This window comes from Rattus rattus, chromosome 16 (genome assembly GCF_011064425.1).
Source record: "Rattus rattus isolate New Zealand chromosome 16, Rrattus_CSIRO_v1, whole genome shotgun sequence".
Lineage (NCBI taxonomy): Eukaryota > Metazoa > Chordata > Mammalia > Rodentia > Muridae > Rattus > Rattus rattus.
The window spans coordinates 30,975,778-31,036,725 of NC_046169.1; the positions used below are offsets into that span (position 1 = coordinate 30,975,778).

Consider the following 60,948-nt stretch of genomic DNA (forward strand, 5'->3'; position numbering starts at 1 on the left):
TCAAAGTGGCTTACCTGAAGTTTTGCCCATTTAATGATTCTCAAATTCCTTGTACTGAAATTTACTGATTTTTTTTTATTTTACTTACTCTTTTGCTACCAGTTTCTTTTGTTTCCTTTTTATTATTTTTGTTTGTTTTGGGGTTTCTCTGAGGATCTCTATAAAAGTTGCCCTGAGATGATCTCCACACTCTAACCATGGTGGCCCACATTCCGTCCTAGCCCTCATATGCACAATAACAACAAAGTTAAAAAACAAACATTAAAGCCAGGCATTATGACACACTTTTAATTATTACAGCATTTAAAAGGCAGGTAGATCTAGGAGTTCAAAACCAGCCTGGTATACACATAGCAAGTTCCAGGCCAACCAAGGCTCCATGGTAAGGTGCTTTCTCCAAAACAGAAAACAATCAATCATCTTTCTCTCTCTTTCTCTCTCTCTCCGTCTCCCTATCCCTATCCCCCTGCCTCACGCGCGCACACACAATATTTGTTTATTTGGAGACAGGGTCTCACTATGTGGCTCTGGTTGTCCTGGAACTCACTATGTAGACCACGCTGACCTTGAATTCAGAGATAACTGCCTCTGGTTCCCATGTGCTGGGATTAACAGTGTATGCCACCAAGCCCAGCCTAAATAAAATAATCTTAGGAGGGGAGGGAGGGAGAGGGGTACAGGGGGGGAGAGAGGGGAAAGGAAAGAACTTGGACTTGGAAAGATGGCTCAGTGGGTAAGAGCACTTGCAGCTCGTGCAGAGGACCTAGATTTGATTCACAGACCTACACAGCAGCTCACAACCATCCAGAACTCCAGTTCCAGGGGATTCAATCCTCTCTTCTGACCTCTGTGGGTTCCAGGCATACACATAGTGTACACGTATATGCAGGCAAAACACAAAAACATAAAATTAAAAAGGGGGGCCGTCAGAGACCCAGATTCCTCTTTTGTTTCCCCTCTTTAAAGATCACCTGGTTAGCACATATTCCTTTATTTTCCTTTTACTTGTTGCTCCTATTTTGGTAATGACTTTGGAACGTCTTTTTCCAAACATTTCCACTTCCCCCTCGATTTTCTGAGGAAAACCCTTTCCTAAAGACTGAGTACTGACACAACCCCTGGCTTTGCAGTGAATTCACTGATGCTGCTCCGTCTCAATCTGGAACCCTTTAGGTCAGGGTAACTTTCTGACATCTGTTCACTAAAAACAAAAGCTAACCCGAGTGAGGTGACCCACAACTGTGAGCTCAGCACTTGGGAGGGCGGAGGCAGAGATCAGGAGTTTAAGGCTGGTGACCTGAAAGGGGGCCCCAGAACACACATATAGGTAGGAGAAAATGGACTCCATAAAGTCCTCTGACCACAGCATGAACTCCCGTAATAGTAATTGTCTCTTTTCCAAGTAAAGCATCAGATCACTGAAAACTAAAGCCAGGAAGCCTTGGTTAGGACCACAGTTAAAAGCAGGACTCTACAGAGCACACGGGAGTCCAAGACAAAAGACAGAACAACAGTCCTGGAAGTGAACGCACTGCTTCCCCGGGCCGTGAGTGTAGTCCAAAGTCTGAGGTGATGGAGTTAGAGACTCAGCGCAGTGATACAGCTCTCACTCAGCATCCACAGGCCCTACTCAATCCAGCACGGAAAACACAACACTAAAGAGATACAAGAGGGGGCTGGAGAGACGGCTCAGCAGTTAAGAGCACCCGACTACTCTTCCAGAGGTCCTGAGTTGAATTCCCAGCACCCACATATTGGCTCACAACCATCTGTGATGATATCTGATGCCCTCTTCTGGTGTGTCTGAAGACAGCTACAGTGTACTTATATATGATAAATGAATAAATCTTTAAAAAAAAAAAAAAAAAAAAGAGATACAGGAAAAACAAAAACAAAACTTCATGGTACCTGCTACTCCCAAACTCAGTTACATTGATAGCTTGGTCTCTAGCCATTGGTGAGAATTAAAAATAACTTTTTTTCTTTATAATCTTCCTGCTCAATTCTCTTAGACTAAAACTACTACTGGTAACAAGGGAGGGAGAGGACACTGTTACTTTCCACAAATAGTTTTTCAAAGTGACTTGACAGTTTCAAGCACTGTGACACTTGTTTCTACAATAAACCACCAAACATAAGCACCTGATTAGTTTACTTAGATTCAACTGGCTTACTCCGTCTGCAGCACACACAGCTTCAGTCAACAAGACCGGGAGGAAGGGTATTCTGGTTGTGACTATGCCCTCTCCCACTGCCAGTTTTCAAATGACCTCAATGTCCAGCTGTCTTGTGTACATACACACTTAGAATCCCTGTAGGCAAAAAAAACTTCAGAACACTCGAGTAAAAATTACTACAAATTTTGGCTCCTGCACCATACTGAATTAGAATGTGATCTCTTTTAATGATTCCATTAAATGTAATGTTAATCAGCCGGACTACAGAACGTGGTTTATATGAAGATTAAAATGGCAGAAACAGGAGTGGGGAAGAGGTAAAGGAAAATGGATGAGCTGTTGAAAACTAAATGATTTAAGTCATTGGCTTTCAACTAAACAAAAAGAGATTGTGTCTGTCTTGTTGTCCTAACTCCACATGGAATAAAATATCGTCCAGTAAGGGATGACCTAGAACTTTCATATGCGACCAAGTATTCTAAGATGCTACAAAAGAACCAGATATGAATTCTCTCCAACTTTCTTTATATTTTCGGTGATTGAGACAGAGTGTATGTAGTTCTAAGTGTACTGGACTCACTATACAGACTAAGCTGGTCTCAACTCACACAGATCCAACTGTCTCTGCCTCCCAAATGCTGGGATTGAAGGACTCGACCTATGCCTAGCTTGAGACTCTTCAACTAGTGAAAGCCTCCTCAAAGAACCCATCTACTTCAGAGACTACAGGTTTCTGTTAAAAACTTCTGGACAATTCCAATTTGTTAAAATTTGAATGTCCTTGTGTTGAAAGAATGTTTTGAATCTTAGCAACAGATATTAATGAATGCTTTCTGGTTTAAATTTCAGTTAAACTTTCTAACAGAACTGAGAGAAAAAGATAACATGCAGACTTTAGACTCACTTAAGAAATGTGGAAGACAGGTTGGGGATTTAGCTCAGTGGTAGAGTGCTTGCCTAGCAAGCACAAGGCCCTGGGTTCAGTCAACAAAAAAAAGAAAGATACAAAAAAAAAAAAAAAAAAAAAAAAAAAAAAAAAATGTGGAAGACTATTTACTGTAACTGATACTTCAAAACCAATATATGGAGCATACTGCTTTAATACTGTCTAACCTTGGGGTTGGGGATTTAGCTCAGTGGGAGAGCACTTGCCTAGGAAGCACAAGGCCCTGGGTTCGGTCCCCAGCTCCGGGGGCGGGGGGAAAAAGAAAAAAAAAAAAAAGGAATACTGTCCCTTATACTTCAAAAAAGAACCAAAAAAAAAAAAAAAACAGATGTTGCCCTTTAAAACGTAACATTTAATCCTATTGTATGTGCATTGTATGGAGGTGTATGTGGCGGGGGAGGGCAGGGGAGAGGACAGCTTTGTGAAGCTGGTTCTCTCTTCCCACCTTTACAAGAGTTGTAGAAGGGTTGGAGAGATGGCTCAGTGGTTAAAAGCACTGGCTACTCTTCCAGAGGTCCTGAGTTCAAATCCCAGCAACTACATGGTGGCTCACAACCATCTGTAATGGAATCTGATGCCCTCTTCTGGTGTGTCTGAAGCCAGCTACTGTGTACTCATATATATAAAATAAATCCTTTTAAAACATGGAGTGAGGGGTTGGGGATTTAGCTCAGTGGTAGAGCGCTTGCCTACCAAGCGCAAGGCCCTGGGTTCGGTCCCCAGCTCCGAAAAAAAGAAAAAAAAAAACACCATGGAGTAATTCTCCCCATTTTCTCCTTAGTATCTCTGTGAGATCCTGTCTCAAAAAAAAAAAAAAAAAAAAGGAAGGGAAGGGGGAGAAAAGTGCTAGATTTTAAACCCTGGACAAACTGCTGAGGCGCCTTAACCTATCACAGTACACTAGGCTAACTGGTTCTCCCAGCATCCCTCAGTCCCTATCTGTTACAGGATTCTCCTGGCTTACATACCCTGTCCCCTACCCTGAAATCTCCAGCCCAGGAGGCTAGGCTGTCCTTCCCTATATAATTCGGCCATGTTGGTTACCCGCCCTCTTTGTACCTGTGAGCCTCTTTGCTGATGCATCCGGTTTTCTGGCCTTCCATCCCCTCTCCTTTGTGTCCAGCTCAGTTTGGTCATGTGGACTCTCCCAGATGTCCCTGCCTCTGGCTATGCTCTACCTTTTATCCACAGTAAATTTCTCCACACTCAGGAGGAGTCATATCCTTTTTCTTTCTTTCTTTTTTGCTCAGAAAGAAAAGAAAGAGTAGTTATCTTTCACTTAAATACAAAGCCGCTGTTTTTCAACAACTTATGTAAACGTTTGGGCATAGTACCGACGTCCGATCCTCCTCCCATGTCCACTCTCCTTGACAGACAAAGGTTGGTTTTGGGTCTCACAGCAAAGGTGTGATTCTTCAGGACATAAAGCTATTGTCGTAGAGTTTAATAAAGTATTCTTAAGTTGCAGCGATGTTTTATAACTAAACTGAGAAGTAAAAACTCTTATAGGAGATGGCTCAGTGGCTAAAAGCACTGGCTACTCTTCCTAAATACCACGGTTTGATTCCCAGAACCCATATGATGGCTCACAACTACCTAACTCCAGGTCAGGATCTGAGGTACGTGTTCGCGGTGCACAGACATACATGCATTCATACCTATAAAATAAAAAATGTATGATCTATTTATTATATAGAAGTACACTGTAGCTGTCTTCAGACACACCAGAGAAGGGCATCAGATGTCATTACAGATGGTTGTGAGCCAATATGTGGGTGCTGGGATTTGAACTCAGGACCTCTAGAAGAGCAGTCAAGTGCTCTTAAACACTGAGCCATTTCTCCAGCTCTAAAATAAAATTTTTAATCAAAACAAACTCTTTAGGGGCTGAAGAGATGGATGAGCAGTTAAGAACCCTCATTTTGCTTTTGCAGAGGACCTAGAGTCAGTTTCTAGAACCTACATAGTAGCTCACAACCGCTGGTAACTCCAGAACCAGGGATTAAGGCCACCTTCTTCTATGAGCACCAGGCATGAGGAAGGTATATACACACACATACACACACACACACATACACGCAGGCAAAACACTCATACACATAAACCTAAAGACATTTTTCACAAGAGTCTCAATCCTTAATGTCAGTTTAAACAATCACTCATTCCAGATCACACATTTGTAATCCAGACACTCAGGAGGGAGGACAGCCTACACGTTCAGTTCCAGGCCAGTTAGGGATATACAGCAAGACCCTATCTCAAAACAAAGGAGTTAGCCTATTCCCCAAACCTTCCTGGACTCAAGCAGGAGGGGGCTGCTTGTTTAAAATAGGATCTCATGCAGTGCAAGGTGGCCTCAAACTTCCTATGAAGCAAAGGATAGCTGTGAACAGCTAATTGTCCTGACTCCTGACTCCGCCCCCCAAATGCTGGGATTACAGGCATGCAACCCTGAAGGTACCATTATCTTTCTTGCTTCTGAGAGTTTTTTACACAACCACCTTACATTATTGCTGTCTGTATTGTGGCTACTTGAGCTGTACCTCTCTGGGGATTGTTGTTGGTTGGTTTTCACACACACACACACACACACACACACACACACACACACACACACACACACACACACTCACAGCAATCCTCCTGCCTCTACCTCCCAAACGTTGATTACAGGCCACACTGCTTACCCGGTTTCTTTTAATCCTTTTTTAAAAGGGGTGGGGGGGCGACCATATTTTGAATTGCCTCTACTCCTTGACTAATACAATGAAGGACTTGGACAAAACACTTGCTGATTTTCTCTACTTGACGCTCTTTTCAATCGTCCGCAGTAAATCTTTGACACTTTGTAAAAGGTCGTTAACCTAGCAGCCCCCAAGCCAATACACTTCGTCCACGAGATGAATCGAACCCTGTCAGGAAAGACATCACCACCTTCTGACTCACGCCATTTGATTGGATTTGGGCAAATGATTCAATGCCTGAACTGATTGCTGTACACAGACTCTGTGGAACTCTCTGTGATGAAGTTGAGAAAAATCACCTCCCCTAAGTAGGCCAGAATCACACACACGCACACACAAAACCTGCCCTTTTCTGAAACTTCTATCAGTGATGCTCCCACGCTCTCACTCCCACCTGGGAGAAAGGCTGCCAAATTACTTGCTGCGTACCTAGTGGCGATGTAGACACGTCTAGCGCTCTAGGTCACGGCCAAACGTTCAAACCCACGGAAGAACTCCACGAAGGGGGACACCCCCAATCCCTGGCATTTCAGGCCGGGCTACTCTGGTCCTAGCCTCATCACACCCCGCAGCGCGCTCTCTGCCTTCTGTCTCGTGATGCACCCCCCGAGGTCTGGGTTAGCTCAAGGACTCAGGGAGGCAGAGGGCACAGCCACGGGCAGACACACCGAGGCCTGAGGAAAGCTCTAGCGGCTTTAAAAGATCAGGACGCCGAAAAGAGCACAGGGCCCGGGAACAGGGCCCAGCGGGCTGCGACAGCAGGGCCACTCGCCTGCTCCTCGACCAGGCCGCCGGAGGGCGCTGTAGGAACTCGGGCGGGTCTGCTGGCCTGGCCTCTCCGGCTGGAACCGGTCCGGGCCCCACACATTCCGGACCGGGCGCCCCCCACCATGGTGGTCTCTCAGGAACCCCCCTGGGCAACCGCTGAGACGAAAAATAGGAAGCGCTCTGGGCGTACAGGAGAGGCGAGGAGAGCCTCCCGGCTCCACCAGCCCCTCACCTTCATGGCCGCGACCGCCTCGGCTCGGTCGGCTCTACCCGGGAACTCAGCACCATAGCAGACTGCTCACACAACGGACCTCCTTCCTTCTAAGGCGGCGAATGCGGCGCCTCCCGAGACCGACTGAGCGTCCCTACGTAAGGGGCGTGGTCACGTTCGGTCACGCCCCGGGAAGACGGCGAGCGGCGGGCGGAACTCACCAATCCGAAGGAAGTCTTCTGGGGGCCGGTCACCAGAGCCAATGAAATGGTGAGGAAGGGGCGGGGCTTCGGGAGCAATCAAGGGAGCGAAGAGAGGAGGGGAGGAGCGGAGAGGGGCGGGGCGGGGCGGGGCGGGGCGCGATGCGATGCTCGCCTAGAGGAAGATGCTGAGGCTGTATTGGCTTCCTATTTTGGGTGTCTAGGTTCCCGCGGCCGGAGGCAGAAAGGACTGTGGTGAAGTAGGAAACACGGTTCGTTTGAAGCTTTTGCTCTAAACTGCGAAGCAGGGCCTCGGGCTGAACCCATTTTCCTAATGTTCTAGATTCTCATCACCGTGAGAACCTTGGGGTCTCCTCAAGGAGAGACGCAGCACTCTAGGGCGAACCACTAAGAAGGTGTTTGGGAAACAGTTGCAAGGACCAAAGGTTGTTCACTTCCAATTCTTTGCCGTTGTTTGGCTTGTGTGTGTTTGTGGTTTTGTTTTGAGACCCTGTTTCTCTGGCTGCCCTGGTCAAGAGAACTCCCCGTGTATACCGGGCTGGCCTGGAATTCATAGAAATCATGCTGCCTCTGACTCCTGAGTGCTGGGATTAAAGATGTGTTCCACCACACCTTTACCCAGTTGGTGTAATGTTCAAATTTACCCAAGTCCTAACCCTTTCAAAGAAGTCACGACAGATGTCGGGATGGAAAAACAAGTGACAAAGGATGGAATAAATTTCTTCAGCCTTGCTCGATTAAAGTTTAAATTAGTTGGTTTTTCTACACTTCTTTCTCTCACTTCGAAATCAGATTTGAAAGTTTAGACCTCGGGGTTGGGGATTTGGCTCAGTGGTAGAGCGCTTGCCTAGCAAGCGCAGGCCCTGGGTTCCGTCCCCAGCTCGGGGGGAAAAAAAAAAAAAAAAGTAAGTTTAGACCTCAAGATGTTAATTCTTCCTTAGGGAAGATCCAGACAGATCTACTCTTAATAATGATAATGATAATGATAATAATTTAAAATTCTTTGTGTCTGGTTTTGCCTGGGTGTGTATCTGTGCACCACGTGTGTACAGTGACTAAGGAAGCCAGAAGAGGATGTTAGATGCCCTGCGACTGAATTACAGTTGTGAACTACTATGTGGGTGCTAGAAACCAAACTCAGGTCCACTACAAGAGCATCAAGTACTCTTAACCACTGAGGCAGCCCTTACTCTATTCCTTTTTAACACCTGCTTAGTTGGAATATTTGACAGGACTTACAAAGAGCTGGGCACAATGGCGCTGGCCTTTAATCCCAGGACGGCAGAGGCAGGTGAATTTCTCTGAATTCCAGACCAGCCACTGTACATAGTCAGACCCTGGCTCAAAACAGAACAAACCATAGCAAGCTATTTTCTTGGACTATGTCAAGCCTATTTTTCTTCAGGTTCTATTGAGACAATGTAATATCTTGTCCAGCACTCAGGAGCAGAGGCAGTGAATCTCTGTGAGTTCAAGGACAAGCTCTGGGACAACCGGAGCTGTTACACAGAGGGGAGGGGGGGGAGAAAGAAGAGCTATTAGTACTGATTCTGCTCATCAACTAGACAAAGAAATTTAAAAAACATTTGCTGGCAGGGCTAAAGAGATGGCTCAGTCAATAACGTGCCTGCTGTCTGAGGACCAGGACCTGTGTTCCCTCCTTGGCACCCATGTAAAAATCAGGTTTGGTGGCATTCATCAGTAATTCCAGCATTCTGTGGGTGGAAACAGGAAGATCCCTCGAGTTTGCTGGCCAGCCAGTCTAGCCTAATTGGTGAGCTCCAGGCTCAGTGAATGACCTTGTCTCGGTAAGATAAAAAACAATTGAAGGGGGGTTGGGGATTTAGCTCAGTGGTAGAGCGCTTGCCTAGCAAGCTCCAAGGCCCTGGGTTCGGTCCCCAGCTCCGGAAAAAAGAAAAAAAAAAAATTGAAGGAAACATCAACTGTTGGCTTCCAGCCCTGACCCAAGCGCGTATATACACGATTGGTTTTAGCTAAAATATTAAGCCAGGCCTGGTGGCACACATTTCTAATCCCAGCGGTGAGGACGTAAACTCAAGTGGATTTCTGTGAATTTAAGGCCAGCCTGGTCTACATAGTAAGTTCCATGCCAGCCAGGGGTATATAGTGAACCCTTGTCTCGGAAAATCATATTTTCTGGTGAGGCGAAGACCATCTCTCCCTCAATAATCCTCAAGGGTTAACGAATACGCAAATTAAAATATGCCTGCTGTCATTAGCTGTCACAAAAATACAAATAAGACCCCAGGTGTCCCTCCGAGCGGGATTTTGAAAGGGACAACATACTTGTAGGCCTTATTGAAGACGCAGAGAACTCACCGGTGATATCACACGGTCAGGTTGCCGTTTCGGAACTCTGGCGATCGTTTAAGAACACGAAGCATAAGGCCACCTATGACCCAACAGTTCCACTCCCGTGTACCCAGTAAGAACACGTGTCCACAGTGAAGCTTGCAGCAGGATTCTGAGCAGCGAGAGTGAAGACCCAACACAAGTATCCATCATGGAATGAATGCGGAAACAAATGTCCATATTTTGGGGGTAGACAGGGCTGACCCCCTGCCTCCAACAGAATCATTTGGGGCTTGACTAACATGCATGAGGCCCTAGGTTCAGTCCCTAGTGCCGTCAAAGGGAAAAAAGAAAATTATTTATAAAACACGTCGGAGTGGTTGGGGATTTAGCTCAGTGGGGTAGAGTGCTTGCCCAGCAAGCGCAAGGCCCTGGGTTCGGTCCCCAGTCGGAGTCATCAAAATGGCTCAGCCTGTGGAAGTGCTTGTGGTCCAAGCCCGAGGGTCTGAGTTCGATCCCCAGAACGCACATAAAGGTAGGAGAAAGAAAGGAACCAATCCCACAAAGTTGTCTTCTTACCTCCATATAGACACCAGGTCCCAAACATCGTATACCCCTCACACACACTGCTGTGGCACACAAGGATAGTAGGAAATAGAAAAGAAAAATAAATAAAACCTAGGTAGTCTAGATAGCTCAGAGGTCAAAGGCACTTGCCCTTAAGTTTGATGAACTAAGATCCATCTCTGGATTTGGTATAGCAGGAGGAGACAACTCCAAATTGTCCTCTGACCTCCATACAGACTCCATAGCACGTGCACTTTGCTCAAGCACATGGGAGCACTTGAACATGTCCGCGCTCATGATCATGTGTATGCATGTATAGACATACAACTAGGGCTGGTGTCTGAAGAGGTCAGAAGATAGCGGTCAGATCCTCTGGAGCCAGGGTTGGAATTGGTTGTGAGACACGATGTAGGTGCTGGGAATTGAACCCGCGGCCTCTGGAAGAGACAAAAACAATTGCAAAGACACGTGAGATAATTCACTGTAGTGCAATTACTTGTTTAGGGTACAGTAGGACTGTTCTCTGGGCGGTTGAGTAGGGGTTTTTTGGGGAGGATGGGCAGAGTGAAACTAGGTCCTGATATGTAGATGAGGCTGGTCCTGTTATGTAGATGAGGCTGGTCCTGTTATGTAGATGGAGCTGGTCCTGATATGTAGATGAGGCTGGTCCTGTTATGTAGATGAGGCTGGTCCTGTTATGTAGATGAGGCTGGTCCTGTTATGTAGATGAGGCTGGTCCTGTTATGTAGATGAGGCTGGTGCTGGTATGTGTATGAGGATGATCCTGATACGAGTCTTGTACTCTCAGCTCTTTATACCTTTACTTCCCTACTTTTGAGATTTAAGACTTTTTATTTATTTTATTTAAACTTATTTTAATTGATTAAGATATAACTTCAACATATTCATGGGCTACTGTCCAGTGCGCCAACACATGTAAGCAGATATATCCCTTTCTATATGTACATATTCTATCACATTTCATTTATTTCTTTTGCGTGCATGTGTGTGCTTGTACCTGGAGGTCTGGGAGTCCACCTATGGAGCTCAGAGGCCAATCTCCAGGAGTAAGTTCTTGACTCCCACCATGAGTGCGTGCACGAATACTAGGGATGGGACAGAGACAAGCCCAGAAGCAGGCACTTCAACCCACTGGGACATCTCTCCAGTCTAATCCTTGTTATAAACACCTATCTACCCATCTAGCTGTTATCTATCAGTCATCTATCTGTCTATCTATCAACATCTATTTATCATCATCTATCTATAATCTATCATCTGTCATCATCTGTCTATAACCTATCATCTATCATCTATCATCTATCTATAATCTATCATCTATCAATCATCTACCTACCTATCTATCTATCTATCTACCTACCTACCTATCTATGTTCTAGGGGTAAGACACACTCAAGCCACAGGACACTTGTGCAGATCAGAGGACAGCTTGTGGTTATCACTTCTCTCCTCACTAACATGGAGAACTCTGGGTTTCTATGCTATGTGACCAGTTGTCATGGTCCTCTTAGTGGGATGTCATAGTCACGTGCTCCAGGACAGGAATCTGGTTGGGAGCTAGTGAACTCCTGCCGTTCTCAATTATATGAGTTCGAGGTTCTGAACTTTTGCTACTAACTTATCACTTCTGTCTGGTGGCACGGTCCACTGCCCTGCAGGGTTCACTGTCCCATAGATAGATAGATAGATAGATAGATAGATAGATAGATAGATAGATAGATAGATAGAAGTAGTCTTGGCTGTCCTATTATTGGATCTCTATCTGTAGACTAGACTAGCCCTGAACTCACGAGCTCCACCTGCCTCAGCCTCTGCTTCCCAAGTGCTGGGATCAAAGGTGTGCACTACCACATCGGCCACCCCCCACCCCACCTCCCCCTGCACCCCCACCCCTTCACCCACCCCCCCCCCCACCCTCCACCCCCACCTTCACCCACCCACCCCCACCCCCACCCTTCACCCATCCATCCCCACCCCACCCTTCACCCACCCACTCCCACTCCCCCTCCACCTTCCACCCTTCATATATGAGTTAAACTGAATGCCAGATTGATGGACGTGGCTGGCTAACTAGTTACCAGCCAGGTGAGAATGTGTGAGAATCAAACTGAGCTTGCTGTGTTTCACTGGTCCTGGATCACTTTCAGGATTGGAACCAGGGCCAGGTAACCCACCTTCTTTGTAGTCGTTGTCGAATCAAATGAAATCGTTTCATCATTTAAGATTGTCTTTGGGCCTGGGAACGTGGTTCAGTTGGTAGAATGCTTGTCTATCCTGTAGGAAGCATGAGTTTTGATCCTCAACGCTGCATAAAAACAAGTGTGGAGGGGCGGGCCTCTAATCCCAGCACTGGGGAAATGAGGCAGGAAGATCAGGTGTTCAAGATCACTCTTTGTTGAGGTTTGCTCTGTTGCTATGTATCATAATGCTAAATTCTGTATCCCAGGGTCCAGTTGCCCTGAGAGTACATTCTCCTGTAGACCAGCTTTCGTTGTGCAAACCTTGCTCCTTCATTTAAAATTAAATGAAGTTAATAAAGATGATGCCTACAGCTTATAGCTGGGCCTAAGAGAGGTAGGTGGGGCTTTGGTGCCAGGGCTTGTCGTCTGAGGAGAGATCATGAGGAGAGGGAGAAGAGAGAGGAAGGAGGTGCCATGAGGGCCAGCACGCTGAATTAGGAGTGGTCCGGGCGGGACAAGGCAAGTGATATCTTGGGGTTAGTGACAGGGAAGTAAACTAGCAGAGAGGGTTGGCATTTGCTCAGCTCTAATGGAGCAAGGCTTATTATAAACAGAAAGGTTTGGTGTCTTTTATTTGAGAGCTAAATGATCTAAGGTGAGGTAGCAACCTCCAAATGATATTTACTGCAACAATTCTTGGCTGTACAGTGAATTGACTGAATGCCAGCCTGGAACAAAAGACAGACAGACAGACACAAGGACAGACAGACAGACAGGAAGCAAGCAACGAAAGTCAGAGGGTTCATTAGGAGGAACAAGAAATAGTAGAAGAAACTGGGAGAAGTTATGATCAAAGCATATCAAATATGTGCACAATTATGAAAGAGTGAATCAAATGTCTGTTTTCTAAAAAAAAAAAAAAAAATTTTTTTTCCATCTGTAAAAATGAAGGTCGTATTTATCAAGTGGCAACTTAATGCCTTAAAACTTTGCCGAGTGACCGAGCAAACCCTGGGAGTTAAGCTTGCCGAGATAGAGTGTTAGTAGTTTTAAACCCAGAGAGTGAAAGCAACCGGGCAAGGAAGATTTTACAGGGCCTCCCAACTCCAACCCCCGTCCTCCTGAGTAGCCAAAATGGGCACACAGGGCTTTCTTCTTTTCATGGCTTGGGAAAATGAGCCACTCCCGAACTGTCTTGCCCGAGGCTTAGTGTGCCGTGATGAAAGTGAGAATCAAGTCACCCCTACTTCCAGAGCAGGGTCATGCTCACCTGTGTTTCTATCCTAATAAAAAGAGACCGACCTTGCAAAGCAAGCTCATTCCTGCACAGCAGTCTCCATCCACACAGAAGCTATGTGCTACTGTATTGGGAAGCAATTCGCCTCTGGTGCAGGGGGCTGCTTTCCCCCATGGACGTCCTAGCTCATGCACTCCACACTTTGCCCTTGCTGGGTGTCGAACCCAGAGCAAAAAGACACAGCCTCTCTCCTCGCGGAGCTTACATTGAACGGAGATGAATGGTAAAATGTCGGAACTGTGGTACTGGTTTCCTAGGGCTGCTACATCGAATGCCTAAAAGTTTGGGGGCTTGAATAGCAGAAATAAATCCACTCAGAGCACCGGAGATGACAAGGGTGAAACTGCCTGGGGGCAGAGCCATGGTTTGAGTGTGTAATGTCTGAACCCTTGATTCCCAGATGGGAGTGCTAATTTGCGGAGACGATGGAACCCTGTGGAACCGTCTGGACATAGTGCCTAGACGGTTGACTTAGGCCATAGGAGTGAGTCTGATAGCTATGGCTGGGTCCTGGTTCTGCTGATTTCCCTCCTCTTAGTCTGCTAAGATGTGAGAAAGCCAGGCCACCAAGCTGCTGCCACCACAGATGGTGCCTCCTTCCGTTATGCCTTTGCAACTGTGAGGGACCTTTTCTGCTCCAATTTGAGGCAAGTTAAATCCTTCATTTCTAAGGTAATTTTGTCACACCAATGTAAAACTAACAAAACAATGGAATAAGATTTTTTTTTTTTTTTTGCTTTTCTTTGGCTTCTGGCGGCTCCAGGGATTCCTTGGCTTGTGGCTACCTCACTCCAGCATCTCTGTCCCCACCTGATGTATGCTCACCCATCAGTCCAGAACGACCCCACTTTGAGACCCTAGTTTTATCTGCAAAGTTGATTCTTTCTGAGAAACAAGCTCGTGCCATCAAGCTGTGGGCATATATGGGGTTTTTTTGTTTTTTTGTTTTTTTTTTGTTTTGTTTGTTTGTTTGTTTGCTTAGAACTCACTATATAGTCCAGGCTGGCCTCAAGTTCATGTCAATCCACCTGTCTCGGTGTCCCAGTTGCTGGGCTTAGAGGCACGAGCCACTATGCCCAACCTTTTACAACTTTTAATTTAGAAACACTGTCTCGCTTATGGTGCCCATGTTATCCTTAAACTCACTGTAGAGGGATTTTAATCCAGTAATATGGCTGCTCTGCGAGGGATCACATCTAAAGGCCTTTTAGTTCTGTGTGATCCAGCTGGAATACACACTTTTAACCCCTCTGGCTGGAATACAGAGATGCCCTTAGTACACACCATTAATCCCAAACAACGAAGGTAAAGCTAGTCTGTAGAAGGAAGCACCCATGTTTGAAAGTGATGTCTAGGGCTGAAGAGATGGTTCAGTGGTTAGAGCACTGACTGCTCTTCCAGGGGTCCTGAGTTCAATTCCCAGCAACCACATGGTGGCTCACAACCATCTTAAATGAGATCCGATGCCTTCTGGTGTGTCTGAACACAGCTACAATGTACTCATGTACATAAAACTAGCAAATAATTCTTTTTAAAAAAAAAAAAAAAAAAAAAAGTAAGGTCTAATTGAGGGGCAGACAAAGTGACGAATCAGAGAAAGATTTAACAGAACAAGTTAGCGATACACACAGAGATAGAACAGCGCAGAAAAGAGAGGCTACTTAAGAGGGAGAAAGAGGGCAGTTTTACCTGGACAGTTTTTTTTTTCTTTTTTCTTTTTTTTTTTTTTTTTGGAGCTGGGGACCAAACCCAGGGCCTTGCGGTTGCTAGGCAAGTGCTCTACCACTGAGCTAAATCCCCCACCCCTACCTGGACAGTTTTACAGAGGTTGTAAGTAAAGGCAGAATAGGCCAGAGAGTGAGGGGGAGGCAGAGCATCAGAACAGATTGCCAGAGTTAGTTTGAAGCCAAGCTGAGCAAATCAGTCAGAAGCCTAGTGAAGCCAGTTCGAGTCCGCTTGAGGGGGGGTAGTTTTTAGCCAGAAACAGCTTGAGTTGAACCAGCCAGTTAGAGTTCAGAAAGAACTGGCTTATTCATCAGTAAGCCTCCAAGACGACAATTACGTCTGGCAAATAAAAGTGACATTTACAACTCAGCTTTGAACTTTCCAGCCTCTGGTCTTAGTTAGTTCTTCTAAGAGGTTGGCTTTATTCTACCTACGTGATTAGGCCCAACTAAAACCTGACCATCTTCTACCCTAAGTCAGGAAATAACCTAGGCTTCAAAGACTGAGGCTAGTTGCTCCTAGACAAATAATTAAGCCACACCCATTCTATAGCAGACAAAGAATCCAATTTCTTTGTTGGCACCCATAACAGGGAGTTCACATCCACCTACAACTACAACTCCAAGGAATTCAACACCTTCTCCTGGCCCCCAAAACCCCCTGTACTCACAGGCATATGCCCATACACAGAAATACACCGGTGCGAGCACGTGCGAGCACGCGCGCGCGCGTGTGCGCGCGCGCACACACACACACACACACACGCATGCACACATGCATGCACACACACACGATTAAATTAAATCTTACCATGGCTATTCCAGATATAAAAATAAAACAGACCAAGGATTAATAAGGAAGCAAACCGGGGATAAGATGTATGAATATGTGAATATGAACAAAAAAATACTTTTGCTGGGGTTAGGGATTTAGCTCAGTGGTAGAGCGCTTGCCTAGGAAGCACAAGGCCCTGGGTTCGGTCCCCAGCTCCAAAAAAAAAAAAAAAAATACTTTTGCTATCATTTTGGTTTTGTTTTTTTCCTTAAAGGCTGGGGTCTCATGTAGCTCTCGACTCTCAAACTCATTGTGTAGCCGAGGATGGCTTTGAACTTGTGGTCCTCTTGCCTCTGCTTTTGAAGGACTGAGATTACAGGCACGAACCACCATACATAGTTTCTTCCTTTCTTTTTTAATTTTTTAAAGATTTATTTATTATATATAAGTACACTGTAGCTGTTTTCAGACACACCAGAACAGGGCATCTGATCCCATTACAGATGGTTGTGAGCCACCATGTGGTTGCTGGGAATTGAACTCAGGACCTCTGGAAGAGCAGTCAGTGCTCCTAACCACTGAGCCATCTGTCCAGCCCACATAGTTTCTATCAGCGTTGGGGACTGATAGAGGGCTTCATGCATGGGAGGTAAGTGTTCTGCCCACCTAGGTACAAAATACAATGAGCAACCCCTTCTCCAAGGAGTGAGGTTGCACAGTTGGAGAGGCTGGTCTGATGGGTTGGATGTGGAAATACTTAACCACGCTCCTCAGGCCTGGTCAAGTTTTCCTGGCAGTTCAGCTAATTATCCAGACCTTCAACACTGTATTTCATCCATCCAGGATAGGCCTCACCCTTCCCAGCTGGAGGGATCAATGGACACACTGATGACTTTCTCACACAAAATCCATTTGCTTGCGGGTACCCACTTTCCGTATTTCTTAGTGTCAACCAGTGAGATAATTCATTCTTTGTAATTTTCACGACCAGGACTGGATTTTAAACTCATCTGTTTCTCTCTTTGCTTTATGTCCTGTTGTTTGGAAATGAGGTGTCACTATACGGCCCAGGCTGAAGTGAACTGTAGCAATGCCCTTCCTGTCTTCAAAATTACAGGTGCGAGGTAGCAGCTACGCTGGCCTTCTCCATTCTTGGCAGGCACCCTGACTTATCCTTAACATTTGACTTGCTGGCGTTTTCCAATAAAAGTGTAAAGAAAAACTTTTTAAAGTGTTCCCCTTTATGTGTTTCTTTGTTTTATTGCTTGGAGTTATGACCCGTGTGAGCTTCAAGGTAACTTGCTATTCTGCCCTCTCTGGTTTATTTCAGCCCCCTGCTTGTTAGTATAGGTTTCTACCCTCAATTCTTGGTGACATTCTTTTGGGAGTAATGTTGTGGCAAATTGGTCTGACCGTACTTATGCCTCCATCAAAATAAAAAGTAGGTATGATTTGCCATCTCTCCCAGATCTTCGGGGTAATAAATGCCTTTTGTATTCAAGACTGTAGTTATAAGACGAAAATATAAAGAAGTCGGAGTTGGGAATTTAGCTCAGTGGTAGAGCGCTTGCCTAGCAAACGCAAGGTCCTGGGTTCGGTCCCCAGCTCCGAAAAAAAGAAAAGAAAAGAAAATATAAAGAAGTCTAACTTTTGTGTGTATTTTCTTTCTCTTCTGCCTTCTTGCTCATAGGAGATCGTTCACTCTCCAAGGTCTTTGGAAACTTGGCTATCTTGCTGGACTGCAACATTATATAACACTCAGATTTTTTTTTTTTTTTTTGTGGGACAAAGGGGAAAAATGTACAAGAGAGCCTGTAAGAAAGAACAAAGGTCGGTACTATTCGCCTAAACTTCTTGTAAGAGACAAAGCTTTACAGTTTTACAATACATACGGCTGGGGGATGACTCGATTCCAAGTACTTGCCTTGTAAGCTTGAAGATCTGGGCTGGATTTCCGGGACCACCATTTAAACAAACAAACAAACAAATTACCAGCTGAGGCGATACAGTGAGACCCGTGTCAAGAAAGCAAAACAAAAAGTAAATAAAAAAAACTAGAGTCCTTGGGACTCTTGAGGAGGGAGAAAAGAACCAACTTCTGCAAGATGTCCTCTGCCTCCGTGTATAAGCCATGACATACCTACACACAGGCACGCACACACACACGCACACACATACACACACACACACCCCTAAACATATATATACCTATACACACAGACACACATCTACACGCACAAATAAAAAATTAAAATTAAAAATCAGGGAGGGGTTGGGGATTTAGCTCAGTGGTAGAGCACTTGCCTAGAAAGCGCAAGGCCCTGGGTTCGGTCCCCAGCTCTGAAAAAAAGAAAAAAAAAATCAGTTAGGGAATGGAGAAATGACTCAGCTGTTAAGAGCACTGGCCGCTCTTGTAGAGGATCCAGGTAGTGGTAGCTTTTAACCTCAGCACGGAAGACGCAGAGGCAGCCAGATCTCTCAGGCCAGCCTGGTCTACAAATCAGGTTCCAGAACAAGCAGGGTTAGCCTAAGAAACCCTGTCTCAAAAAACAAACAAAACAAACAAACAAACAAAAGCAACCAACCAAACGAAAAGAGAACCCTTTTTTTTTTCATTTGCTGTCGGTATATAATTTGACCTTAACGTAGAGCCTGATTTTTCGAGAACTAATTACAGTTACTTCAACTTTGCTGTTCCCAATTCTGTGCATCAGGTTAGGTGTTCGTCTCATAAAGTGTAAGTGTGTTCCTTCAAGTGACTTGCAGGATAGCCAGAGTTACACAGAGAAACCTTGTCTTGGAAACAAACAAACATCAACAAAGAAAGATCACAGACCAGAGTCGACTGCTGGTAGTGAGAGAAAGGGGCGTGGTTAAAAAGATGCTTTTGTCCCTTCCCTGAGAGCTGGAAAATGGAAAACCATCTTGCTCCATTTCCCCCATTGTCTTATTTTTTTTTTTGTTTGTTTGTTTTTGTTCTTTTTTTCCATCTTGCTTCCTCAAGCACTCTACCCCTAAATCCCCAACCCCATTGTCTTGTTTAAATCAATAAATCCCAAGCCCTGCAAATGCTGTATTGAACTTTTTGCATTTGGGCTAAAGATTGCTAAACATTAAAAAAAAAAAACTAGTTAATTAAAACATCCCTATTTCTAGTAAAGGTCGGAATATACTGGAACCTTAATGTAAAGCCTTATTTGAAGGAATATTATCATTTTATTATTATTATTATTATTATTATTATTATTATTATTATTTATCAAATTTTCAAAACAGGTTTGTTAGTGTAGCCCTGGATAGCCCAGATCTCATTTACTCTATAGACCAGGCTGGCCTCAGACTAAGATCCGCTTACCTCTGCCTCCAGAGTGCTAGGATTAAAAGCATGGACCACCACCACGGGCTAAGCAGTTCTTGTCAGGCCAAAGGTGCAATCAGCATTTCAAGTTGTGAATTAATGAACACAAGAATGCTTTGGTCATTACTAGGAATTGAACCTAGGGCTCCATCTAGACTGGGTAGACATTCTAACCAAGCTATATCTCCAGGTCCAAGAAAGAATGGTATTTAGTGTGTATACGTAAATATGTGTATGTATATATAATATATATGTGTGTGAGTGTATGTGTATCTGTCCTACCCTCTCTCTTGGTGAACAATGCTGACAAAAATACTTCTTTCAGGAGAGCCCTCCACCATGTTTTTCCTTTTGGCCATGGAAAAGGATTTGGAGAGCACTGCTTCATAGACTGGGTAAGGAGGAGTTACAGAAAGTCAGGGTTTACAAACAGATGGACATTTCTCTCTCTCTTAATTACCAGGAACTGAAAAATCTAGATAGGAATAATGTATAGGAATAAAAAAAAATTTAAAATAAGAAAGCTGGATCCTTTCATTCCCTCTCTTTTTTTTTTCTTTTCTTTTTTCTGGAGCTGGGGACCGAACCCAGGGCCTTGCGCTTGCTAGGCAAGCGCTCTACCACTGAGCTAAATCTCCAACCCCTCCTTTCATTCTCTTAATAACATTTACATTTTTATTTTATTTCTGTCTTGTTGTTTTTGTTTTCGTTTTTGTTTTGAGACAGGGTCTCTCTTTGTAGCCCGGGCTGTCCTGAAACTCTCTGTATAGACCAGAGAACCTCAAATTCCCAGAGATGAGCGTTCATCGCTCTGCCCAGTACCATACCAACCATTTTCGACGCCCTTCGCCTATTCTAGGAACTCCACATGACTCAGCCAGGCACTTGAGGCCAATTCAAATTTCGCTTTCACAGCGACTTGAAACGTGGGCTTCTCAGGAACTGGAGTTTCCTCTCTGGCTTTAAGCCGTTTAAGCTCACACGCAGAAATCAAAGTTGTCAAGAGAAAATTCCAAGAACTCTACTACGGTTAACATTCACACGCTTTCACGGAAGGATTCCCTCCAGATAATCTGCACACAACTCATTTTGTGGGGAACGCCTCGGTTCTGAGTCTCTGACTTCTTCAGTGGCAGGCACGTGACCCAGGCTAGCCCAATCAAGAGCAAACAGATCAAACAGCTTTTTTGTTTAAATTGTTTCATACTAAACAGGAAGAGGACCACCCTCACAACCCCCACCCCATGGCTTAACTGAATATGAGGGGTGCAAAAAAGAAAAATTGTAAAGAGTAAAAGTCTTCAATGCAGGGAGTGACGGCCCACGCCTTAATCCCAGCACCCAGGAGGCAAAAGCAGGTGGGTCTCTGAGTCAGAAGCCAGCTAGCCTGGTCTACAGAACGAGCTCCAGGGCAGCCAGGGTTACACAGAGAAACTCTGTCTCCAAAAGGCAAAAATAAATAACAAATAAACAAATCACTTCTACCTCAATGGTATTGCCCAGAGTGGCTTCACTGAAGTCTTGGTGCTAAACACGTGACCCAACCTGCATGCTTTGCACCGCCCATCCGGGAAACACTTGTCACTAAGAAACAGCTTCCGGAACCATCTCTGCCCACTGAGGTTATAGACAGTCCTCTTGTCGAAGTACGTGCGAAGTTTTATGCTTTTACAGAAACATGAGAGAAAGAAAACACAATGGTTTAGTCATGGAGAACAATGACGTCGAATAGTTTTCTACCATCATCGCTCAGCATGAAATTCCTAAAATGTCTGTGTCTTTGTATTTTTTTTTTTAAAGATTTTATTTATTATATATATAAGTACATTGTAGCTGTCTTCGGACACACCAGAAGAGGGCATCGGATCCCATTACCAATGGTTGTGAGTCACCATGTGGTTGCTGGGAATTGAACTCAGGACCTCTGGAAGAGCAGTCAGTGCCCTTAACCGCTGACCCATCTCTCCAGCCCTGTGTCTTTGTATTTATTGCCTTATTGTATTAGAATGTTTTTAAGGGGCTGGATTCGAGGGCTCGATTCGAGGCCAAAAGAGCTGTTTCAGGAATCTGGCCAATGGTATTCAAAAGAAAAGGCATTTTTATTTTAGCAAAGGCAAATTCAGTGGTGTGTTCATAAATACCACACAAATCCATGGTCTGGAACTAGGGTACACAGCGATTGCTACAATTACTTTTTTTTTAAAAAAAAAAAATTATTTTTAGCCAACTGGGTGTGGTGTTGCATGCCTTTGATGCCAAAACTTGGGAGGAAGAGGCAGGAAGATCTCTGAGTTCAAGGTCAGCCTACTCTACAGAGGAAGTTCCAGGACAGCCAGGGCTACACAGAGAAATTCTGTCTCCAAGCAAACTAAATAAACAAACAAACAAACAAATAAATGTTTATGTTTATGAATGTGTTTGCCTGAATATTTGCCTATGAGTCATGTGTGTGCCTGGTGCCATGGAGGCCAAAAGGAGGAGTCAGATCCGTTGGAACTGGCATTACTTATGGTTATTGTAAGCATCTTTTTTTTTTTTTTTTTTTTTTTTTTGGGTTTTTTTTTTTTCGGAGCTGGGGAGTTAGGGCCTTGCGCCCTAGGCAAGCGCTCTAACCACTGAGCTAAATCCCCAACCCCTATTGTAAGCATTCTAAGCTCCACCCCAGTTACCTGGCAACAACCAGGTATGTCTGACACTATAAAAGGGGCTGTTTGCCCCCTCTCTTGTTCCCTTGTTCCCTCTTGCTCTCTTGCTTTCTTGTTTTCTTACCCTCTAACCCCTTTTGTTCCTTCTCTCCCCATTCCCCTCCCCTCTTCTCTTCATGTGCTCATAGCCGGCCTCTCCTCCTCCTCTTCCTCCTCTTCCTCCTCCTCTTCCTCCTCCTCCTCCTCCTCCTCCTCTCTCTCTCTCTCTCTCTCTCTCTCTCTCTCTCTCTCTCTCTCTCTGCCTTTCTCTGCCCCTACTACCTCTTAACTCCCTCCCCATGCCCTGATATACTATATCATCTGTGGCTGGTCCCTCAGGGGGAAGGGCTGCCTCAACATGGGCCCACAGAGGCACCCCCTTCCCCCACACCTCATCACACCTCCATAGACCATATCCCCACTCTCTTTATCTCTTTATAAACATATCAGTTATAAGCCACCATATGGGTACTGGGAGGCATGGAGACCTAACTGCTGAGCTATCTCTCCAGCCCCAATCGTTTCAATTACCATGAGCCTCCACTTATACCGCCTTTATCCCTGGAATCCCAGCCTTTCAGGGTGGAGGCAGGAGGACCGTGGATTCTATGAGTACCCCTCCCATCACACACAGACACACCACCCTAGACGATATAGGAGGTTCAGAATGAGGCCAGATAAAAGGTTGGCAATTTTTAGGCTTGCATATACTCTTAGGTGACTGTAAACGAAGGCAACAGTGGAGAATCCTTCTGTCCAGTCTGTCTATCTTAGCTTGAAAGCAGACTGTTCATGGCAACTGTTTCTACTTAATCTCAGCCATCTGAATGTCCCCATCCCAAATGGTCGCCTTGTCTGAACATCAGCCGAGTTAATGGTCCTGTTGCATCGTGTGTGTGTGTGTGTGTGTGTGTGTGTGTGTGTGCGCGCGCGCGCGTGTGTGTGTCGTCTGTAAATGAGCGTGAGCGTCAGCCTGTCTGTCTGGACTGTAAACTGCTGGCCGGGAGAGGCAGGCTCTGAGCTGATTTTCTCTGTGAGTCACGTAGCAGCCCAGGTAATTAAGGCTCTAATGAGTGGCCTGGCTATGATCTTTAGAAAGGGAAGGAGTCCTTTTCATTTTCTCCTTCATCCTCCCAGTGCCTCTCAGGCCTGAAGGGAAGTTGACTTGCTTTTCCCTGCATTGTCTAAGAGCCCTGAATAGGATAATTGGGGTCCATCCGCAGGGTCTACTGGTGAAGGTCGGAAATGTTACACTTTCCCATTTCTTTAACTACTGGATGCTACAGACATGTAGTTAGGAACAACTTCAAGTGGAGATTTTGCCAACTCCGGTTCAATTCAGGATGGAACTGGCATTTTGTGTGCTATTCAGTGGGCTGACTTTCAAATGGATGAGAACCCCAAAGCTTCTTTTGGCCTGTCACCGATTGTTGCCGTCGGGGTGCAGTATGGAGTGCACGATTTGGGAAGGGAAATGGGGTTCAGGGCTTCCATCATCCTCGGCAAGCACTCTCATAGAACTGCATCCCTGCCCCCCTCTTCCCCTTTTTTGTATAGAATAGAGTTTATTTAGGGCATGGGGAGAGGAGTCGAAGGAGTAGTAGAGACAGAGAAAGGGAAGAGAGAGAGAGAGAGAGAGAGAGAGAGAGAGAGAGAGAGAGAGAACAGTCATGAACGTGAGCATATGGAGAGAGAAGGAGTTGGGGGGAGAGAGGGGGAGTTGGTAAGGGACCAAGAGCAAGAGGAGAAAAGAGGAACCCCTGGATTGTTTTAAAATTATTTTTTGGGCTGGAGAGATGGCTCAGTGGTTAAAAGCACTGACTGCTCTTTCAGAGGTCCTGAGTTCCATTCCCAGCAACCACATGGTGGCTCACAACCATCTGGAATGGGATCTGATGCCCTCTTCTGGTATGTCTGAAGACCGCGACAGTGTACTCATACATAAGATAAATAAATCTTAAAAAATATTTTTATATCTGTCTGTTCATCTGTCTACCTACCTATCTGTGTATGTGTGTGCATGCATGTGTATGTGTGTGCATGCATGTGTATGTGTGTGCACATGCCCTAACCCAGGTGTGGAGGGCATAGGACAGCTTGAGGGATTGTTTTTCTCCTTGCAGTGTGTGAGTCCTGAGGCTGGAACACAGGTCAACAGAGGTGATGTTTCAGGTCCTTTACCTGATGAGATGTCTGTCTGCACTGCCCCCTCCCCTGCACCTCCATTTTAAAATTGTTGTGTGGTCCCAATCCTCTTCCCGCAAAGGATTTTAACTGGGATAAGGCAAGGCCGGTTATATGGAGTAGAAAGATCATTTGTCCTCATGATAGCAAATGGTCCAGCAGTAACAAATGGGAGCTAGGAGCAAGAGGTCTAAAAAAAAAAAAAAAAAAAGCTGGGTGTGGTGATCTTGGTCATTGGGAGGCAGAGGCAGAATAGCCATAAAATCAAGGCCAGAGTGGTCTAGCATACTAGGGTTAGATTAACCAAGCTATGTTGCAAGATCCTGTCTCAAAAACTCAGTCCTCCCCACAGAAAAGTCTTGAATTATTTTTCAAAGAATTATTTATTTGATATGTAAGAGTACACTGTCGCTGTCTTCAGACACACCAGAAGAGGACATCAGATCCCATTACCGATGGTTGTGAGCCACCATGTGGTTGCTGGGATTTGAACTCAGGACCTCTGGAAGAGTGGTCAGTGCTCTTAACCGCAGAGCCTTCTCTCCAGACCCAGCAGTATTTTTACAAGTGCTGTGTTGATTAGAGCCTGTCCCTTTGGGAAGGGTTGGGTTAGATTAGCAACAGGGTGAAACAGCTCTCTGAGACCCATCTGCTGACTCTCCCATCTGTAATGGGAGCTGCAGAGGTCACGATGGAGAGCTACTGTCTGAGGAGTCAGAGGAAAACCTGGTGTAGTTCTGCTCCAGATGGACAGTGTTCTCAGATATGTAAATCAGGCATTGGTTTGCCTACTGGGCAAAATAACTTGATAGTCTACTAGCTTTCGGTTATTTTTTTAAAAGATTCATTTATTTTGTTTTATATGTTTATATGTTTGTTTTATATGAATTGTTTTGCTGGCATGTACACGACAGGTGAGCCTAGTGTCTGACAGCAGAAGAGGACTTAGGAGTCCCTGGAACTAGAGTCACAAATGTCTGTGAGCCACCTTGTGGATGCTGCGAATCGAACCTGTGTCCTCTGCAAGAGCAGCCAGTGCTCTTTAGTGCTAAGTCATCTCTCCAGACCTAATTTTTTTTAAAAAAAATTTAATCATGTGCATGTATGTTTGTCTATGTAGAGTTATGTGCATGTATGTGCAGTGCTTGAGGAGACCAGAAGAAGGAATCAGAGCTCCCCGAGGTGGGTTAAAGATAGTTGGAAGAGTTTGTCAGTGGTAGGACATGCCTTTAATCCCAGAACTTGGGAGGCAGAGGCAGGTGGATTTCTGTGACTTCAAAGCCAGCTAGGTCTAGAGAACAAGTTCTCTAGGACAGCCAGAGCATACACACGATGTTTTAGTTAGGATTTTACTGCTGTGAACAGACACCATGACCAAGGCAACTCTTATAAGGACAACATTTAATTGGGGCTGGCTTACAGGTTCAGAGGTTCAGTCCATTACCATCAAGGTGGGAGCATGGCAGCATCTAGGTGGACACGGTGCAGGAGGAGCTAAGAGTTCTACATCTTCACCTGAAGGCTGCTAGGATGAGGGTCTTAAAGCCCACACCCACAGTGCCACTCCTACTCCCAAAAGGCCGCACCTACTGGAACTGGGCCATACCTTTTAATAGTGCCACTCCCTGGGCCGAGCTTATACAAACTATCACACAGGAAAACCATGTCTTGAAACAAGCCAAAACCAAAACAAAAAACCCAACACGTCCCCCCATCCCCAAATAAACAGTCAAGAGGTCTCTGATGTGGGTCCTAGGGCACAAACTCTGGTTCTCTGGAAAACCAGCAAACACTCTTAGCCACTGAGCAACCAATCTCTCTAGTTCTTACATCACTTATTAAACAAACAGGACTGACAGACGAAAAGAGGCTCAGTTTGTGTTTGTATCCAGCAGGAGTTGAATAGTACATCTTTCTTTTTGTTTCAAGAGGTATTAAAACCTACTGATAATGGCTAATCACTGATACTATTTTTTTTCTTTTTTTCGGAGCTGGGGACCAAACCCAGGGCCTTGCGCTTGCTAGGCAAGCACTCTACCACTGAGCTAAATCCCCAACCCCACTGATACTATTTTTATTTAAAATATTTATTCTTATTTTATTTGTATGAGTGTTTTGCCTACACATATATCTCTATACCACACGGTTGTCTGGTGTCCTCAGAGGCCAGAAGAGAATGATGAACCAACAAGTGCTCTTAACAACTGGGCCCTTTCTTCAGCTCTGATAATAATAATTTAAACTCCGGAAAACTGAGTGTCTTGAGAAATAGAGATAGAAGGGACAATGTGAAAGGACAGATTGGAAGGATTGTAGACTCGGGGTTGGTTTTAAGGGCTTCACTTCCCAGACTTTGGACTTTGTAGTGAATTAGGTGGGAAACAGATATTCACTCACAAGAAGGTGGTCTTCCCTCTTGTTTCACTATGAGAACTTACAAACTGAAATAGCTGCCTGCAAATGGCATTTGTGAGAGGTTAAAGAAAAACATGTATTCTTGTCCTTACAAAAGCAGAGTAAGAACGCAGGCATGGTGGTGGCTCATGCCTTTAATCCTAGCAGTAGGGAGGCAGTGGCAGATTCTACAAAGGGCTGCACGGTGACGCCTTGTATCCAATAAATAAATAAATAAATAAATAAATAAATAAATAAATAATGAATGAATGAATGAATGAATGAATGAAAGAAAGAAAAAGTATGTTTTTTGAGGTAGGATTTTACTGCATAGACATAGCTGGCCTAGATTTGGCTTTATAGACCAGACTGGCTTCCAACAAATGGAGATCTTCCTGCCACTGCCTGTACCTTCAGAGTTTTGGAGTAAAAGGCGGGAGCTACCACATCGCATGCAAATATAATTAAAACGTGTCAATTTAATTCCATTGCTTTTAAATACAATTATTTAAAAATGTCTTTTGGGCAGGGTAGAGCATTCACATCATCTCAGTTACTGTGGTGATCGCCAACAAGTAAGATAATCGCGAGTTCGAAGCCAAGTTATGTGTCTTAAGTAAGCTATTGTTTCAAAAAGGGGAGGACTTTTCAGATGAAGGTCTTTGTTAGAGAGTTTCCCTAGTATACACTAGGCGTCGTGTTCAACCTTGTGTACTGCCAGAGGTAAAAAATGGGAGTGGGGGGGAGGAAGATCAAATTAGACGAATACACACACAGTCTGTAGTTCACTCTGTGTCTAACCAAAATCCTTGCCTCTTTCATTCTATCGGATCCCTGTCCACGTCGACTAGGAACCTGTTCACTTTGGCTGAGCGTTCCTGTAGGGAATCGATTTCTGGAAACACCATTTATGTCCCACCCCCTTATTAACGTTTGGATATTTTGATTGGCCGTCAGTCTCCTTTGTGTTGTATGATTGGTCGAAGGCACGCCGAGACACGGAGGACCCGCTGCTGTGGGAAACAGTCCTGGGCGGGCTTGGTGCCGGGCGGGTGCCGCCATGGCGTAAGGCGGCTCGTGGGCGCGGCGCGTGGCAGGCCTTGAAGGCCTGTCATTGCCAGCGTCCACGAGAGCCAATACTTCAATCCAATGATGACCAACGGGGTAGTGCACGCCAACTTGTTTGGCATCAAGGACTGGGTGACGCCCTATAAGATCGCGGTCCTGGTGCTGCTGAACGAGATGGGCCGCACGGGAGAGGGTGCCGTCAGCCTTGTGGAGCGGCGGAAGCTCAACCAGCTGCTCCTGCCACTGCTGCAGGTGAGAAGCGCCCACTCTTTCCCGCTCATTTCCACGCGCTTCCTGTGGGCCCCGCCCTGCGCCTGGGGGGGGGGCGGGCAAGGTCCAACCTGGGGCCTGGGGGGCGGGGTTCATCTTGTAACTTTCTGCTCTGGAGGAATTTGGAAAAATAACGTGAATGCTTCTAGCTGACGTCTATTGTGCACCTACTATGGTCAGCGTGAATTCTTTTTGCAGGTCCACATTAGGCTCCTGTATAATCTGAGTGATTAGGGGTAGGGCAACTGTTTGAGAGCCTTGGTCGTCTGAAAAGTGGGATACTCCATGCTGTCCAGTTCTGCTTTGTTTTCAGAGAGTTTCACTATTAATCCGTCTAATTGTCGAGTACTAGTTTGAAAAGGACCTTGATAAATGCTACTTGTTAAATGTTCTTCCACTTAACAAGTCTTGGAGCTCTTGCCATGTCAGACAAAAAGAATATTCTTTTTATCAACTGCATAATATAGTTCATACTAAGATAACCAACATAATTCGATAAGGTTTTTTGTTCTTGTTTTAACATACAGGCAGTTTTAGTTCTGTTTGTTTTTCCAGACAGGGTTTCTTTGTGTAGCCCTGGCTGTCTTGGAACTAGCTCTGTAGGCCAGGGTGACCTCCAATTTAGAGATCTCCCTGCCTCTGTCTCCTGAATGCTGAGATTAAAAGGTGTGTACCCAGCCATATAGGCTATTTTTTTTTTTTTTTTTTTTGGTTCTTTTTTTCGGAGCTGGGGACCGAACCCAGGGCCTTGTGCTTCCTAGGCAAGCGCTCTACCCCTGAGCTAAATCCCCAACCCCAACAGTAACTTTCTAAAATGGCTCCAGTGTGTAATTTTAAGCCTCGTGTAGAGAAGGTATTGCTTCTGGGGTTAGCCAGCCTTCCTTCCCAAGTTCAGGAAAGGATGAGATGTGTTTATACTCATGAGAACTACCGCTCACCTTTGTTTAGTGCCTCCCGGGTAAAAACAAAGTCCCTCACATTCACTCACTTAACTTTTGCCATCAACAAAGGAGACGGTTATTAAGTCCATTTAACTGATGAAGGAGATAGGCTCAGTGTTGCCTGTTTACAGAGTGACAAAGAAAAGAGAGCCTGTCCTATGAATCTTGTTCATTTTTCCTTTTTTTTTTTAATACTATTCCATTGACTAAACCAAAAAAACCCACAACTGTGAAGTATGTCCTGGTGTTGTGCATAGTCAGGAAAAATCCGGAGTCCATATTTATCATTTGGAGTGATTGACAAATGCCTCTCTACAGTTGTTTGTCAGTCTGAAGCCCTTTGCCCGCTATCTCTAACCTTCCTGTTTCTCCTTTACGCAGGGCCCAGATATTACACTGTCAAAGCTGTACAAACTAATTGAAGAATCGTGTCCTCAGCTGGCAAATTCAGTGCAGATCAGGTGAACTTTCTTTCTGCAAAGGGCTGGGTGAAGAAAGACTACAAAGGAGTGGGTAGCTGTTAAAATGAGAGGGGTGTGGCTCTGCTGGGAAAGTGCTTGCCTCCCATGCACAAAGCCTGGGTTCTCTGCCCAGCACTTTAAACTAGCCATAGTGGGATACAACTGTAATCTATGCATTGGAGGGGGGGTGCTAGAGGCAGGAAGAGCAGCAGTTCAAATTCTTCCTTGGCTACAGAGTGATCTGGAAGCCAGCTGGGGTACATGGGGAACTAAAGCTAGGCTTACTCGAGGGGTTGTTTTTCTAAGAACCCTTATTGAGATTTTTTAAATGGCTAACATTAGACATAAGGTTTATGTGTTCTTCTCCCCCCCCCCAGGTGTATTATTTCACGTGGAATAACCTCCTTTATATATAGTTGTTTTAGATAATTCCAGTTTTACTTTGACGAGTGTTATACAGTAAGCGAGCAGTGTACGATACTCTTGGGGAATATGGGAGTGACATTTTAAGTGGATTATAAAGTTTGTCTTAGAAGCCACAGCTTTAAACAAACCTTGAAAAGCAGAACTGTTAGTAATTCAGAAATATGAAATGTGGAAGATGTTCAGCAGGCTTTGCTAAAACATGCATCCCAATTTTCTCATTCAGAATCAAACTGATGGCTGAAGGCGAATTGAAGGATCTGGAACAATTTTTTGATGACCTTTCAGATTCCTTTTCTGGAACTGAACCAGAGGTTCACAAAACAAGTGTAGTAGGTATGAAATTTGTCAGAAGAGCAGAGAGTGTTTCCACTGACGTGAGCAGCTTTTTGGGGGGCATCTGTCATGACTGGTGTACATGAACGCGCAGGCTAGGGTGCTGGCTGTGTTGTTGTTTCTATTTACTGCCTTCCTGTTTGTTCTGTATTTAACCATACCTTGCGGGAAAGCACCTCTGGTTCATCTGTAGTAGTTAGCCTGCTTCTGGGGTCTTTCGGTGCTACCCAGCTCTTTTCACAGTCCTGCAGACCACTTGCCTGTGTTGTGCCACTGTAAGTGGGGGTCAGCAGCCAAACTTAGGAAGCGAGGTAAGTAAAAACACACTCTTCCTTTAGTATGTGAAGTACGTGCATACGTGACACTTCTTTGATGCTTTTCTACTAACCGTCCATGCCCCTCCCCTCTGACTCTGTTGCATGGCCATTTTTATGTTAGTCAGCGTCAGTTGTTTACTGCTCTCCTGTTCCCAGGTCTTTGATGTACAAGGTCGACATAGACTTTCCTCTTACAGAGACTGAGTTGTGCTGGAAGAGGGGTGGCAGATGTTACAGAGGAAATCAGTAAATAAGATGATGTAATTACTCCTCAGCTTTGGACTAGACCCACACGTAGTAACTGTGGTAGTTTCAGAGAGTTTGAATAGCTGTGGAGAAAATGGGGGCCTGGAGGGGTGGAGATTCGAGAGGCCTGAGACCTGGCCGGAGCATGCCGGAAGAGCACTCCAAGCGGAGGGCAGCACCTACGATTCCTCTGAAGGAGGAATGGGGCAGGAGTTGTTGCCGAGTCCTGGGATGTCAGTTAATGGTTCGCCTCCTCTGTGGTCCTCTCTCGTAGGTCTGTTTCTGCGTCACATGATCTTGGCCTACAGCAAGCTTTCCTTCAGTCAAGTGTTCAAGCTGTACACTGCCCTGCAGCAGTACTTCCAGAACGGGGAGAAAAAGACAGTGGAAGACGCTGACATGGACAGAGAGGATGGAGAGAGACAGATGGAGAAGGAGGAGCTCGACGTGTCTGTCAGGTAACTCGGCTTCCTGTCAGGGTCCTCTTCCAGTTACGGCCTCAGTAAAAGTGCTGCAGTCCATTCTGGTCTGGACCCCGTGAGCTGGCCGTCCCTTCTCTGTCCCGGGTGTCCAGGAGGTCAGCCCACAGGCTACAATTGAAGTTTTGTGTCCTGTGGCTTTGGATCAGCTGGTGGGAGGCACAAGTGGGCAGTCCACAGGTGGAAGGAGAGTAAGGTCAGTGTGGATCCATGGCTCCCTTCCTTTGGGCTTATGGGGGTGGCTATAGGACACGGTGTCTGTCAGATGATCTCTGTACTTCTGTGACCAGGGAGAAGTGTTGACAGGCCTAGGTATAAAGGCCCATTGTTGTCTGCCTGAGGAATCATCTTCCTCACCTGATGGCTCCCCTGAGCCCTCCCTGCTCCTGTCTTTGTACTCTACTCAGATTTCTAGGTTTGAATGTGCGGTTTCTGTCCTGTGGGGTCATCAATCATCAGAGTCTGAGAATCAGTTGAGGGCTTCCTAAAGCACAGGCATTCACCATATTCAGGTCTCTATAAAATGTCCTAAAATTAGCTTACAATATAATGGATTTCTACAAGCTGTTTTTTTTGGGGGGAGGGGGCAGCGGCACATATTGTCATTATGTAGACTGACCTTAAAATCATTATATGGCCCTGGCTGGCCTCAAACATGAGCACTTATATGCACATCATACATAAAAAAAAAAGTTTCCGGCCAGGTATGGTGATGCATGACTTTAACCCCAGAACTCAAAAGGCAGAGGCAGGAGGAAGATCTCCATTAGTTTGAGGCTAGCCTGGTCTACCTAGTGAGTTTCAGGACAGCCAGGATTTCATAAAGAAACCCTAGCTGGGAAAAAAAAAAAAAAAAAAGATAGTTTCCTGTATTTCTTGACTAATTTGATTATTTGAAACTTTTTGCTTTGCTTTTACAGTTTTTGGTCCAGGGCTGTGTGTGTTCAGCAGGTGCCCCACCATTGAGCCTTTTCTTAGCTATTTTTTTATAATAGTTAATTGGCGCCCTTTTTGACAATGAAAAGGAAAATTTAAAATTTTTATGTGTGCATAGTTTCTCTTTTCTTTCCAAGGGTATGGCTGGAACCCACAATCTCACACATGCTAGACATGTAATTTCTGTTGTAATTCTAGCCTTTTGTAATTTTATTTTATTGTATTATATGGGAAGAGAAATTACCCTTCTCTTTTTGTAGTTATTGGGATTTTTTTAGCTTTCTATAGGGAATTTCTTTTTCTGGTGAATTAGTATTAGCTCTGGAAAAGGGAAACACAAGTTCATGAGGTAATACTGGGAGCTCTGCGCGTCTCCCGCCTTACATCCCCCTTTCTGAAGGGAAGCCCCGCTGTTTATTTTTCTGACAGGGCTTCGTTCGCTTGTCTAGACTGGCCTTAGACTCAGGTACACAGATGACAGGTGTGAGCACCCCTGGGAGCTCCAGTTGTTATTTGAGAGTGGCAGGGCCAAGCATGTCCTCAGTGGTACAGACCCCGCCTTCTGTGAATGAGGCCTCACCATTCAGTGCCAGAGAAGCAAACATTTAGAGCCTGGCCTGCTCGGTCCTAGCTGTTGGTCGAGTGTCTAAGACTCCAGTTGCAGAGCAGACAGTGAAGTTAGCTTCGTGTTGTGTTCAGCTCTGTGGCTCAGCGGCAGCATTCATGTCCCGCCCGAGTGCAGGCCTGGAGAGCACACACACCCTGTGAGCTTACTGTGGAGCCCCTGAGGCTGTGAGCGAGGGGCTGCCTCTGCAGCTTTTCCTCTAAGGAAATCCTGTGTCAGTCTCCCAAACTCAGCTATCCTGTGAGTGTTTGCTGAGCGCTTCCCTATGCCAGGCTCAAGGCTTGGTGCAGTTCACTCTGCAAGGAGGAGAAAATTCCCGCATTCATACCAGTAGGTAGGGATGGACAGATGGTAGATAGGGAACTAAGTTTAAACTAATGAGGTAGAATTTTCAGAGAGTCAGCATGGTAAAGAAGTGAAACAGAAGCCATATTTGGTAATGTGTGTAGTTCCACCACTAGGCAGGGACTAGGAAATGATCAAGGAGGCAGGAGGATTGTTAGTTCCTGGTCTGCCTTGGCTAGGCAGTGAGTTCCAGGGTAGTCGGGCTGTGTAGTAAGAGCCGGTCTTAATGAAAGAAAGACTGGCATAGTCACAGGATTAAGAGTGCTAGGAGTCGGGGAACTGTGGTCGAGGGCTGTATGGCACAGTGTTCTGAAGATTCATCCATGGTGTATCAGACGCCTGCAGAGGCCAGAAGGCTGCCATGTAGCTGTCAAACCTGGGTCTTCTGCAAGAGCAACACTTGCTCTAAGCACTGAGCTATCTCCCTAGTCCAAGAACTTCCTTTTGTAAAAGGCTGAATAGCATTTTACATGTACATACCATGTATTTGCTTATCTACTGTTTGTCAGTGGATAATTGAGTTGCTATCGTGTGATCTACAGATGTGTGTTTGAATCCCCCATTTTAAACATTGAAAATGTCTTAAATAGCTTTTTAACATGAAGCCTAGGCTGCCCTTGAACGTCCCCTCTTTCTGTCCAGCCTTATGAGAAGTGGCTTTATAAGGACGTGTTACTGTAATTTGCCTTGAACGTTTAAAGAGTTTACATGATTTTATGTTTCCGTTTTCCAGAGAAGAGGAGGTATCTTGCAGTGGTCCTCTGTCCCAAAAACAAGCAGAATTTTTTCTTTCTCAGCAGGTATGTTCCATATAGCTTATCATGAGCTTTTTTTTTGTTTATTAAGACCTGTGATGTTCTGTATTGTCATGTCCCTCTAAAGTTAATGCGTTTATTTGCAAGACTGTGGTATAGTGGCTATGGTTCCTAGCTGCCTGTCATTTTATTCTTCTCTGAAGACATTCATTCCATAATGGAGTGTGACCAAGAGCCCATTCACTCGTAACCTAGATTGGCTTCTTCCTTTCTGCAGTTATATACTTAATGTGTAGTATTGAGGGGATTGAGCCCGTGTCCTGTGCATGCCAGGCAAGCACTGGCGCACAGTGGCTTAGTTAAAACCGCTTTGGCTCCTGAGGGCCTGCGCTTCCAGCCACTCACCAGAGCCCTCTGGACTCAAGGATGAAAGACACAGGCGCACCAGCTAGTTTTGACGTGCCTTCCTAGCTCAGTGACTGGGCATTTCTAGTCCTCCCCCGGCCAGCACATGCTCTCCTCTCCAACTCTCCTGAGTCAACTTGTTAAATCAACATTTCATCTCTGCTACCTCAGACCCAATCAGGGAGGTGGCCTCTAGGGCCATTTCCCTGGATTTTTCAATGCTGGAAGGCTTTTAAGTTTCATTTTTCTCTTTCCTGGTCATGGTGATTCTCCCCTTTCCTCTTTCTTTGGCCCCTCACCCACAAAAATCTAAAAGTTTGGCCCTGTCTCTCTGCCCAACCATTGGCTCAATGGCAATTCTTTATTATCAGTAGAAGCCAGCTTAGGTTTGGAAGCGTGACTTTTTGGGATCTGAAATAAAAGAGCATTAGAACCATTCCCTGACAGTTATGTCCCCAGTTAACTTTCCCCCATGTATATATGACTATGGTGAGGGTGGATGCGTGTGGGTCCACTGTATGCATGTGCATGTGGAGCCCCAGTGTGTTGTCCGGTGTCTTGCTCATAATTGCTCTCACCTTAGTCATTGATGCGGGCTCTTCAGTTGATCTAGAGCTTCGCAAGCTGCTAGTGTAGCTAGCCAGTGGCTCTGGGGATCCCTCCCTGCCTTGCTAGTTCTGGCATTACAGTGGGCTGTACACCTACCAACTTGTCCTTTTGATGTTCTCAAACATACGTGTACAGAGAAAGGTGCAGACAGGCTGTGTGGAACGGTGCCTGTCACTAAGTGTGTGGATACAAGTGCCTGTCACCAGGCCTGATGACCTGAGTGGGTTCAGTCCTGGGACTCCCATGGTGGGAAGAGAGAACAAGTTGTCCTCTGACTTCTACACATCCTCCACCATGAGCTTTTTGTTAGTTTGGGATGGGATTTCATTCTATAGCCCAGGCTGGCCTCATGTCTTTGGATTATAAGCTTGAACCACCACATCCAGTGAAAGTGCTGTATAGTGACTGCCTGTATCATTACTCTCGGGATTCCACAATTATGTTTTACTCTGTTTATAAAATAATTAACGTGCTCTTTCCAGCTAAGTTAGGTTTTATCTCTTGGGGTAGGGCTGATGTCTCACTGTGAAGCCTAGACTATTGACATAGACAGTTTTCTTGTCTTCCAGTGTGCCTACCTTTCCTTCTTAACTAGAAGGTTCAGTGTGTGCACTTGTGTCTGTGTGAGGTGTCTGCGTTATGTGCACATGTGTTATGTGCACATGTGGTTATGTGCACATGGTTCGGTGTGTGCATTTGTGTCTGTGTGAGGTGTCTGTGTGTTGTGTGCACATGTGGTTATGTGCACATGTGGTTATGTGCAGATGGTTCAGTGCCCTGAGAGGCCAGAAGGAAGCACCTGATCCCTGGAGCTGGAGCTGCTGGTGCTTGGTGCAGGCCATCTGACGTGGGGGCTGGGCACCGAGGCACGGCCTCCTGCAAGAGCAACAAGGGCTCTTAAACCCTTAACCATCTCCCCAGCCCACCTTTTTACTTTTTTTTTTTTTTTTTTTAGGAGCTGGGGACCGAACCCAGTGCCTTGCGCTTCCTAGGCAAGCGCTCACCACTGAGCTAAATCCCAACCCGCCTTTTTTACTTTAATATAGCTCAGTTATAGATCCTAGTGTGTGTTGTTCCAGATGTGCTTCTTACAGCTGTAAGTCGTAGTTCTTCATTATTGTGTTAATGCAGACTACATAGTTTTCCTGTGCTATTTTATACAATATAGAATTTAAATTTTTTGTCCTGTTTTTATTTTGTTCATAATTTTCTTCCTTAAAAAGATGTGATATTTGAATTTTAGCTGGATGTGGTAATATGTGTCTTCAGTTCCCACCATGGAGAGGCAGAAGCAGCAGATTTCTGAATTCCAGGATAGCCTGGTCTCCATAGAGTTCCAGGGCAGCCAGGGCTGTAGAGTGAAGCTTTGTCTAAAAACTAACCTAACCTAACTGAGTTACCCCATGGTAAATACCAGTCAGTCCAGAGTCCAAGTGTAGAATTCCTTAGCTGTGGAGCCCAGCTTTCCTAACGTGGTACTGCATGTCTTAGCTGTGGGAGGAAGTGTTTGTCATTTGGATTCACCTCACACCCTGGTGCCCTGCAGATGGATTAAAGAGTTACATGTACCCAGGTTACTCTGTAATTAGACCGGAGGCCGCCCCATATTAAGTTTTAACTGTCCCTGGGTGGGGAAAGCCTTAGTGACACAGAGGAAGGAACCAGGCAGGAGACAGTTGGTTTTTCAGCATGAACTCAATGTTGGCATCGTCACATTCTCAACTTAATCAAGGGCAGAAAGTGTTTGCAATAAATGTGAGTGAGAGTTAGCAGTGTTGCTGTAGAAATTGTTTCAAAGACAGTTTGATGAGGAGACAGAGTTTATCATCTGTTACTGTGTGGAAAGAAGAACAGGCTGGGCCGCAAAGACTCCTGGTTAAGAACACATGATGCTCTTCCAGAGGACCAACAACCGCACAGGCTCATAGCCATTACTCCAGTCCCAGGGTAGCCAGTGCCCTCTTCTGGCCTCTGTGGGCACTGCACATATGTGGTGCACTGACATACCTGTAAGAATACCCACATACATAGAATAAAAATAAATCTCTTTTTAAAGAAAAGAAAACAAAATAAGATTACTATTATATTGTATGTTGGGGCTGGGGATTTAGCTCAGTGGTAGAGCGCTTACCTAGGAAGCGCAAGGCCCTGGGTTCGGTCCCCAGCTCCGAAAAAAAGAACCAAAAAAAAAAAAAAAATATTGTATGTGTGTGAATGCATTGCCTCCTTGTGTGTGAACTACATGTATGCAGTACCTATGAAGGACGAGACAGTGGCAGAACCCCCGGAAAACAAATGCATGGATATTTCTGAGCTGACTTGCTGCAAATTGAACCTGGTTCCTAGAAAAACTGTCAGTGCTCTTAACCGCTGAACACCATTTCCCCTATCCCCTACCGATCTAACACCCCAGTTCCCCAAGATAGGGTCTTACTGTGTAGGTCTGACAGGCCTGGGACATTCTCTAGACCAAGCTGACCTCAAACTGACAAGGACTCTTGTGCAGCCTGAGTGCTGTGATCATAGGCTAGACCTGCCACACCATTCTTAGTTGTTTTGGTTTTTGCTGTTTTTTCGAGACAGGGTTTCTCTCTATAACAGCCCTGGCTGTCCTGGAACTCACTCTGTAGACCAGGCTACATCCCACTCTGCCTCCCAACTGCTGGGATTAAAGTTTTTATTTATGAACATTGGTGGCTTGCCTGCATGTATGTCTGTCAGTTGCGAGCTGCCATATGGGCACTGGGAATTAACCAGGGTCCTCTGGAGAGCAGTCAGTGCTCTTAACTGCTGGGCCATCTCTCCACTTCCTCCTCACTCATGTTTTTAAGACAAAGTCTCAGTCTGTAACTCTGATCCTCGTGGAAACGCCTCTTATGTGCTAAGATGACATGTTCGGCCATTAGACCTAACCTCATACCCGCAATCACATACACACGGAAAAGCTAGGATGAAGTTACCACCTGTACCACTTACTACCAGGTCTGAGGGTACTATTGTCTCAGCACATAGGAAGCTGAGGCAGGGGGATTGAAAGACAAGTGCCAGTTCCTTTCAAGAAAAAAAAAGAAATACTACTTATAATCTTATTTTTCTTTTTTTTAAAGATGTATTTATTTCATGTATGCGAGTACACTGTCGCTGTCCTCAGACACACCAGAAGAGGGTATCGGATCCCATTACAGATGGTTGTGAGCCACCATGTGGTTGCTGGGAATTAAACTTACGACCTCTGGAAGAGCAGTCAGTTCTCTTAACTGCTGGGCTATCTCTCCAGCCCCTCATAGTCTTATTTCTAACTGATAGTATTACTAACTTCTTAATTTCATTTGTAGCCATTTCATATCTTTTGGCATTTTTTATAATGAGAAGAAAAATGACTGAAATTTTCCTGGGTTGCATATTGAGACTTTGTAAATGAGTTAAAATGGAGGATGAAGAGATGGCCCAGCGGTTAAGAGCACTGAGGGCAAAAAAATGAAATCTCTGAGCTTTTTGTGGGGGTGAGGTGGGGTGGGGCACTGAGAAGCCAGTCTGGTCTACGTATCGAGGTCAACCAGGGGACATGGAGAAACCGTCTCAAAAGACAAAATGAAAGGCCAAGGGCTGGTGGTGCGCGCCTTCATCCCCAGCACTCAGGAGGCAGAGGCAGTGGCTCTCTGAGTTTAAGGTCAGCCTGGTCTACAGAGTGAGTTCCAGGACAGCCGGGGCTGCACAGAGAAACCCTGTCTCAATGCACACCCCCCCCCACACACACACACAGCTGTAGCTGTTTCTGCATTGTATCTTTTTTCTTTTCTTTTTTTTTTTTCGGAGCTGGGGACCGAACCCAGGGCCTTGCACTAGGCAAGCGCTCTACCACTGAGCTAAATCCCCAACCCCTCAACATGGTCTCTTAGGGAGACATTGAACATCCAAACCATAGCAAAATGTGTTGTGTAATTGTTCATTCTCTCCATGTGAACTAGCAAGCTGCAGGACTGGGCAGGAGATGAACACGTTATCCGTCTGGAGAGTTCACAGTGCTGGGAGTGTTCAAGTGATAGATTGAGTATGATCTGGCAGCTGCTGCAGGAAGGGAGAGTCCAGAGGCCTCATGGGAGCGTGCGTGGCCTTTGAGACCTGATAGACAGTAAAGTATAAAATGTAACTGGGACCCACTGGGGTTTGCTAGGTCTGAAAGGAGCACGTGGGTAAGGAGTGCAGGCCCGGAGACGTATGTCTAAGGGAAGGGAAGGAGCGTGTGCTGGTGTGAACATGGTCAGTGTGTTGAAAAGGCACTCGGGCGGATGAGGTGGCTGTCAGCCAGTGTCAGTCCCTGGGTTCCCTCTGGGTTCCCTGTTTCTAATGTGTTGTCCTTGTGATTTCAGGCTGCTTTGTTGAAGAATGACGAGACTAAAGCCCTCACCCCAGCCTCCTTGCAGAAGGAGTTGAACAACCTGTTGAAATTTAATCCTGATTTTGCTGAAGCTGTGAGTTTTGTCCAGAATTTGTTCCTGGGTTGTAAGGAAGGGACAGTGCTGCAGTTCAGTATGTCAGAGAGCCACACAAATTTTAGATTCTAAAAGAAATCACATTTTTGGCAAGATAACAGCAGGGCCCAGACCACAAGGTTTCCCCACCATCCCTGGGCCAAGGGCCTACTACTGTGTTCTCTCAGTCATCTTGGGTGTGGCTTTAAACAGGAGATGGTAGACGAATAGATTATAAAAACATTTGAAGGTTGGGGATTTAGCTCAGTGGTAGAGCGCTTGCCTAGCAAGCGCAAGGCCCTGGGTTCGGTCCCCAGCTCCGGAAAAAAAGAAAAGGAAAAAAAAAAAAAAAACATTTGAAGACTGAAAAATTGTTTTCCTTTCTCCCTTTTGGGAGCGTTTTCAAACAAATTTTGAAATTAAATGTCCTATTAGATCTGTTCCTCCGTGAATTTCTTAATGTAAACTTCAGATGATACTTGATTTGACATCAGATTTTATTCACGTCAGAACAGTTCTATTGTGTTTCCCAGTACCTGAGACATCCCTTTTAGAAGACTGCTTTAGTTCTGTGCTTCAAAGCAAAAGGACAAGAATTAACTCGCTAGTCGGTTTTTACTGCTATTCTGTCTTAAGTTGAACGTTTAGAAGAATTAACTTCTAACTTGTACATGAATCGGGGTGTGTGCTTGTGTGTGCGCGTGTGTGCTTGTGTGTGCGTGCGTGTGTAAACCTGAACAGACAGCTAATGGAGTTGTTGTCTGTGGCCTGTTCCAAGCCAGTATTTGAATCTCTTACTTTGCCCCTGGAGAAAAGATGACGCTGACCATGGCTCCCATGAGACTACTGATTATTTCTTGTTTCAGCATTACCTCAGCTACTTAAACAACCTCCGTGTTCAAGATGTTTTCAGCTCAACGCACAGCCTCCTTCATTATTTTGACCGCCTGATTCTCACTGGAGCAGAGGGTAAAAGTAATGGGGAAGAAGGTTATGGCCGGAGCCTAAGATACGCCGCTCTCAACCTGGCTGCCCTGCACTGCCGCTTCGGCCACTAGTAAGTTCGTAGACTTCTGTCCATGCAGACAGGGAGGACCAGTATCTCAGTGTTCACTGAAACTCGTTTGTTTTTTTTTGTTTTTTTTTTCGGGGCTGGGAACCAAACCCAGGGCCTTGCGCTTCCTAGGCAAGCGCTCTACCACTGAGCTAAATCCCCAACCCCTGAAACTCGTTTTTAAAGATAATCCACCGCCTGGAGGGGTAGTGCACCCTTTTAATCCCAGTACTCAGGGGCAAGGCACATGGATTTCTGAGTTTGAGGCTAGCCTGGTCTACATAGGGAGTTCCAGGCCAGCCAAGGGTATGTAGTGAGACCCTGTCTCAAAGAACAAAAAGACACTCTTCCACTTGTGATGGCACAGGTCTGTGATCCCCGCACTGGGGAGTTGGAGGGAAGAGGACGGATGCAAGCTCACGGCCAGTCTGGGCTACGCAGAAGACTCTGTCATAAAACAGAGCCAAAAACAAACAATCAAAAAAATTATTTTTAGGGCTGGAGAGGTGGCTCAGTGGTTAGAGCACTGACTGCTCTTCCAGAGGTCCTGAGTTCAAATCCCAGCAACCACATGGTGGCTCACAACCATCTGTAATGGGAGCTGATGCCCTCTTCTGGTGTCTGAAGACAGCTAAGATCTAATCCCTTGAACGACTTCCCCAGTTCATTTCCAACATCTTCCCCTATATATGTACAGACAGCTATAGTATACATATATATAATAAATAAATCTTTTTTAAAAAATTATTTTTAAAATGGAGAAAGAAACTGACTTGAGATTTTTCTAAATTTGTTTTTGGCTCCCAGATTGAACCTTTTTGTAAGTGGAAAATCTTCCTTAGTAGTGTGCCCCCTGCAGTCACTGTGTAGCAGTGCATGCTTCAGTGCCCGAGCCTGCTATGTTTTTTGCTTCTAAGAGCAATCGGCCATTCAGTGAATTAGGTCATTAGGTCAGGGGTTCCCAGAGGGACTTTGGAGGCAGTGGTGGTGCTGCAGAAGCTATTTTCGGTATTTATAAAGCTAAGGAGGGTGTGTCGCTGGTAGAAGGTGCACAGACTTTGGAAGTTCCGTGCACTTTTACATGAGTTCAGGCAGCCATGATATGGAACCGGTTGGCTTTGTTATAATATATGCCTGGCTTTATGGTCTGTTTATTTTGCTTTGTGGAAAAGGCATGAGAACTTGTAGTCAGGAAGGAAAAAAAACCAATTTAGGCAAGTGTGTGGACACCTTCTCATGGAAAAGACTTAGGTAAGAGAGGCGAGCCTTGGCTGCACAAGTGGCTGCCAAAGCAGGGTAGGACTGCGAGTCACCAGACGTAGTCTGAGAACCTCAGAACCTCACAACAGCGGTGTGGAGCGCAACCCAGAGCGGGGTGGCAGCAGGGACATGCAGGCCCCAGGCTCACATTGCAGACTCACTGCTTATGTGAGATTCCGTAGTAGCTTACAGTAGCTCACTCCCTCTTTGCTCTAATGACCTGTAGATGAAGCATTTGTTTTATAAACTCCTCTTAGGGTTTCATCTGGGGATGCTACAGGACCCTGTACAAGTCAGTTCAGTAAGTGCCTTGGCATTGAGCAACCGCTCCAGCCCCAAAGACCTTTGTTTCTCTTAACAGGATTTTGTGTTTCTCAACTGGCCTTGAACTTCTGGTCTTCCTGCCTCTGCCTCCCAAGTGCTGGGATTTCAGCCGGGCAGCCCCACACCTGTTTATGTGGTGGTGGAGGTGGAACCTTAAGCTAGGCGAGCGCTCTGCTGACGGTTACAGCCCTAGCCCTGTAATGCTGGACATTTTGAGAGCTGCTTGTTTGTCAGATAATGCTTCATACGAAGCTCCACTGTGGGGGCCAGGGTGTGCAGGAGTGAAAATAGAGAAGCACTGGGTGAGGCTTGTAGGAGATGCTGTAGCTGGTAGAACGGTACAGGTACAGGATGTAGCTGCAGTGTTGTCCTGGTGTGGCCAGGCTGAGAGCTGTGGTAAGGAGCTGCCATTGCTGGAAGGAGGATCGTTCTGGTCTTGCTCCAGGTCTGTGCGCATGCCCAGTTGCCAAGGTCACAGGTTAGTCCTGCCTGTCATCTGCTGACCTGAGATTGGAACACAGTCATAGGGGAGCCAAGTGGTCTGTGCCTGTGTTTGGAGGGCAGTCACAGTGGTGGGAAGGTCCAGAGTGGGAGCTTACAGTTTGTCTGAGCGGTATGCTCCTGACTCTGCAGGTAGGGAAAGTGGAAGGTGACGGTGGTCAGCACTGAGCTGCAGACCAGCCGAGCCCTGAGTAGTGAGGAGGCTGTTGCTTCCATCTTGGGAGGCTAAGTGGGCATCACAGCACATTTCAGAGAGGAAACCTGCTTGCCCTTTGCTCTTTTTGAGCCTTTTTGAGACAGTTTCATGTAGCCCAGCCTGGTCTCTAACTCCTGACCTTCCCTCCAGTTATCAGGGTCACAGGCCTGTGCCACCATGTCAGGCTCTTTAACTGAAAGTGTCTGCTTGCCTTCCTTAGGTTTCTGCATGTTAGTCTCTAGTCCTGCTGTAGCACACTGTACATTCTCTCAAACTCTTCTCTCCTAAGCCTAGCACTGTGCGGCACCTGCTGTTTAATGGAGCAGTGTTCAGTGTGACACTGAGGACCTGTGTATGACAATGTGCTCCCTGCTCTCGGTGGCTCTCAGTCTAGGGTGTCACACTCTGCTCAGCATAGAAAGCATTGAAAGAGGTGCAGCATAGGTGAAGGTCGCTGGCTTCTCTGTTTGAACGAGCAGTTAAGGAAACAGCATAGGACTACTTAATTAAAACTGCACCGGTGAGGCTGTTGCTAATGTTGGAAGAACAGTCACTGTGTAAGTTTTTCCTTAGGCAAGTGCCCTCTGAGACTTCTTACACTGAGACTCTTCCATTGAGGTTCCAGCAGACGACATTAGTAAAGCTTCCATCCTTTTATTTGCTCTTGGAAAATCAAGAACATAAGGCCTGACCTGTGCCAGTTAGAGGTTTGTGAAGTAGTTAAATAAAATCCACACAGAGGCTGGAGAGGTGGCTCAGCGGTTAAGAGCACTGTCTGCTCTTCCAGAGGTCCTGAGTTCAATTCCCAGCAACCACATGGTGGCTCACAACCATCTGTGATGGGATCCGATGCCCTCTTCTGGTGTGTCTGAAGAGAGTTACAGTGTACTTATATATAATAAAGAAATAAAAAAAAAAAGATTAAGTAAATAAACAGAAGGCAACACCTAGTAGTATTTAATGAAGCATTGCAAAGTGACGAGGTGCTTTCAGTAGGGAGGGCTGAGAATGGCTGGTTGGACTGCAATAAACAGTGGGAGGTTGGGGGGGACCGTCTTGATTTTTCAGGGGACAGTTGACATGTGAGGAGAGAAAAAAATGACCAGATATGATAATCTTCAGAATGCTTCTGAAGGCTTTTGTTTATTATTTTAATGATGATAAAGTAGCAACTGCATATGGTGGGTTGGTTTTTTTGTGGTTTTGTTGTGTTTTAAACAATGTAGAAAATAACTTAACGGAAAGTAAACTATTAGTCTTTTCCTTGCTGTCTTCTTGGCATTGGAGAGCTGGAACAAACATTTTAGAAGCAGCAAGGAAAACCATTCCCTTTCCTAGACATCCCCGAGAGGGTCGTCCCTGCCTCCACAGTGGATGTTTCCTGCCCCTGGGGTTGGGCAGCCAGGAGAAAGCAGTCCATAAATAGCTACAGCTGCAGCCAGAGGCTGCACATGGACGGGCTGTGCGCGGTGAATGACTTCCTGCTACCGACGCTTGCATGCTTGCGATTGTTACTGGGATATTAATGTTTAGTCTGTCATTAGTCAACAGGCAGAGCTCGCCCTGCAGGAGGCAATTAGGATTGCCCAGGAGTCCAACGATCACGTGTGTCTGCAGCACTGTTTGGTGAGGCCGTCCTCTGGTCTTGGGATTTTGCATGGGTTGAGGTGGCCTCCCGAAGGCCCAGTTTCAATCAGGTTGTTGTGCAGTGGGATCAAAGGTCCTTAGCAGTGAGGGGAAACTATGTAGGTGAACACAGGGACTCACAGAGGGCCCCATGGTCAGATCTTTCTTAATTGGTGGCATTTGTTCTGTTTTGAGCACTTTCTATACAACTCGACATGAGACAAAGGGTCGGTTGCATTGACTTTGGCATCGATGAGACGATGCCCTGTACTAGTAACTGGGGAGAGCTGGTGTAGCAAACAGTTACCAAGTTCATAGACTACGGAAGCTCTTACTCACCTGCGACCCTCAGCTCAGTTAAATGCTGGGTGGGAGCTCCATGCTTCCTTCTGACACGCCTACACTTGGGGCTGTCAGAGAAAGAGGATCAGTAGCTTGCTTATCTCAGTCTGGCTTTGATCAAGATTTTAGTAAGCCTAACAGGTTCACTTATACGCACAGTTCATATCACAGTATTGCAAGGGTTTATCTTGTCCCGTTAAAATTCTTTCTTCCGTCTGTCCACATTGATGTTCACTGGAGAGCCGCCATTGCCATTGTCATGACACTTTTGATGGTTGTCTCTCGCCAGAGCTGGCTTTATGTGCTGGGGCAGAAGAGAGCCGATAGCTATGTTCTTCTGGAGCATTCTGTGAAGAAAGCAGTGCATTTTGGGTTACCGGTAAGGCTCATCTTTCTGTGCGATTGTTAAAGTCAGTGGTGTCGAGCCTTTGTCTCTTCTTCCTCCCCTGTGTCATAAACCAGCAGGCCTTGGAGTGGGTATTCCCACACGTGGGCTTGTCGTTGTTGGTTTCTGATCGAATTATTAATCACACCACTAAATTCTGGTGGGTAGGTCTCTCTCAGTTCCCTTTGTCCTAATAACATCTGTGAGAGCTCCACTTATCGACTTGATAAGCGATCTTTGGTTAGTAGTTTATTGAGCAGCACTTAGTACATTTGCACCTAGAGAATTTATAGAAAAGGTTTTTTCTTCTTTTCTAGTGCTGGGGCTAGAACTCAGCACCTCACCCGTGCTAGGCAAGGGCTCTGCCACTGAGCTACATCCTCGGCCCTGGGAGCGCTTAGTTTAAACCAAGGATTGGCAAACAGCTTGTGTTTTAAATCTGGTCTGCCTGCGTATGGCTGTTGAGCCAAGAATGGTTTGCATGTTTAATGGATGGGGCAGGAGAACAGCCACAACTACGCAGAGACCGAATGTGGTCTGTACTGTGTGGCTCTGACCCTTGCTAGAAAGTTTGCTCCTCCTTGTTTTAAATAGTAAGCCTGCTGGGAAGGCCTGTTCTTCTCATTCTGCATGGCAAGAAAAGGCTGAGTGTTGCCTTGGGGACACCGAGGCCATGCAAAGGGTGTGGTTTGTATGCAGAAAGTAGGAATGGCCTTGGGGTCTAGGCTGCTATTGGAAAGATATTCTGTCTCAGCCTCTGCTGTGACAGTAAGACTTACGCCTCATTCTCAGGAAATTTGCAGCAAGATTGAGAACCACTTAATGTACACATTAGTTCAGTCTGAGCATTACCTGTGTGCTTTCTGCTGGGAAGGAAACATACATGGACCGAATTGAAGTGACGCTTCACAGACTGCTTAAATATACTCTGCTTATGGATTTAAACCGCCTTTTTAGATGAGCTTTTTACCCTTGAGAATTCCAAAAGCTAAGAAGATACTCATTGCTCATGAAGGCGTCCTTTTTTAATCTCCTGTTACCTAATGTGCCCAGCACTGTTTGCTCTGTTATCTCATTGTAATCCTTACCACGATTCTCTATGATAGGTTTGATGCCCATTTTACAGATGAGGAAGCTGAGGCTTAGCTAAGAAGCTAAGTGACTGGCCCTAAGTCACACAGTAAGTAGCAGAGGCAGTGTCTAAGTCCAGGTTACCTAATGTTGAAGCCCTGGCTCTTTGCCACGTACCCTCTGCTTCTCTCTCAGCCCGAGAGTTTCAGGAACACATCTCTCATGGGTCAGGGTTAAGACCAGGTCATAGGTTCTTTAAGTAGAGCTGTCACTGTGCATGTGCTGAAATGTGAAATCCACCACATTTCTGAAGAGCAAAACAAATTCTGTCATGTAATCTCTATCTTGGGTCGTGGGTATATCTGTCCCCTTAGTACCTCGCCTCCCTGGGAATACAGTCCCTTGTTCAACAGAGAGCTTTCGCTGGGAAGACGGCCAACAAACTGATGGATGCCCTAAAGGACTCCGACCTCCTGCACTGGAAACACAGCTTGTCAGAGCTTATCGACATCAGCATCGCACAGAAAACGGCCATCTGGAGGCTGTACGGCCGCAGGTAGGTCTCCGGGCACACCGCCAGGGCCACGGAGGGGCGGGCCCTTTAGAGTCCCCCTTTGGAATTGTTCACCGAGGGGATTAGAGAAAACGCTTCGTCATCTGGAGACATTTTGTAGTCTGCACGAACTTGGCAAAGTCTTCCCCACATACACGGTTTACTCTTCCCGGCTGCTCTGTGTATAACCAACCGGTGGGTGACCTCTCATCTGGTTCGCACATTTGATTCCAAGATCATGAGTGTATTTGACCAGTGACCAGCTGGGACTCAGACCTAGATCACCTGACCCTGAGCTGAGAGCCCCCTCCCTCTTCGCATGCTGCATGGCCTCCTTCTGCAAGTCCAGCACCCCTCCCACAGCGGCTTGGGGAGGCAGCGTAGCTCCTCTGTTGAGGTGTTTTCTCTGGGTCTCTGCAGCCACTGTCTGCGTTCCACTCAGCCACCTGTAGTTTGGAAGTGAACTTCTGAGCCAGCCTTGCCCCTGGAGCCCCTGGACAGCCTGCTGTTCTAGGAATTCCGTAGTGAAGGAAGCGCCTCTTCACCAGTCTTGTTTTTGTATTTCAGATAATTTTTTGGCACGGTGTGCTCTGAAACAGCTGCCGACACTGGCCACTGCCTGCATTGCCAGAGCAGCCGGTGCCAGGATGGCCTCGGGTCTGAATTTACCCGTGAAATATAATTAGCATCCTGTGACCTCAGGGAGCATCGCGGGTGGGAAGTGGGAGTGGGGATCTGGGTGCTGAGTGCTCCCTGGTACATTGACCTGCTCTACGTTTCCTTGGGGCCTGCAGACCCAGGATAGCTCTGCTCTCCTCTGCCCAAGGGCAGGAGAGCTGGCATGGGGAGGAGTTGCTTCCACACATCCAGAGCCGCAAGGGTTAATGTTCTTGTGTCCCCACTGAGGATAACTGTAGTGTATGGCTCAGGGGTAGCCTGGGTCTGCTGCCTAAGGGGACCTGTCCCTCTCCTTACCCAGCACCATGGCACTGCAGCAAGCCCAGATGCTGCTGAGCATGAACAGCCTGGAGTCGCTGAGCGCAGGTGTGCAGCAGAACAACACCGAGTCCTTTGCCGTCGCTCTCTGCCATCTTGCAGAGCTGCATGCAGAACAGGTAGGTCGGGTGTGCTCGTTTGTGCTCTGTTGCCATGGCAAAATTCCTGTGGAAACCAACTTGAAGGAAGCCCATGCATTGCGCAGTGCAAGTGGCAGCAGCAGAGGCTGCTCTCATGGCCTCCAAGGGTGCGCCCCAAGTGTTAATTAAAGATGTAGCATGGGTGGCCTGACTAGTGTGCTTCTAGGGCACTGGGGCGCTGCCATTTCCTTCCTCTAGTGCTTGAGAAAAGCCCTGGGTATGCACCATTGGGTCTGGATGGTGCAGGTTGCTGAAGAATGCAATCCCCACATTTGTCACACGCAGGGTATTTTGACATCAGTGAAGGGAACATGAGATTGGCTACTGGTTCGCAGAAGCAGAGTAGGCTGGGTATGGTGGTGCACACTTTTCATCTCAGCACTCAAGGCAAAGACAGGATGAGGCCAGCCTGGTCTACACAGTGAGTTCCCAGACGGCCAGGACTATCCTGGCTGGAGAGACCCTGGTGTGAAAACAAAAGACCAACAGTGACTAAAGGAGAGATGGAATTGAGTGCAGTAGAGATGTTTGCGTGTGTCTGGACAGGAGTTTGATGATCAAGGCGGAAGGGTAATAACCAGCGCTGGTCTCGTAGCTCTGTGCCAGGCCTGTGCTTGATGCTTGCGTGTGTTACCTTGCAGAATCCTTCGAAAGCCTCATGCTCTCACTGTGTTTATTCCTATTCCATGGAACAAGATCTGAGGTCCAGGGGCTTGGTGTCTCCCAGTTCCTGTCAGTTGTTTCCAGCTCATGTCCAGTTGACCCCAAAGGACAGTGGGAAGTGGGTGTGACATTGACTTTCGTCCCACATAATTGTGCACATTCTCTTCTTAGGAGGCGGAAGGCCTAATGCTGCCTCAGATTCCCCTTAGCTCAAAGGTCCCCTGGAAAAGAGATCTGGGGACTGAGCCTTCACCTCACAGAACAAGCTGCAGGTTCAGCCGGTCTCCTTCCTCACAGCATTTCTCTTCACCGCTGTGGTCTCTGTTACTGTTAGGGGTGGACCCCATCTATACAGTAAAGATCTCACTCTATCATCTTCTAGTCCTTTCTGTGAACGCAGGAAGGTTGGGCTCTGATGGGTCCTGTGTGTCCCCATTGGTTGCTGTCATCCTGTGCTGTCTGAGACGTTTGTTCCTCTTGTCCTTTCCCAGGTCAAAGGGCAAACCATCTGTGTTTACCCTCTGCTTTCTTCTAGGAATCTGATATGTTGCTTTTTGGTTTGTTTTTGTTTTTGTTTTTTCTTTCTCTTTTTTGGCACTGGAGCTTTGTTTCCTGTTTCCCCTCATCCCCCACTCCTGCAGTGAGTGAGTGTGTGTGTGTGTGTGTGTGTGTGAGTGTGTGTGTGTGTGTGTGTGTGTGAGTGTGTGTGTGTGTGTGTGTGTGTGTGTGGAGTGTGTGTGTGTGTGTGTGTGGAGTGTGTGTGTGTGTGTGTGTGTGTGTGTGTGTGTGTGTGAGTGCGAGTGTGTGTGAGTGTGTGTGTGTGAGTGTGTGTGAGTGTGTGTGTGTCCGTGTCCCACTGGCTCCTCAGACTCTTTACTAAACGTACCACTGAACTGTGGTATCAGGAGGAAAGGTAGACACTGAAGAAGTTTCAGCACAGCCCTGTTTGCAAGCACAGAAGGCAAAGGTAGGAGGGGAGGGGTCTAAGCCGGCTTCGAGGCTGGAGGGCGCCATGGGTGTCACTCCGTTGTCTTTTGAGACGGGGTCTCTCACTGGCCCTGGACAGCAAGACCTGAGGATCTGCCTCTTTGTGTTTCTCTAGTTCTGGGATTACAAGCTCATACGACCACAGCCATTTTTTTTTTTTTTTCATTTCTTAATGTTCTTGGGATTAACTCATAATGCAAGCTTTAAGTACTTAACTACGGACCTGTCTCCCCAGCCCTGCTTGTGTAGTTCAAAACTGTCTTCAGACTCGACCCTCCCACCTTTGCCTCCTGTGCTTGCATATAGGACTGTCCTGGAGCGTCTGCCTTTCCTCCAGACCGCATAATGTAGTGGCACATGTAGAGTTCGAGGACTTTTCCTCCTCAGCTCTTCCCTTCTTTGTATTCTTGCTCTCTCCCTCCTCTTCCTCCCTCCTTCCCACCCATCTTCTGTCCCTCTTACCCTTTCTGTCCCAGAACTTGAGATTCTCCTGCCTCAGCCTCTTGAGTTGCTGGGATCACAGATATGCACCACCATGCTCAGCTGCTGTGGAAGTGTGTGGTAGTTATTTTTTTATTCTGCTGACTTTTTAAACTGCTTTTCAGAAAGCATGGTCCTGGCTTGAGTCTTCTCCCCTTCAGACTCTCTGCGTGGCCATTTGCTAGTTACATGACTCCCTCTCCCCATTAAAACCTCAAAAAATATAGGTAACCCTACCCTTCGGATCTGTAATAACAGTCCCACCTTCCTTTTTCCCCGTTTCTGGCCCTGTGTGACCTACCCTCACCAGCCAGGATGTGTAGAAACGTTTGACAGCAGCTGGAGTGATAATGGCCTCCTCATGGCCTTAGCTGCTCTAGCACGACCTTTAATTTTAGAATATTCACCTCGTGCACTCACTGTGCTGAGCACTGTCGGGTGTTTACACTGGCTGGCTGGCCACTGTGGAGAGGCAGCTTGTCCCAGCCTCTTGTACTCTCTCACTCCCGTAGTCTCTGTTGCACCATGCACTGCACTGTCTGGTGCAGGACTGGGTGATCCGTGAGGAACTTACGGCCTTCTGACCTTCCTGCAATCCAGAGGGCAGACTAAGCCCTTTCTCTAAGGTTGTCAGCCCTTTCCTTTCCTGACTGATTGACGTCATCCTGTACTATTCCCTTCTAAGCCTCAGGAATTGTAGGTGCCACTGAGATATGGGGGGAGTGCCTGCAGTGTACAAAGTTCTCTTTACTTGGTCTGAAGTTGGACAGCCCATCTCAGTACTGCCCCTCTCTCTGACAGACATGAGAACAGGGCTGGCCTGTAGACATAACAGAAGCAGAATGATATCTGCTGTTGTTCAGTGGTTTTGCTTCAACTAAAAGCTTAGTTGTGCGTAGTTAACACTTGTTGGAATGATTAGAGCAAATTGAAAAGCCTTAACTAAGGGACTAGAGAGGTGGCTCAGTGGTTAAGAGTATTGGCTGCTCTTCCAGAGGATCTGGGTTCAATTCCCAGCACCCATATGGCAGCTCATGCCTGTCTACAACTCCAGTTCCAGGCATCTGACACCTTCACGCTGAGATGCATGCAGGAAAAATACCAATGGACATAAAATAAATTATATGTTGAAAAGAGAAGCCTTAGCTAAGAAGACAGCACTTCACAATACATACGTCTAAGAAAGGCATGAGTGTGGGTTTACAGAAGAACGTGGATATCAAAACAAGAGAAACTCAGTCTTGTTGACATTAAATTTAAGACAATGGGTCAGCGAGATGGCTAAATGGGTAAAGGCCTTGGTGCCAAGCCTCACAACCTGGGTTTGATCCCAGGAGCTGACATGGTAGAAGGAGGGGACCAGCTCTTCCCTCCCCCAACCATTGTCCTTTGACCTGCACATTGTCCTCTAGCTACACAAATGTGGGGGTACACACGCTGAATAAATGTCAAGAAAATCAAGACAGTGAAATAGTTTCAGCCAGTAAATTAGGCTAAAGTGGGTTTTCTTTTGTTTGTTTTTTTTTAAGATTTATTAATTTATTTTATATATATATAAGTAATTGTCTTCAGACAGACCAGAAGAGAGCATCAAATCCCATTACAGATGGTTGCGAGCCACCATGTATTGCTGGGAATTGAACTCAGAACCTTTAGAAGAGCAGCCAGTGCTCTTAACCACTAAGCCATCTCTCCAGCCTGGCAAAAGTTTTCAAGGTCTAAAAAAATACCTTTCATTTTTCTGCCTATAAGGAAACAGCTGGACACGTAGGAATGCAAAATTGAATGCCCCAAGACAGTCAGTGCAGTATTTATAAAGTAGAATTAATTAGAAACAACCAGAATATATCTTCTGCCTTCTGACTGCCCAGCAGGTTATTTTGATGTATCAATTTATCTACATAATAAAGTATGCTAATATAGAGTTATATTATTACTGGAAAAGTCAAATCACTCAAAATATTTATTTTGCCTAATGAGATGGAGCACACCTTTAATCCCAGCACTTTGAGGGGGAGAGGTTGACAGATAGAGGCAGACTTCTGTTAGGTTAAGGCCAGCCTCCAGCTGAGTTCCAGGCCAACCAGGGCTACATAGCAAGATCCTACATAGAAGGAAAACTCCACGATTCATAGAATTTAATCATGCAGTTACAGTGTTGCGCATATTTTACAAAATTAATAAGTATAGCTTGTTTTAGAACTTCTATATTTTATATTTATGGGCATAAAAGAGGCGTAGAAGATGTGTGGAACTTCTGCGATTGTCTGAGAGGGATTATAAGTAACCGCGCTTTTGTTCTGTTCAGTTTAGCTTAGCTTAGGTGAGTGTTACTGTGTGAGCTGGTGAGCCTGGCTGCCCTGGAGCTCACCAGGCAGAACACGCTGACGTGTAATTCACAACAGTTATCTCTACCTCCCTAATGCTGATGTTGGCAGCCAGGAGCCACCAGACCTGCTGTAACTTTGTCTTGTTTAAGTTTTCTTTGTCCTCCTAGAAAGAACTTTGCTTATCTGTATAGTTCAGGACAGATCTTCAGCCAGGCAGCAATGTGCGTCTGTAGTCTCAGCACTTGGGAGGTAGAGGAGCCGGGAGTTCATGGCCAGGTTTAACTATGCCTTGGCTTCTAGGCCAGTCTAACTTACAGTGGGACCTTGGCTTAAGTGTGAGGCTAAATATAAACACTTCTTGAATGTTTCTGTTCTGTGGTACACCATGTACAGGAACATGGCTGTATAGATCTGGCCAAGTTGAGTGCAGAGATTGATAAAAACTGTTTTCAGAAAACAGTTGTTAGGATTAAAGTTCATATTCTAACATGAAAAAGGATTTTTAAAAATATATAAAACTCATTAGAACCTATAGGAAACAAGATACCTCACTGAACTATTCAGTTCCCTGTGCCTGTTGTCTTCTAGCTCACTAACGGAGAGCAGGTAGGCCACGTGTGCACCTCCTGGGTCAGTGCTGGTGAGCCAATCAGATCATGGCTTTCCATTCTAGGGCTGTTTCGCTGCTGCCGGGGAAGTACTGAAGCACTTGAAGGAACGGTTCCCACCCAACAGTCAGCATGCCCAGGTACCTGCCTTTCTCATGCCGATGGATTTATTTCTCAAAAGAATGCTTTACTGTACTGTGAAATAGGATTTCTTACAACTTGGTCAAATGTATCACAAGGTAGCTCTGGACTGTCTGAGGTTGACACTGAACTTCTAATGCTTCTGCCTGCCTCTCCGAGTGTGGGTTACAGCCCCGTGCTGCCGTGCCTGTGCTGTGCTGTCTCGGGGTGAAACCCAGGCTTCATGTACCCTGGGCAGCATTTTCCCATGTGAGACACATCCTTAGCTCTACAGTGGGACACTTGAGATGATTCCCTCAGGAAAACATTAAGCTGCAAAGGAAGCTGGTGCTCTGGATATGTGGTTTACTATTAGAGTACCCACCAGTCCTCGTTCCTGTCCTAGACTGCAGAGAAGTGGGGCGAAAGGTACGAACAGGCGATGCTATTCATCTGTACTAAGTGTACACACATGTGTCACGCGGGGCTGGGGAGATGGTGGCTCAGTGGTTAAGAGCATATTCTGTCCTTCACAGGACCTGAGTTTGGGCTCCAGCACGCCTGTCAGCTAGCTCACAGTCAGCTGGAACTATAGCCCCAGTGCTCTGTAGGCACCTGCAACCACATGCTAATATCCACATACAGACACACATGCATTAAAACAAACCCGGAGGGACTGGATGCATTTTCTCACACTCTCAATGGGAGGCAGAGACGGGTGGATCTCTTGAGTATGAAGCCAGCCTGATGCATGGTTGGTAGAATGCTTGCCCAACGAGCAGAAAGCCCCAGCACCACGTAACTTGGGTGTGGTAGTGGATACCTGTAATCCCCATATGCAGGATCGATAATCCAAAGATCAAAGTCATAGCTGAGGTATAAGCTTAGTGAGCATCCCCAGGTCCTGAGTTTAATCTTCAATACTCCCCCACACACACACACACATGCACAGATCCACCTGTCTGCCCACCAAGTGTTGGGTACACCCACTGCCTGGCAAAAATAAATCTTTTCAAAGTTCAAAATCATACTGGGCTGTATAGAACACTCTAGACTAGCCTGCAATGCCCGAAACCCTGTCTCAAAATTAGACACAAGCCCAGCCTTATTCTGTATGTCGTTTAAGGATGAGCCTTAGAGAAGTCTAGGAAATGCGAATGGGAATGGCAGACAGCAAACTGAATGCTTACTGGGAATAGAATTTGATAAGGATGACAGGAGGATCTAAGACCGGCGGTAAAGCACGGTGTGAGCTGAGAGGTGGACGTGGGGCTGCTTTGTGTGGTGTGTTCTTCACAATGGCCGTGGACCCTTCTTGTCCTCCTGCCCCAGTTTCTCAAGTGCTAGAATTATAAATGTTTGCCACCACCAAATGTGGGCCTCTCTCTGCTTGTAACATTAAATAATAAATAACCTCAAACACATGTGTGTGAATTCTTAGGATGCCTATAACAACAAAGTGAATATCTTTCCTTTTGTATTTAATGTTTTAGTTATGGATGCTGTGTGATCAAAAAATACAGTTTGACAGAGCAATGAATGATGGTAAATTCCATTTGGCTGACTCGCTTGTTACGGGAATCACAGCACTTAATGGCATAGAAGGAGTATACAGGTAAGAAACCTGGGAAGCTGTCACCATACAGCAAAACACTTGTTATAGTCCCAGCACTCAGGAGGCAGAGGCAGTCAGACCCGCGAGTCTGAGGCCAGCCTGGTCTACCGAGCGAGTTGGAGGAAAGCCACCGTGTCTCGAAAAACCAACCAAATAAATAAGATAATATAATCTCTTGTGTGTGGCAGTCCGAGGACAGCTCAGGTGTTGGCCCTCCCCTTTGCTTGTTCACCTCTGCTCATGCCAGGCCAGCTGGCCTCGGAGCACAGACCCTCGTCTCCCTTCTTTCTGCTCAATTGCAGATGCCTGTGTTACTGTCCAGCTTTGCGTGTGCTCTGGGGATCCACATTTAGGTCACCAGACTTGCTGTCAGGGTGCTTCAGAGTTAGTTAACTTTATTCTGTGTCTTAGTGTTTGCCTGAGTGTAGGTCTATGCATTGTGAGTGCCTAGTGCCAGGAGAGGTCAGAAAAGGGCGTGAGAAAGCTACTGTGTGGGTGCCTGGAACTAAGTCCAGGTCCTCTGCAAGAGCAACAAGAGCTTTTAACTGCTGAGCCACCTCTCACACATAGATATATATATACTTTTTCTTTTTTTTTAAAAGATTTATTTATTTATGCAGCTGTCTTCAGACACACCAGAAGAGGGCATCAGATCTCATTACAGATGGTTGTGAGCCACCATGTGGTTGCCGGAAATTGAACTCAGGACCTCTGGAAGAGTAGTCAGTGCTCTTAATGCTGAGCCATCTCTCCAGCCTTCTTTTGGCTTTTCAAAACAGGTTTTCTCTGTGTTGCACTGGCTGTCTTGGAACTCAACTTTGTAGACCATGTTGGCCTTAAACTCAGCCAAAATAATTTTTAATAGTTTTATATTTGCTATACTTTCATTTGTGTATTGATTAATAATTTACTTTCAGCTTTTCTTGAAAAAGTCAAGGGTGTGTTGTTGTTGTTGTTTTTCTATCTAGGAAATAAGAAAATAGATAATCAGCCGCTGTGTGTGTAGCACATACTTTAAGCACTAGAGAGGCAGAGGCAGGCAGATCCCTGTGAGTTCTAGGACAGCCAGGGCTGTCCCTGTCACAAACAAATAACAACAAAAGGCACATAATTAAATTTAATAAAATAAGTATCTTCTAGAGATAGTGACTGAGGTTCTGATGGCTATAACCCAAGACTTAATCTTTTTTATTATATTTTATCTATTTATTTTGTGTGTGTATTGGTGTAAGCATGATGTCACAGGTGCGTGTGTGCAAATCAAAGGACACATTTAGGAGTTAGTAATTTTCTTCCATTATGTGAGTCCTAGGGATTGAACTCAGGTCACCAGGCTTGGAGCCAAGCACGTTTGCCTGTTGAGCCTTCTTACTGGCCCAGCTAGGCTCTTAGAGGCATACACATGGCCGTGCATTGATTGGTTTGTTTGAGGCAGGACTCGTGTAGCTTAGACTAACCTCAGCTCGGCGTATAGCTGAGGATGCGTGTGAGCTGAGCTCTTGTCTCCCCTTCCCGAGTGCTGGGGTCACACTTGATGGTGGCAGCTGCCACTGCATTTCAGTGTCTTCCTCCTCCTCCCCTCCTCCTCCTCCTCCCCTCCCCTCCTCCTCCTTCCTCCCTCCTCCTCCTCCTCCTCCTCCTCCTCCTCCTTCCTCCTCTTTCTTTTTTTTCTCTCCTTTCTCCCCCTTTAGAAGTTAGCAGTCCTGCTAAGGAGATAGATGCTTGACCCCCGAATGGTTATGGTTGAAATGCTCTTAGACCTCTGGGTGACCACTCCTGTTTGTTTCGATTGTTCCAGAAAAGCAGTGGTGCTGCAAGCTCAGAACCAGATGACAGCGGCACACAGGCTTTTGCAGAAGTTGCTGACGTACTGTCAGAAGTTGAAGAACACAGAGATGGTCATCAGGTAAGCTGTCTCCCAGGTGTCCCGTCGGGGCTGGAAGGTGGGTCTTCTCATCCCACTCTCCTCTCTCTCAGCGTCCTCCTGTCGGTGGCAGAGCTGTACTGGCGATCTTCCTCCCCGACCATCGCCATGCCTGTGCTCCTGGAAGCTCTGGCCCTCTCCAAAGAATACCGGTTACAGTACTTGGCCTCTGAAACTGTGCTCAACTTGGCTTATGCCCAGGTAAGCCAGTGTGATGATTATTTTTTCCTGGTGGGGGCAGTGGGCTGAGGGTGTGTTATGTTTGTTTATGGGGTGCATGTGTGTGTGCATATGGGGGCCAGAGTCAGCCTTGGTTATCATTCCCTGGAGGCTGTCCCTGATGTTGCGTTTCTCTCTTATGTATATATATGCACATGTATATATATGTATGTATATTTGTGCACACATACACAGTCTCTATGGGGACCTGTGCTTGTCATTTAGGCTAGACTGGCTAACTGTTCTAACCATTGAGCCCTAGAGACCCCGATGTCTCTTGCTGTCCCATCACTGGGATAAGAGGCGCTTGTCACTGTGCAGCTCGTGCTGTGCTTGCTTGGGAGTCTGGCTGAGGTGCTCTGGTTTGTACGTCAGGGCTTTCAGCAACTGAGCCATCTCCCCAGCTTCGGCATCTGCTTCCCAGGGCAGAGGCTCCTGGCAGCCACCACACCGCGTAGGCCTTTTTTGTGGTTGTAGGGTGGGAACCTCTGGGCTTGTGCGGCAGACACTGAACCATTGAGCCTTCTTCTCAGCTTCTGCACATGCAAATTCTTCTCTGAATACCTGTTTCCAGTTTCCTTAGACATCTAAGAATGGAATTGTTGAATCATACGATAATTTTAATTTCTTTTAGGAACTGCTTAACTATTTTTGGCACAAATGGTGCTAAATGGGTTCGTAGTGGACTCGTCATTTCGTGTTCTGAGCAGTAGCGTATTAAGCTTTCCAGTCTGCCCAGAATTGTCTCAAGTAAGGATTTGCCAGCTCTGGGAGTTTGCAGTGTTCGTTACTGTGCCGTACGAGTGGGAAGTGGTGGCTCGTGGTTTGGTGCTCTGGTCGCTGGTGACCAGTGATTGCGAGCACCCCTGTCTGCTATGTGGGCGTCGCACATGGGCGCAGGCCCCTCAGTTCAGAAGAAGGGCCTGGATCACTGCACCGTGGGTGCCCCAGGGGGTGCTAGGACCAAACTCAGGCTCGTGAGGACCTTCTGATGGCTGAGCCATCTCTCTCGCCCTCTTCCATCATTTCTAATTTTTATTGTTCTGTTTCTTTCTTTGTCTTTTATATATAAGCTCTGATTATGTAGCCCAGGCTGGCCTAAAACTAGGGATCTTGCCTCTGCAACCTAAATGTCAGGGTTATAGGCTATTTGTACCACAAAACCTGGCTTCCTCCACCCCACTTTGAGACAGGGTCTTTCTGTGTACCATGGGCTAGCTGGGCACTAACTATGTGGACCAGGCTGGCCTCAGACTTGGAGCTGTCCTCCAGCCTTTGCTCTGTAGTGCCAAGATAACAGGCGGTCGTCCCCAAAGCTGGCGTGGCTGCGTGTAGTTGTGATGTTGCCTTCTGAGAGTCTGTGCTTGGTTGGTTGGGAAGCCGGCTTGTGTGGCCCAGGATGGCTTCACAGTGACAACACTGGCTTGTGTGGCCCAGGATGGCTTCACAGTGACAACACTGGCTTGTGTGGCCCAGGATGGCTTCACAGTGACAACACTGGCTTGTGTGGCCCAGGACGGCTTCACAGTGACAACATAGTGGAGGCTGCGCTAGGCTGATCGCCGCCTTCAGACAGCTGCACTGCAGGCCTGTACCAAACATTTTCTTCTACTCATGAGATGGATATTCTTGATCACGTTGATTGATAATTTTTAAGTTTGATAAATTCACTTGTAGCAATTTTTCTCTGTGAGATAGGATCTCATATGTAGCCATTTTCTTTATTTCTTGTGCTTTTAGTATTGTGTTGCTTGTCTAGGAAGTGGTTGCCACATCTAAGGTCATGAATACTTTCTCACAAATATTAGTTTATGCACTTAAATTTAGGTCTTTGAAATTTATATGTGTATGTGTTTGTGTATATGCATATATGCATGCTAGTGCACATGGGTATGTGTGTATATGCATGTATGCGTGCTGGTACACATGTGTATGTGTTTGTGTGTATGCATGCTAGTGCACATGGGTATGTGTTCGTGGAGGCCAGAGACCAGCCTTGGGTGTCTTCATTAGTTGTTCTCTGCCTTATTTCTGGGAGCCAAGTCTCTCACTGAACCCAGAGCTCACCCAGTCAGGCAGGCTGGCAGCCAGTAAGCCCCACTTCTGCTTCCTCAGTGCTAGGCTTAGACATGGGAATTTAGGATGGGCTCACAGATCAGACTCAGCCCTCATGCTGCATGGCAGGCACTGTCGGTTCAGCCATTGTTCCAGCCCAGGTCTTTGAATTATTTTCAGTTAATTCTTATGTGTTCCATACAAATTTCATTATTTCGTTTTGTCAAATCATTATCCCAGCACTGTTTATTGAAATTTATTGAAAAGGCTTCTTTGAGACCAGCACTTGGGAGGCAAGAGGCAGGCAAATCTCTTTAGTTCAAGGCTAACCTGGGCTATAGAGTGAGTTTCAGGACACCCAGGCCTATACAGAGGAACCCTGTCTCAAAGACAAAGAAACAAATAAACCTTTTCTCCTGCTAAATAATGTTGGCACCTTTGAGAAAATCAATTCATGCTAGATGTATTGGTTGGTTCCTGGACTCTGAGTTCTATTTAATTGTCCATATGTTTGTTCTTTTATCACCAGTGCCATGTTATGTGCACAATATTCTGTAGAATGTAGAACTGAGTGCCCTTGAGTACAGGGCACTCTTGCCTTAGCCTCCCAAGCGCTGGGGCTAGGCGTGCATCGCAAGTCCACCTGGGTAATGTGTAGATTACTGTAACTGTGTAGTTCTCGTCTCTAGGGTCTTGAGGGTGGATTTAGAAAGTGAGAGGCACCATGGCTTTCACCACCATGCCTTAAAGACAAAACTTGAGCGCTGGGCTACATGGTGCATGCCTGTAACCTCATTACTTGAGAGAGAGGTTGGAGAACTGCTGCACGTATGAGGCCAGCCTAGGCTACGCAGTGAGTTATAGTCCAGCCTAGGCTACAACAGTAAGACCTTGTTGGGCTGGTGAGAAGACTTAGTGGTTAAGAGCACTAACTGTTCTTCCAGAGGTCCTGAGTTCAAATCCCAGCAGCCAATGGCTTACAGCCATCTGTAATGAGATCTGATGCCCTCTTCTGGTGTGTCTGAAGATAGTTACAGTGTACTTATATAATAAATAAATCTTAAAAAAGAATAGACCTTGTCATAAATAAAACAAACCCAAACCCAAATAAAACAATACAAGACAAGGCTTTCCATATTACAAATGACCATTCTGTCCTGCATCTGTTGAAATCATACTGCTGTGTACATGTATTCTCTGGGAATGTGTTGTGCAGGATGACATAGCCTGTGCTATGGAGAAAATCCGAAACACAAGCCCGTCTTAGTAATGGGCACAGGACATGCATGTGTACAATGATCTGCTGTTTCCTTTGTAGCTCATCCTGGGGATCCCAGAACAGGCCTTAACCCTTCTCCACATGGCTATTGAGCCCATCCTGGCTGATGGGGCCATCCTGGACAAAGGCCGTGCCATGTTCTTAGTGTCCAAGTGCCAAGTGGCTTCAGCAGCTTCCTATGACCCAGTGAAGAAAGCAGAAGGTAGGAGCTGTGTGGAGACTCAGGCTTGCCTGACAGTTGCATTTGCAAGAGTGGAGAATATAAGAATATCTGATACGTGGTGTATGCTGAATCTAGATAGCAGGTTTTGAAAACTGAAATGTCAGATGTTGATTTCCCTCTCCCACCCCCATTGTCAGCTCTGGAAGCAGCCATTCAGAACCTCACTGAAGCCAAGAACTACTTTGCAAAAGTTGACTGTAGAGAGCGCATCAGGGATGTGTCGTACTTCCAGGCCAGGCTGTACCACGCCCTCGGCAAGACCCAGGAGAGGAACCACTGTGCCATGATCTTCCGGCAGCTGCACCAGGAGCTGCCTTCCCATGGGGTGCCCCTGATTAACCATCTCTAGAAAAGGCTCCTGCTTGATGCTCTGTAGTGTCTTTATATGCTGTCTTGTCAATAAACTGTTCTGGTCAGTTTGTCTGAGGTGGGCTTTATTTCTGGGTTGAATTGTCGGTATCTTTGTTAAGAACTGTGTCTGGGGGCTGGAGAGATGGCTCAGCAGTTCAGAGCTCTAACTGTTCTAACAAAGGACCTGGGTTCAATTCCTAGCACCCTCATGGCAGCTCACAGCTGCCTGTAACTCCTGTTCCAGGGCTCTGACGCCCTCACAGACACACAAGCCGTCAAAATGTACATAAAATTAAAATAAATTATTAAAAAAAAACAAAAAACCTTTGTATCCTCCTAAATCTTTACAGGGGATTGGCGGCTCAGGCCTTTAATCCTGGCACGTGAAAGGTGG

The 60,948-nt window shown here is 46.1% G+C and overlaps 2 protein-coding genes across 4 annotated transcripts in view; one reads left to right on the forward strand and one right to left on the reverse strand.

Moving 5' to 3' along the window:
• Rnf34 (ring finger protein 34) overlaps positions 1-7,006 on the reverse strand; it is a 20,403-nt gene extending 13,397 nt beyond the window's left edge. Inside the window, exon 1 of one of the 2 annotated variants that reach the window (XM_032886825.1) lies at positions 4,183-4,398. In XM_032886825.1, the coding sequence (XP_032742716.1) occupies positions 4,183-4,260 (78 nt within the window). In that variant the 5' untranslated portion in view covers positions 4,261-4,398. Of the gene's footprint in view, positions 1-4,182; positions 4,399-6,867 lie in introns of those variants that run through there. The other variant, XM_032886826.1, reaches the window with a different exon arrangement.
• Positions 7,007-27,572: 20,566 nt separating this feature from the next.
• Anapc5 (anaphase promoting complex subunit 5) lies at positions 27,573-60,626 on the forward strand. 2 transcript variants are annotated; one of them, XM_032886474.1, is made up of 17 exons: positions 27,573-27,884; positions 29,225-29,304; positions 29,954-30,063; positions 30,901-31,084; positions 33,745-33,811; positions 39,151-39,252; positions 40,119-40,309; positions 44,132-44,213; positions 44,845-44,934; positions 46,425-46,567; positions 47,544-47,679; positions 52,834-52,908; positions 54,382-54,503; positions 56,302-56,409; positions 56,481-56,628; positions 60,020-60,182; positions 60,341-60,622. In XM_032886474.1, exons 1-17 carry the CDS (start codon positions 27,714-27,716, stop codon positions 60,550-60,552), a joined length of 2,184 nt encoding a protein of 727 aa, XP_032742365.1. In that variant the 5' UTR covers positions 27,573-27,713; the 3' UTR covers positions 60,553-60,622. The 2 variants fall into 2 exon arrangements, with proteins under 2 accessions (XP_032742365.1, XP_032742364.1); XM_032886473.1 differs by having other exon boundaries at positions 27,574-27,884; positions 46,386-46,567; positions 60,341-60,626.
• Positions 60,627-60,948: the final 322 nt, after the last annotated feature.

Excerpts from the sequence above, each read along its gene's own strand:
- Anapc5 (XM_032886473.1), top strand. The coding sequence starts at position 27,714 with ATGATGACCAACGGGGTAGTGCACGCCAACTTGTTTGGCATCAAGGAC. Across the intron at positions 40,310-44,131 it reads CACTGCCGCTTCGGCCACTA|TCAACAGGCAGAGCTCGCCC; the intron begins GTAAGTTCGTAG and ends GTCTGTCATTAG. Across the intron at positions 47,680-52,833 it reads CAGAGCTGCATGCAGAACAG|GGCTGTTTCGCTGCTGCCGG; the intron begins GTAGGTCGGGTG and ends TTTCCATTCTAG.